The sequence below is a fragment of the Heterocephalus glaber genome, unplaced genomic scaffold (assembly GCF_053883595.1).
Source record: "Heterocephalus glaber isolate CG9 unplaced genomic scaffold, H.glaber_assembly_v1.0 deba00001729, whole genome shotgun sequence".
NCBI lineage: Eukaryota > Metazoa > Chordata > Mammalia > Rodentia > Bathyergidae > Heterocephalus > Heterocephalus glaber.
The window spans coordinates 10,190,827-10,262,915 of record NW_028258440.1 but is presented as its reverse complement, the minus strand read 5'-3'; the positions used below and the strand labels follow the sequence as shown (position 1 = coordinate 10,262,915).

General features: G+C 36.1%; 1 non-coding gene and 1 pseudogene across 1 annotated transcript; both read right to left on the bottom strand.

Moving 5' to 3' along the window:
* Positions 1–42,024: 42,024 nt before the first annotated feature.
* On the bottom strand, positions 42,025–42,097 carry Trnak-cuu (transfer RNA lysine (anticodon CUU)). The gene has a single exon. It is a non-coding gene; the product is annotated as a tRNA-Lys (tRNA).
* A 14,473-nt stretch (positions 42,098–56,570) lies between these two features.
* LOC101718170 (ubiquitin carboxyl-terminal hydrolase 48 pseudogene) lies at positions 56,571–60,073 on the bottom strand (annotated as a pseudogene).
* Positions 60,074–72,089: the final 12,016 nt, after the last annotated feature.

The following is a 72,089-nucleotide window of genomic DNA, read 5'->3' as shown; positions in this document are numbered from 1 at the left end:
TACTTAAACATGTCCTTTGTGTGAGTATGTGGTCTATTTTTGAGAATGACCCTTCTGCAGCTGAGAAGAAAGTGTATTATGATTTTGTGGGGTGGAAGACTCTGTAAACATCTGTTAAGTTCATTTGTTCAAGAGTTTGATTGAGTTCTAGTATTTCATTACTTATTTTTGTCTAGTTGATCTATCTATTTTTGACAGTGGGGTGTTGAGGCCCCCACTACAATTGTATTAGTGCATATATGACTTTTCATGTCTGTTAGTATTTGTTTTATATAGTTGGGTGCACTAGTGTTTGGTGCATAGATATTTATGATTGTCATCTCTTCCTCTTGGATTCTTCCCTTTACAAGGATGTAGTGTCCTTCTTCATCTCTCTTAATCAGTGTTGGTTTGAAATCTACTTGATCTGCAAAGAGGATAGCTACCCCTGCTTTATTACCGGTTCGTGTCACATGGAGTATTGTTTTCCGCCCTTTAACTTTCAGTCTATGAGTTTCCTTTTGAATGAAGTGTGTTTCTTGTATGCAGCATATTGTTGGATTTTGCTTCTTGACCCATTCTGCCAGTCTATTTCTTTTGATTGGTGAATTGAGACCATTAACATTGATGGTTATAACTGAAACGAATTGACTTGTCATTTCCATGACTTTCTGTTTTTGTTGGGTTCTCCCCCTTTTACATTTAATTTCTTGTCATGCCAGATGGGTTCATTCTGCTTTGCTTCCTGGGGTTGTGATCCTCAATATCTGTTCCTAGGATATTGTGTAAAATTTTTTTGAGTGCTGGTTTGGTATTCACGAAGTTCCTAAGGTGCTCTTTGTCAAGAAAGTATCTTATTTCTCCATCCATTTTGAAAGATAGTTTTGCAGGGTACATCAATCTGGGTTGGAGGCTGTTTTCTTTTAGGACTTGGAATATGTCCCTCCAAGCTTTTCTTGCCTTGATGGTTTGTGTTGAGAAGTCTGCTGTGATTCTGATGGGCTTTCCTTTGTATGTGATTTGTTTCTTTTCTCTAATTGCTTGTAGAACTTTGTTCTTCTGTTGAGTTTCTGGAATCTTAACAACTATATGCCTATGTGTAGATTTTTTTTTGATCAAGGCTATTTGGAGTCCTATATGCCTCACTTATCTGTATGTCAAGATCTTTTCCCCTGCTTTGGAAGTTTTCTGCCATTATTTCTGTGAAGAGATTTTTTATGTCATCTGCACTCTCTCCTGTTTCTTCATGGAGCCCAGTCAGTCTTATGTTATTCTTCTTTGCATCATCTAGCAGCTGCTGGATTGATTTCTCATGTTCCCTTATAATTTTGAAGCAATTTTTCTTTTCCTGGTCACTAATTGCAATCTTATCTTCTATAATTGAAATTCTGTCCTCACATTGGCTCATTCTGCTGTGTAGACTTTCAGTGGAGTTTTTCATGTCCTGGAAATCTATTTGCATCTGTTTTATGGATTCCATTTGTTTCCTATGTTGGGATTCCATCATGTTCCTGAGCTCCTCTCTAGATTTATTAATCATGTCTTGCACTAGGGGCACAATTTCTCCTGTTATCTGAGAAATTATTTCTGATTTCATTTTTTCCAGATCCCCTTTTGTTGCCAGTTCAGTGGGTCCAGGTGGTTGAGTATCAGAGTGTTCCATCTCATTTCCCTTTGGGGTTATTGTAGGTGATCTGGAAGTCTGGTTTTGAGACTTATTCATGTGTTTTCTCATTTCAACTTGGGCGGGGTCTGTTAGCGCCTGCACGGATTACCTCCTCTGAGCTGGGAGAGGTGGGACAGGGGCCAGGAGCACTGGTAGGGATGGTGGCCCAAAAGCCCTTACCTGTCGGCTGGGAACAGCAGGAGGGATGGTGGCCAGGAAGCCCCTTCCTCTGGACCAGGAGCAGTGGGATGGCAGATCAGAAGCCTCTACCTCTGGGCTGGGAGCAGTGGAAGGGATGGTGGCCCAGAAGCCCCTTCCTCTGGGACAGGAGCAGTGGTACAGAAGATGGCCCAAAAGCCCTTTCCACTGGGCTGGGAGCAGCGGGAGGGATGGTGGCTGGGAAGCCCCTTCCTCTGGATCAGGAGCAGTGGGACAGCACCTCAGAAGCCCCTCCCTCTGGGCCAGGAGCAGCGGGACTCAGTACCATGGTCTGGTGGTCTGGTGTCCTCTGCATCTTTGTAGGGTGGAACCAGGTGGCTGCCTGTCTGCAGGGGGGTGATTTGGCATCTTCTGCATGACTCGGGACCTAGGTAGGCCGTGCACAGACCTTTCCTTACCATTTTAGAAAGATCTATCTCCCTACTTCCTATTATGCATCTTTTATTTTGCTTTCTATTTATATTTTTTGTTCTGATATAAGAAAAATCCATTCAATATTTAAGTTTTTTTGTCTGATTTCATTTAACACATGCTCAAGGTCCATCCACTTTCCAACAAATGACTCAAGTTTGTCTTTCTTTATGGCAGAAATTACATACTTCACTGAGTGCAAATGCCACATTTCCTCTATTCATCTGTTGATGGACATATAGGCTGTTGTCAAGGTTTAGCTATTATAAATTGTGCTGTTGTAAAGATGGTTATGTGTGTAACAATGTAATATGATGTCTTTAAATCTTTAGGGGAAGATAACTAGAAGGGAAAGAGTGGTGTCAAATGGAATTTCTAGTTTTAGTTTCATGAGAACTCTCCATACTGATTTCCATTGTGGTTTTATTAGTTTACAATTACATCAACAATGTAGAAGTGCTCCTTTTAAACTAAAGCCTCATCAACATTTTGATGATGGCCGTTCTTGATAGGATAAGATGAAATCTATAGATTTTGTAAAAAATTTGTTAGTTTTATACCTAGGGAAAATTGAGAAGGAATACTAATATAAATGACAATATATTTAAATTTCAAATTCAATTTGTTTATTGTTGGTATACAGAAACTGGATTGCCTTTTTTGTATTAACATTTTGTCTTGCAAATTTGCTCTAATTACATATTAGTTCCAGGTATCCTTTTGTCAGTTCAGATTTGCTACATCTATGAACAAAAACAATTTTATTTATTGTCCACAAATTTGCATACTTTTCATATCCATTACTGCATTAACTAGAAGTTTCACTATGGCATTGAAAAACAATGGTGAGAGAGGACATTTTTGCTTTGTTCTGATCTTATCAGGAAAGCTTTGAAGTTTATGTTAAGTATGATGTCAGCTGTAGATTATTTTGTAGATTTTCTTTATCACGTTGTGGAAGTTATTTCTATACCTCATTTGATACAAGTTTCTACCATCCACGAGGGTTGGATTTGTTAAATGCTTTTTTACATCTATTGATAAGATAAATTAATTTTTATTCTTTAGTGTCTTGATGTTATGGATTATATTAATTGATTTCTAAATGTCAAAGTAGCCTTGCACATTTAGGCTAAATGCCACTTGATAAATTTTTGCAAATCTTATACATCATTGAATTTTATTTTCTATTATTTTGTTGCTGTTTTTGCATCATGTTCATGAGAGATATTGGGCTGTACTTTTCTTTTTCTTATAGTGTAAGGTCTTTGCTTTTAATTTTAGGGTAATGATGACCTCATAGAATGTGTTACAATGTATTCATTCTGCTAGGATTTACCAGTAAACCCTTTCAGGCATGATTATCTGATTTTGATAGTTATTAATTATGGATTCAATTTTAATAAACATAGGTGTTAGATATTTCAGAGCCTGCACAGAACAAGCCCCCTCCTCTCCTTTCCCTTTGCCCCACTCCAGCCACAAGGAACAGAGAACTTTCGCATAGCTAAGGCATGACCTCCCTTTGTTAGTGACTCTCTGCCTAGTTAGGTTCTTTCTGCCCCACCGGTTTCTTAGTCAGATATTCCAGTGAGATAGGGCTTCCCGAAAGCAGTGACTCCATCCTCCCGACCGAAACCTATTGTTACATACCCCAGCCCCAATTACCCACTCCCCACCAGTGGACTAGTGCTCTCCCTCCTGCAAAATCCCATTTAAACCCCCAGTTCAGCCCATACTGTGGCTGATCTCCATTCTGCGAATCAGTCCCGGCAGGCTGCAGACTGCCGCCCCAATAAAGCTTGCTTGAATGTCCTTGTGTGCCCCCCTTCTTCGGCGACCTTTCAATAGGTCTATTCAGATTGTCTTTTTTTCTACTGTGCTATTCCAAATTGCATCTTTCAAAGAATTGTTTCATATCATCTTTATTATTAAATTTGTGGACACAGAGTTTGTTTTATGATATTCCTTTATTATCATTTTGATGTCCATCAGACCTACAGCAATGCCTCCTCCTTCATTTCTGATAGTATTAAATTTTTTCTTCTCTGTTATTTGCTTAATAAGCCTGGCTGGAGGTTTACTGATTTTATTCATCTTTTCAAAGAACAAGTTTTTGTTTTTAATTAACTTTTTTTCTGTTGATATTCTGTTCTGAATTGTATCTAGGTCTTTCCTAATTTTTATTGTTTCTATTATTCTGCTTAGTTTTGATTTAATTTTCTCTTCTCTTTGTAGTTTCCTATTGTTAAATAATAAGATCATTGATTTTAGGTCTTTCTTCTTTTCTAATATATGCATTCTTTGTTGTACATTTCCCTCTTAGGACTGCTTTGTCAGTATCCAACACATTTTTACATGTTGTCTTTTTTATTTTCATTTAGGATAAAATATTCTGAAAAAGTTCCTGTGATTTTTTTACTCGTGTCTTATGTAGAATTGTATTATTTTATCTACAAGTCTTTTTGGATTTCCTATTTTTCTTTTTGTTGCTGATTTATGGTTTAATTCCGGTGTAGTCAGAGAACAAATATTATATAATTGTTGTTATTTAAAATTTGTTAAGGTATGTTTTATGGCCACACATTGCTTCTCGGCCTTTTGGCTAAGATCAAGTGTTTTATGGCCACAGATGTAATCCATCTTGATGAATGTTTGATGTGAGCTTGAGAAGAATGTGTGTTGTGCTGGTTTTGGATAACGTCACTACGGATGGTAACTATATCCAATGGATTGATGGTGCTGTTTAGTACAATTATTTCCTGGAGTTTTTACTTGTTGGATTTGTACATTTCTGATAGAATATTATTAAAGTCTTTAACTATAAGAGTAGATTTATCTATTTCTACTTTGCTCCTGTTAGGCACATACATATTAAGAATTGTTCGTTTGTTTTTTGGGACATGATTATACTACTCAGTTCAGACCTTGAACTCACTATGCAGCCCAGGCTGGCCTCAAACTCATGGTGATCCTCAGCCTCCTGAGAACTGAGATTACAGGCATGTGCCATCATACCTGGAAATAATTATTTTACTTCTTGTGTTGATATGGAAAAGTTTTAGATAACTTAATAGATTGAATATTAAGGTAGTAGTAGAAGCAAAATAAGTAATGTGTTCTTTTAAGATTTGCTTTTCCTGTAACTCCTTGTTTAAGGTGAGGATTATCTGACTCTAACCAGTAACTTCACTAACCTAACAAGGTTACCATGCCAGGGTGAATTTACAATGTATATGGCCTATCATGTGTCTATGACTTGTAAATAGGAACTGGAATGTATTTACACATCAAAGACCACTAGGGATGAGATAATGGCTAAAAAGGATATAAAAAGGGAAATGCTGAACAAAGAGGGTGCAGATATTGACCAGACTGGTTTCTGGCATTCCTGTCAGCTCGGAGAAGAAATTTTATTATTTTATCTGAATTCTGTGTCTCTGTGTATTTTTTCCCGAGATTTCTGCAACAGTGTTATTGATCCTCTTATTCTTATATAACAATCCTATTCAACCTTCAAAATTTTCTTGCTTTTTTTCTTCTTTTCCTGAAATTAAAATAGCTGCCTGTGATTTCTTTTAATTAATATTTTCAAGGTATGTTTCTCCTTCCTTTTTTATGTCTTTATATTTAAAGTGGATCTATTATAGATCACATATAGTTGAATCTTGTTTTTTGATTCACTTTGACAATCTTTTAGACTATTAATGTTTAAGATGATTATTGATATATTTGGATTAATATCTATTGTAATTACTTTTTTATTTTTTCCCTCATTCATTGTTTTATTTTTATCTTCCCTATTTCTTGTCTTTTGTGGCTTTAATTAATAATTTTATAGGATGCATCTTCTCTCTTAGTGTATCACTTCTTTCTTACTTGTTTTAGTAGCTGCCTTTGAGTTTGAAAATACATGTGTAACTAATACAAGACCTTTTTCCCCTCCCTGTTGAAATAAAGAAAGGATTTTTGTTTAGTAGCAAATGTGAAGATTTGAGAGGGCAACTGGAAGTAAAACCCACAACGATGTGAGCATCCCCGCCCCCAATAACTTGATCTTTGCCTAGACTAAGCCTCTGGCAATTTGTTAATTATACTTTAGATTTTCTACTCATGGAAGTTTCTGTTCATGGGTTTCTGCTCTAGTAAGTTGTGATTCTCTGTATCCACCCATCTCTGTCTCCAGGTATTAGAGTAATGGTTTTCCCTATACTCTTAGTTCTCTGACAGATGTAAGAAGATTTGATATTTAAGTTTGTTGAGTGTTTTACTTGTTAAGAGAGAGTGAAGACTCTAAACTCCTTTCATTTCAGATAGAAAATGAAGCTTGGGGGACATATCATTTTCATGTCTGGTGTTTACTTCCGTGTGACAAAGAAAGCAATATATTTTCATCAGGATTTTCCGAAGCACAATGAGTTCTTCTTGTTGCACATTGTACTCCAATGGTTTGCTTCCATTCCAGATTAAATTTACTTAATAACTGAAGACCAAAAGCCTCTGATGAAGAAACATTTCTTAAAGAAAGTTTCATTGTTCTCATCTGAGATGCTTTGGCATGACTGAGGAATGAAAAGGCATTCATGTCACACTGCTGGAATTGGGCAGCAAAGCAACAACAGGAATTTGAAATTCTTCCAGTGGAATTTAAATTCCATTTTTTCCTAGCAGCAATACGTTTATGGAGTCATAACTTTGTGTCATAATTTTACATTTTACTTTTGGGTCTGTGCAAGAAATAGCTACATGAAAATACTTCTGTACTTTATATCAAACCAAAATGGGGTCAATGACTGTTATATTCTGTATTGATCAAGGTCATAGTTACTTTTCTCATTACTGAGGCAAAATATCCCACATCCAAAGTTAAAAAGGAAAGATTTATTGTAGCTCACAGTTTGCAGAGGTTTCAGTCCATATTTGGCTGGCTCCAAGGCAGGGTGGCATGGCAGAGGGGCATCACAGAGCAGATACGCAGAAGGCAGCAAGTGGCAAGTGATCCTAGAAGCCTTCTTTCTGTCCCTTATATTCTGTCTAGGCTACTTGCCATTAGGGTAGATAGCACTCACACCCAGGGAGATCCTTCCCATTATCCAGTTCCAGAACTATGCCAAACCAATCAGTGGAGTAAGTTAGTAATTATACATCCTTGATCCCAGGATCACACACTTAATCCCAACATCACACATTCTAGATCCAGCCACCTCTAAAAAGCCCCATCTATGACCACATGAGGCTTTGGAGGGGACATCTAGATGCAGGCCACGACATTCAGCTTTCCAACTGCTGGAACAAAATGCTTGACATAGACAATTTAAAGGAGACAATGGTTTATTTTAGCTAGTGGTATCAGAGGTTTTAGTCCATGGTCAGGTGGCTTCAAGGCAGAAACATCATAGTATCAGGTCACAGTAGAAAAAAGCTGCTCAATTCATGGTATTAGGGAAGCAGAAGTCAGGGGAAAATGGCCAGAAAGAAAGAGGCTAGGGACCAGATGTATTCCCCAAGCTCAGGCTACCAAGACCAACCCAGAAATAAGATTTATTAATTTCTTCAGCATCTCTAAAACCAATAAAGTTGACAATTATGATTAACCATCATATATTTCTCAATTTCTAGGTAATGCTACTTAAGCATTCATACAGTGCTTTAACATCATTAATATTTGTCTTTGCAAAATAATTATTTTTCATTCTTTTTGTCAGACAAGAAGAACTATATAACATCACAATGTTTCTCAATATCCATGAGTTCAGTAAGATTAGCATTAAATTTTGGGCTCAATTGCAACTAGATCAAACTTTACTTTTCAGTAGGATCAAGTTATACTACCAAATGACATTTGATCATCACATATGTTTTAACATTTAACCCAATTCAAATAATTTTAATAGGTGATGGTATTATCAGTTAATAGTAATAATTTACAATAAGCTAATACATAATCCTTAGAATAATTTTCAGATTTTGAGCAAAAATACTATGAAGAGTAGAATACAAAAATAATTTGAATTGGAAAGAACTAGGAATGGAAATATGTTTATTTTCAAATACTTTTGCTTATATTTTTAAAAATCTACATATATAATTTAAAGAACTCTAGTATCCAGGGGTATTGGGGTATTCTGCAATCCTAGGACCTGGTGGCTGAAGCAAGAGGATTGTGATTTCAAAGCCAGCCTGGGCTATACAGTGAGTTTCAGACCATCTGGCCTACAGAATGAGACAGTGTCTCAAAATAAAACAAAAATATTTTTGCTTATTTAAGAATTTTGTCAAAATAACTAAGAATATTATAGCATTAGTGTTTTATCTTTTTAGTAGCAGGGAAAATGTTTCTAAGGAGGGGCTAAGGGTTAAGTTTGGAAGTTGATATAAAATAATCATTAATGAATTTATCATGGAAGTAAAACTTTCACTTCTTTATATCCTTCCTTGAAAGCAATTGAATTGTCAGTAGTGTTTTCCTCAAGATTCATGCCTTGTAACTGTCTTATACACAAAATAACTTTACAACTGGCTTCTTCCACATGTAAAGAACCAGTACTCCTGTACAAATATTCCTGTATGAGCTCTAATTGTTCATTTCACAGGAACCAATTTTATGCCATATGAGTAAAAAATGCCGGGTCGTTATTTCTTTTTAGATTGGAGACAATTATCTGTGCTATTTATATAAAAAGTAAACTGCATATGGGCTCTGGGGTAACTGTCAATATTGAGTAAATTGCTAGAGAAATGTACTTAACTTTTCATTTCATTACATTTGCCTTTGTACATATATCCATATTGTCAACTGGCTCAGTTAACTCATTCTGAGGAATTAATTTCCTATGAAAAGCTAGCTTTTAACATGATACAATTTAATAATAGAACAGGAACCTTCACAGTGGGCAAACTTTGAAAGTAAGGAAAATATTAAATTTGAGTTCTTGAGAGAAATTATGATTATGTTCATTTTAACCTTTCAATGACTAAGGAAGATTTATTCATTAAGTATTTATTGAGGCTTGCTACATGGTTCTCACTGTACCAGGTATGAGGATGCAATTTAAAGTACCAAATGTTAGCCTTTAAAAAATTCATAATCCAGTGAGAAAATCAGACAAAGAAAGAGATAATTATATATGTGTTAACTGCAATCAGTGATAGGCTTGTATAAAACAGTTCTTAAGAAAAATAATGGAGTAGCACAATGTAAAGTGTACTTGAGATAAGGATATCAAATTAGTAATATAAAGTAGGTATTATTCCATATTCCAAGGGCTCAGAGAGATTTAGTAATAGCCTGGGACGACTCACTTTATCCATTAACATGTTTGTTCACTGATCCATTCATTCATTGTTCTGTGAGCCACAAATGTTCTGTCTTAAGAATGATCAAGTCAGAATAGACACCATTCTGGTATGTCTTATATGAGATTCAAAAATGTGAGAATTTAGACAAGAAATATCTCTGCTATATTTGCAATTCCACTAGGGGAAAGGAACATTAAGGAGCAGAGTTGACAGACAGCCTGGGTTCATCACACTTGTCCATGAAAGGTAACTCTGCTACATTTGGCTGGCTGGGTTACTGAGAAAGGGGAGGACTCTTAGTGACAGGCCTCCATGAGTTGCTGAGGTATATTTTTTCTGGGTAGGAATTTACTTTGAAATACTTCATGACTGTAAAAGCAGTGTAATGAGTAAAAAAAATAAGTTAATTCTAATTAAAAATTCTAGGGGTAACTAATTAGCATGTGATGTATCTATTTGAAGCAGCACTTGAGGCCTAGCTAATTAACAGGTAAAATATTTTAAATGAAGCCAGCACATTAAGGTTGGCCAATTTGCACAAGAAATGTTAATAATAACATTTGATTGGAAAAATAGCAATGTCTAAATTAGGAATATAGAAAGAAGGCAAGACTTTTTTTTAAGAAGGAGAGGTTTTATTTTTAGTAATACATGTGCAGTACAAGAAGATTACAATCATGTTGGGGAGCAGATATGTACATAATGCAACTTGTTTATTTTTTATTCCCTTCTTCAGAGGATCATAATATTGATTATCCCCAAAGCAGGCTGTAAAGAGTTAACCACACAGGCTTGTCACTTGCTCTTCATCACTATTAACTGCTTTGCTGTCTTCTTCCCACTGTAGATTGTTTCTCCTCTGCCATGCCCCTCTGCCATGCCACCCTCTGGAGCAAGCCAACTATGAACTGAAACCCCTATAAAGCATCCAGCAAGACTATGAATCTCTGTTCCAAATTCTTTGCTGTTTGCAATAGCAACAAAACAACATAGAATTTCTGCACCACTCCCAGCACTGAGGAGGCTTCTAGGCCACAGTAGCACAGCTCCCAGTGAAGAGGAGGTGAGCCACATGGGTACCAGCAGCACACACACACACCCACTGAAATGAGAAGACATGCAAACAAGTCTCAAAACCAGACTTTCAGATCATGTATAGCAACCCCAAAGGGAAATCAGATGGAAGACTCTGATACTCAACTACCTGGACTCCTTGACTTGGCAACAAAAGAGGATCTGGAAAAAAAGGAAATCAGAATTAATTTCTCAGATAACAGCAGAGATAGCGCTCATAGTGCAAGACAAGAGTAATAAATCTAGAGAGGAGCTGCGGAACATGATGGAATCCGAACATAGGAAACAAATGGAATCCATAAAACAGATGCAAATAGATTTCCAGGAGATTAAAAAGTCCATTGAAAGTCTACACAGCACAATGAGTCAATGTGAGGACAGAATTTCAGATATAGAAGATAAGATTGCAATTAGTGACCAGGAAAAGAAAAATTGCTTCAAAATTGAAAGGGACCATGAGAAATCAATCTGACAGCTGCTAGACAATGCAAAGAAGAATAACAGAAGACTGATTGGAGTCAATGAAGAAACAGAAGAGAGTGCAGATAACATAAAAAAGCTGTTCACAGAAGTGATGGGAGAAAACTTCCCAAGCAGGGGAAAAGAACTTGACATACAGATAAGTGAGGCACATAGGACTCCAAATAGCCTTGATCAAAAAAAATTTACACATAGGCATATAATAGTTGAGATTCCAGAAACCCAACAGAAGAACAAAATTCTACAAGCAGTTAGAGAAAAGAAACAAATAGCATACAAAGAAAAGCTCATCAGAATCACAGCAGACTTCTCAGCGCAAATCCTCAAGGCAAGAAGAGCTTGGAGTGATGTATTCCAAGCCCTAAAAGAAAACAGCCTCCAACCCAGATTGATGTACCCTGCAAAACTATCTTTCAAAATTGATGGAGAAATAAGATGCTTTCATGACACAGAGCACCTTAGGAACTTCATGAATACCGAACCAGCACTCCAAAAAATTTTAGACAATATCCTAGAAAAATACAACAAGGATCATGACCCCAGGAAGCCCAGCAGAATGAATCCACTGGGGACGACAAGAAATTGAAAGAAAAGGGGGAGGATCAAACAAAAAGAAAAAGTCATAACAAGGATAACTCAATACGTATCAGTTATAACCATCAATGTTAATGGTCTCAATTCACCAATCAATAGAAATAGACTGGCAGAATGGATGAAGAAACAAGATCCAACAATATGCTGTGTACAAGAAACACACTTAATTCAAAAAGAAACTCATAAACTGAAAGTTAAAGGGAGGAAAACAATGCTCAATGTGACGGGAAGATGAGAAAAAGCAGGAGGAGTTATCGTCTTTGAAGACCAAGTGGATTTCAATCCGACACTGATTAAGAGAAACAAAGAAGGACACTATATCCTTGTAAAGGGAAAAATCCAACAGGAAGAGATGACAATCATAAATATCTATGCACCTAACACTAGTGCACCCAACTATATAAAACAAATACTAACGGACATGAAAAACTATATAAGCACTAACACAATAGTAGTGGGGGACCTCAATACACACAAATAGATCAACTAGATGAAAAATAAGTAATGAAACACTAGAACTCAATCAAACTCTTCAACAAACGAACTTAACAGATGTATACAGAGTCTTCCACCCCACCAAATCAGAATTCACATTCTTTTCAGGTGTACACAGGTCATTCTCCAAAATAGGCCACATACACACTCAATGAACATGTTTAAGCAGGTGCAAAGGAATTGACTTTATCCCCTGTATATTATCAGACCATAGTGTGATGAAATTGGAGATCAATAGCAAAAGAAACTGCAAAAATTACATAAACACATGGAAATTGAACAACACAGTTCGGAATAACCAATTGGTCACAGGGGAAATTAAAGAAGAAATCAGACAGTTCCTTCAATTAAATGACAATGACAATACAACATATCAGAATCTATGGGGCACAGTGAAAGCAGCCTTATGAGGGAAATTCATAGCAGTGAATATGCATATTAGGAAAACAGAGCAAGCCCAATTAAACAACCTGATGCTGAACCTCAAGCTTCTAGAAAAAGAAGAGCAGGATAACCCCAGAGCTCATATAAGGGAGGAAATTATGAAAATCAGAGCAGAAATCAATGCAATGGAGACTAAGAGAATGATACAAAAATCAATGAAGCCAAGAGTTGGTTCTTTGAAAGAATCAACAAAATTGACAAACCCTTAGCCAACCTTATGAGAAAAAGGAAAGAAAAGGCCCAAATCCATGCAATTAGGAATGAAAAGGGTGAAATTACAATGGACACAGCAGAAATCCAAAGGATCATAAATACCTACTTCCAGAAACTATATGCCAATAAGATGCAAAACACAGAAGAAATGGACAGATTCCTAGATATGTATGAATGACCAAAGTTGAACAAAGAAGACCTAAGAATTCTGAACAACCTAATACTAATCATTGAAATTGAAAATGTAATTAAAAACTTACCAAATAAGAAAAGCCCGGATCCTGATGGCTTCACTGCTGAATTCTATAAGATATTTAGTGAGGAACTATTGCCACTACTGTTTACACTCTTCAATAAAATTGAAAGGGAAGCAGTACTCCCGAATTCTTTCCGGGAAGTAAGCATCACCTTGATCCCCACAGCAAAGAAAGACCTAAACAAAAAAGAGAACTATAGGCCAATCCTACTAGTGAACATAGATGCAAAAATCCTTACTAAGATACTGGCAAATAGAATGAAGAAGATCATCAAGACCATACACCCTGATCAAGTGGGATTCATCCCAGGGATGCAGGGATGGTTCAACACAGACAAATCAATAAATGTAATACATTATATCAACAGAGCCAAGGACAAAAAACATATGATCATCTCAATTGATACAGAAAAGTCATGTAACAAAATCCAACATGCATTTATGATCAAAACCCTACAAAAAATTGGAATAGGCACTACCTACCTTAATCTGATCAAAGCCTTCTATGAACAACCAATAGCCAATATCATACTGAATGGTCAAAAACTGAAATTCTTCACACTAAAATCAGGAACAAGACAAGGATGTCCACTATCACCACTCCTGTTGAATATAATTTTGGAAACATTAGCCACAGAAATTAGACAAGAGAAAGAAAAAAAGGAATAAAGGTAGGAGATGAAGAAGTCAAATTGCCCTTATTTGCAGATGACATGATACTCTATATAGAATACCCCAAGAACTCCAGCAAAAGTCTTCTAGACTTAATAACCAAATTCAGTAAAGTACATGGATACAGGGTAAACACACAAAAATCAATAGCTTTCCTCTACATGAACAACACACTCACTGAGACAGAAATAGGGCAAACAATTAATTTCACAATAGCATCCAAAACAATGAAATACCTAGGAATCAACCTAACAAAAGAAATCCATGACCTCTTTTCTGAAAACTATAGCACTCTTAAAAGAGAGATTGAAGATGATATCAAAAAATGGAAAGACATGCCCTGCTCCTGGGTAGAAAGGATCAACATAGTGAAAATGGCCATACTTCCCAAACTGGTATATAGATTCATTGAAATCCCATTTGAAATCCCAGCAGCATAATTCATGGACTTTGAGAAAATAATCCAAAAATTCATTTGGAACAAGAAGCGACCCAGAATAGCAAAAGCAATTCTAGGCAACAGAGACATGGCAGGGGCTATCACAATCCCCAACTTGCAACTATATTACAAAGCTACTGTGATAAAAAGAGCATGGTACTGGCAAAGAAACAGACCTGAGGACAAGTGGAACAGATTAGAAGATGCAGAAACAAATTCAGACACACTCAGCCAGTTTATCTTCGATAAAGGAACAAAATACCTTCACTGGAGGAAAGATAGCCTCTTTAATAAATGGTGCTGGAAAAATTGGGTTTCAACTTGCCAAAGATTAAAACTAGACCTAAATCTCTCACCATGCCCTAAACTAAAATCGAAATGGATTAAAGAAATAAATATTAAAACAGAAATGCTGAACTGGCTGGAAGAGAGGTTAGGTAGAACTCTTGAAGACATTAGTGCAGGAAAAGTTTTTATGAACAAAACCTCAGTTGCCCTTGAACTAGCACAAACAATCACCATGTGGGATCTCTTCTTATTAAAAAGCTTCTGCACAGCAAGAGAAACCATCAGCAATGTGAAGAGAAAATGCCCAATGTGGGAAAAATTTTTCACCTGCTATTCCTCAGACAAAGGTCTACTATCTAGAATCTAAAAAGTACTTTAAAAAATCAGACCTCCCAAATTTAAAGACACAATCCAAAACTGGGCATCTGAAATGAACAGACATTTCTCAGAGAAAGAAGTAGAAATGGCAAATAAACATATGAAAAAAATGTTCAACATCACTTGTCATTCGAGACATGGAAATGAAAACAACACTGAGATTCCACCTCACCACAGAAAGAATGGCTGCTATCATGAAACCAACCAATAACAAATGGTGACAGGGCTGTGGGGAAAGAGGAACCCTGCTCCACTGCTGGTGGGAGTGCAGACTGGTGCAACCTCTGTGAAAATCAGTATGGAGATACCTCAAAAAACTAGGACTGGAAGACCCATTTAACCCAGCTATTTGCCTGCTGGGTATTTTCCCCCCAAAATTAAAAGAATCATACCACAGTGATATATGTGTACCCATGTTCATAGTAGCATAATTTGTAATAGATAAAATTGGAAGCAGCCCAATTGCCCATCAACTAGAGACTGGATAAAGAAAATGTGTTTTGTTTTTATAAAATAGAGTACTACTCAGCCATAAAAAATGAGAAATTAGAGACATTTCTAGCTAAATGGATGCACATTGAGGCGATACTCTTAAGTGAAATAAATAGGACACACATGTAAATACCAAATAGTTTCTGTAGTGTGAGAACCTGAAAGTGTAAATAAGGACTAAAAGGTATAACAGATAATGTGAAATAGGAAGAAAAGGGGCAAAAGAGAAAGGGAAGTGGGATGGGTAGGTGAGAGGAAAGAAGGGAATGGAATTAATATGAGAAAATGAAAAACTGGAAACAAAGTCTTTGTAAATAGGGAGGGATGGAGGGTTTGAAGGGAGGGCAGAGGAAGGGAGAACAATAAGAACCAAGAGAGATTTTGTAAATGTGCAAATTTCCAATGATGAATGTCATTATATTGTATACCTAAAATGCACCAATAAAATAAAATTTTTAAAAAAGAGTTAACCACACAGTTGGCTTGTTTGGAGAAGTTAGTCTGCCCAAAACTTATGTGCCGAGGTCAGAGTAACTCAAATCCAAATTCTATTCCCACGACTAAAATCTCTGACTAGAAGGACAATGTTCTAATTACAACCATATATTTTGTCTATTCTGTTCTTACTTCTAGACTGCTTTGTCTTGTCCTTTATTAGCCTAGTTTACATTAATTTCTATAAAAACTGCACACAGCTTGCCTTTACCCTAGTTGATCACCAATAAATGTCAGTGCCAGGACAAGCAATGCTGGTGCACCCTTCTCTCCCTCTCCCTCCTTCTCTAATTCCCCCTTCTCCCTTGAAATTTTTGCTAATAGTATTAAATTAGTTCATGTTTATTGCATATAAAATCCACATTCATTGTTGCTCTTAGGATCCTGTACATGGTATATCTTCATTCTATTTCCCTTTCTCCTTTGCCTCATCCTCCACCCTTGGAACCGTGGACCCTTTCCCTCTGTAGGAGATCCACCCCCTCATTCTGTCCTTCTTTTACTTTTCTCATAGTTTGTGCTTAGCCTTTCTCACATGAGAGATATCATATAGTATTAAAGCTTCTGGGTCTGATTTATTTCACTCAATATTATGTTTTCTAGGTGCACCCATTTTCCTATAAATGTCTCAAAATTTTTGTTTTTTATAGTCCAGTAGTAGTCCATTATATATAAATACTGCATTTTCTTTATCCAATCATCTGCTGATGGATATACAGGCTGTTTCCAAAATTTAGCTAGTATGAATTTTGCTGCTATAAACATTGGTATAAATGTATTGATGTAGTATGATGCCTTAAGGTTTTTGAGGAAGACACCGAGAAGGAGGCTACCTGGGTCATATGGAATTTCTAATTTTATTTCTTTGAGAAATTTTCATACTAATTTCCATAATGGTTTTACTAGTTTACATTTCCACCAACAATGTAGGAGAGTTCCCTTTTCCCCAGAACCCATGCCAGATTTGATATTTTTTGATTTCTTGATGATTGCCCTTTTCTTGGGAGAAAGATGAAATCTTAGTATTGTTTTAATTTGCATCTATCTAATAGCCAGAGATGTTACACATTTTTTCATATATGTGCTCGCCATTTATATTTCTTCCTCTGTGAAGTGCTTGACCATTTCTTGACTGAGTCTTTTATTTTAAGTGTTCTAATATTTTTGAGCTGTTTGTATCTTCTAAATGTTAGTCCTCTGTCTGAGGAATAGCTACCAAAATTTTTCTTATTCTGAAAGTTTTCTCTTTACTCTACTAATTGATTATTCTTTCCATACAGAAGCTTTTAAATTTGATGTAACCTCATTCATTGAGTCTTGGTTTTCCTTCTTTGTGTAGTTACAATTCTGTTTAGAACAACCTTTCCAACACCTATGGCTTCAAGTGTTTACTTATTTTATCTTCCATGGGTTCAATGTTACTGTTTTAATGTTTAGATCTTTAATACATTTTTATTTTAATTTAGTAAATGTTGAGAGATATGGTTCCAGTTCAAACTTCTACCAACAGTAATCCTGTTTTCCCAGCACAATTTGTTGAATAAGCTGTTTTCCCTCCAATATATGCTTTTATCCCCTTTGTCAAAGATCAAATGGCTGAATGTGTCTGGGGATGTTTCTGCATCCTCTATAATCTGGTGCATTGATCCATATGTCTGTTTTTGCTCCAGTACCAAGCCAATTTTATCCTCACTTCTTTGTAGAATAGTTTGAATTTAAATCTTCTTTATATAAATGAAAACTGCAAGCCCAGAAGTTAATATCCTATGTTCAGTGCTATAGGTCTGAAGCTCTTTGGTCCTCTACTTCCACTTTATTGAAAATCTTACAACTTGGTAGGAGCACAAGGCTTTTAAATTCTTCCATTTATGCCAGAATAATGTAATTGTACATTTTTGGGGCAAGTCTTTCATGTAAGGTTGACTTGAGGATATGAGATGGGGCTTCTTTTATCTATTATCTATAAACAAGTTGTCAAATAAGTGTGTACCTTTGTTAGAATTTGGTCTGAGATTATTTTTTTACTTGTAGTCAGCTTTTCTTAGGTTTCAGAATAGGTAGCCTCTATTTTTCTCTAACTATTGGAGGATATTCATTTTTTTACAGAAGAACCTGACATTCACTGAACTGCCAAAGTAGTTCAGGCATGTCTGTTATGGTGAGAAATCTATTGCCAATGGGGACTAGAATCAACAATTTCCCAAATGTCAAACTATTCATATTAGGAATGTTGGTGGGGATGGTCCATGGAAGGATGGGATCAATGTTCCTGAGGAGACTCAATTAGATAGTGGGTATATAATTACTACAGGCCTATCTTCTGAGGGCAAATTAGACAAGAACAATAACACTTTGTTTTTACTCCTACATGTTTTACAAACATGGCAAGTGTTCATCATTTTCATTCAACCAATAGCTATTCTACTTTCCTACTTGAGGCATTTGGTCATTAACCGAAACATTATCAATCCCTTATTGCATGCCAAAATTGAATTTGTATGGACCTCTAGGTTATAGATTTAATTAAAACATTTTGTAGCATTGTAAATTTTATGTTCAACTTTTCTCACCTTTCTGGTCATTTCCAAATTTATCTTTTCCATCATTTAACTTGTAATTTAAACTCTTCTTTCACAGTACAGTATTGGAAGTTGTATAACTTCAACTCAGGCTAAGTATTACATTGCTTTATCCTACATAACTATACTTTCATTCAGGAAGCGTCCCTTTTCCTTAACCTGAAGAATAGCCTCTTGCTACACAGTTACTTCTTCCTTAGGCCATTCTCATCCTTTTTTGCATGATTTCATCAATGAGATAGGTGGCAATTGGTGACTAGTTGTATATTGACAGCCATTTTGAAAGAAGTGTTCAATAAAATGCTAGATTTCCATCTGAAGATTCTTGAAACACATTAGTATCACTGATAGTATGGAAATTGGAAATATGAAATGGTATAATAGGCAACCAGAGTAATGTGACTGTGATATACAGATACTATTTGAAAGTTTGGGGAATAGAAGTGAGAAAAAACTTCCTATAAGTATATGCTTAATATTATTTTTCCAGAAAATTTTTCCTTGGGAAAATGAAATTGTGAAAAGTTATTTATCTGAACAATATGCTTCTCAACTAGCTGTCTTTTATGGAGTTTTTTCTTTTTTGGTACCAGGGATCAAACTCAGGACCTTGTGCTTGGGAGGCAGGCAGTGGAACCACTGAGCTAAATCCCTGGCCCTCAACTAGCTTTTCAAATAAGATATTACTTATCAGGGTAAATTTCTGTATTCTGAGGATGAAGAATCATTCAGAGGCCAAATTGCTTGGTTATCAGATGATTACTTATGAGAACACTTTAAAAATCTTGCCTTGAATATTCAGCAATCGAAGCACTGATATAACAAATTTTCTCCATTTCCATTTCTTCCTGTATTGAAAGATCTTTCTTAAACTAAATATACAAATTTTATAAATATCTACCCTTGATCTTTCCCCTCCAAGACACATACATATCTGTGAAGATTGTTTTCTTTTATTACAAGGAATGCATTCAGTTATATTTGATCAACAGGTTGTTTTGGTGTTCTTTTTTTGAGTTAGCAGTCGCAGGTGTTAGTTTAAAGCAGGAGAATAAGTAAATATTTTGTGAGCATATACAATATGAGAATGGAAGACACCCAAGAAGAACACTCACAGAAACTGAAAGAAGATGAGCTAGAAAAGCTTACAGAAAGGTAAGTGGAATAGGATATTATCATATCCCATTGTCAAGAACTGAGTGATTATTTTTTTGGTGGGATGATTATAATTGCCATGCATGATAGGTTTTAAATAATATGTATTAAAAGGCGATGAGGAGATGACTAAACTTATTTAAAAGATCTTTAGGAAACTTCAAAGAAAACAGATATATATTCCATATATACATATATTTATATATATGGTAATTAAATGTGCTTGATAAGTCTATACTTAATATAACTGAATTTCACTGAGAAAAAAATATGTTTTATCACAGTGGAAAAAATCTCCCAAGTCAAATTTGGCTTAGTGAAGTATCTGCTATTTTCTATCAAGATAATAAATTATGTAATACTCTGATTTAAACCAAAAGACAGCATTTTTTTTTAATAAGTGGTCATCCTGTCTCTGTCACAACTACTTAGCTTTGCCTTCATAAGTCAAAGGAGTGGCTGATACATTTTAAAAAATGGTCATGGGAGAATCTGTTCCAATAACACTTTATTTAACAAAAACTCAGTTAGCAGGCTGGATTGACCCATGAGCTATAGTTTTCAGACCTTTGAATCAGATTAAGGAAATATTACAAAACTGAAGAAGTACTTAGCAAGCCAAAATAGCCATGATAGTTGTTGACATAGTGTTTATGAAGAGTGTCTGAAATTGCAGTGTCTAAAGATAGCTCTTTATATTTCCCTAAAGAAAAATATTAGAGGGCTGAAGTTGGTATCTGACTGCATGCATCCTGATCACCATAATGGACCTTCCAAAACAAAAATAAATATGTCTTGGCATGACACTGTAATTTGCACAAATATATACTTCCTAAATTAACAAATTTTGTCAACTTTTGAATTTTAGTCAATACATGCTACTTTGCTATTCAGATTTCTTGAAATCAAAACACAAAAAAATTAATTACTAAAAGCTTTAAAAGATATTTAACTTAATCCATTGACAACTTTAAATTCACATTCAGACTTCAATAATACTAACTTCCCAAAGAATTTTATTTTTTTAAATTTATATATATATATATATATATATATTTATATTTATTGGTACATTTTAGGTATGAAATACATTTACATTTATCATTGGGTGTTTGTACCAGAACATGATGCATTTTAGTTCTTATTTTTTCTTCCATTACCTGTGCACCCTTCACCCCCTCCACCCTTCCCTATTTACACAGACTTTGATTCCATTTTTTTTCTTTCTCATAATTTTTCCTTTCCCTTCTTCCCTTTCCCCTTCCCCTCCCACCATCTGCAAACCCTTGGGCCTTTTCCTATTTCAAATTATCAGTTATTCATTTTAATCATTTTCATCCTTATTTACACTTTGAATTTCTCACACTAGAGAAACTATTCGGTATTTACACATGGGTGTCCTATTTATTTCACCTAAGAGGATGGCCTCAATATGCATCCATTTAGCTATAAATGTCTCTAGTTTCTCATTCTTTATAGCTGAGTAGTACTCCATTTTATAAAAAAAACCCACATCTTCTTTATCCAGTCTCCAGTTGATGGGCATTTGGGCTGGTTCCAAGCTTTAGCTATTACAAACTGTGCCGCTATAAACATAGGTGCACATATATCGCTGTGGTATGATTCTTTTAATTCTTTCCCAAAGAATTTTACATGATGTTACTCTTGGGAGGAGGTAAATAGGGGGAAAGGAGGTTGCAATGGGTCTGTCTTGTGAAACTCATCTCTAGAATTTTTAACAACTGACTTTGTAATACATTTTAACTTTCTTAATCTATGATCCATGCACATTTCATAAATTAGGTGACTGAAAATAGTGTTTCAGTTATCACTGGTAAAGTCAAAGTGGAAGTAAATAAAGATATTTAGTAGTAACATCATGATTAAATGATGTATTCATTATAAACTGAGTAATGAAGCCTGAGTTTAAAGTTAAGAAGTTACAAAAAAATGAGATGTCGGGCTGGGGGATTTAACTCGGTGGTTCTGCTGCCTGCCTTGAAAGGACAAGGTCTCCAGTTTCATCCCTGGTACAAAAACAAACAAACAAAAAAAAGAGATGTCTATGGGCTTTCCATTTATTTAATTATGGAAGTCCACTGTCATAGCACTGCTTATGCCTTTTGTTTACTCTAGGTCACATTTTCTGATTATTTAATCACCTGCTCAGTTAGATACTTTTTGTTATTGGGACAAAATACCCAACACTCACAAGTTAAAGGAAGAAAGGTTTATTTTAGCTCATAGTTTGTAGACGTTCCAGTCCATAGTCAGCTGGCTCTAAGGCAAGGCAGCATAGCAGAGGAGAAATAATCCACGGCGTGGCAGGCAGGAAGCAGGAAGCAGTAGCAGCAAGCTTTTCTTTCCTTTTTTATTCCATTCAAGTTACAAGGCTACTACTTGGCCCCACTCACTCCCAGGGTGGGTCTTTGGTCTTCAACAAATCCATTCTACCATGCCCAGAACCATGCAAAGCCAATCAGTAGACTGATTCAGTTATCTCACACCCATTATCTATATACACGTACCCTAGATCCAGCCACCTCCGAAAAGCCCCAGTCATGAGTGTATGAGGCTTTGGGAGGACATCTACATACAAGCCATAACACCTGATGTTATTTCTTATAAATTTATTGTGACTTAGAATTAAGAAAACAAAAAATATATGCAACATTGTAAAACACAGGACTCATGATTTATATTGTAACACCATATTTAGTCCTAACAACAAATCTCATGAAAAAAACAGTTATTATCCCCATAGTAAAGATAAGAAAGTAAATTGAAAAATGACTATGAAATTATGTAATAGTAATGGAACTCAAAAGTGGTAGAACTGGGGCTTGATCCAATTGTATCTGATGTGAGATCTCAATCTCATAACTACTGTAAAATATAATTTCTAAGTCAGAAGACTATTGAAGGTGAGGGTCGAGAGTGCTTCCATACAACCAATTAAGAATTTAAAAAAAAAGAATTAATTGTCTAGGAGGTTGCCAGTGCTAGTCTCACACTGAGTGTTGTATATTTGACATCCACTTCTTAATCCAATAAATTATTTTATCATTTGAAAAAAGTTAAAGTATGAGGAAATATATAAACACTACACATGTCAAGATGTTTTCGTAAATATAAACTAACAATATAAAGTATTTTAAACTCTAACCTATCACCAGACCAGTGATTCCAACAGGATGAAATGAGGGCATTTTAGAAATACCTGAAAAATATTTGATTATCAACCATTGCAGTGGTATCTGAACTCTTCGAAAGCATCTAACAGAATCTTACTCATGACTGTATCTAGAATACCTTATACAATACAGGGCCTATCAAAAACCAGAAAATGCTTGGTGTCTATGGGAACCTGTTGTTGATCAGTCACTTAAGCTTTATGTAACCTTTGTTCAGGCATGTCTTCTAAACTTCAGTTTCATTATTTCTAAAATACATTTGGTTATTGGGTAATTTTAAAGTTTGAAGGAGACACAGACTATTTCCTTATAAAGCTTGACATTATAACGTCTTATGGAAGGAAGATATAAAATATTACTTATCCTACCTTACTCAGAGAATTAGTAATGGCATACTATATGTAGAGTATAATAGAAATGACACACTATATGTATTTTGCATATTATAAAATGCCCCATAAAGACTAGCTTATAACTTTGATCATGTATAATCAGGAATTAATTTTGTTGGCTAATCAGAGTTTCTATGACATATTATGGAATGCTCACACATATAAAGTTGTTGTTAGCCAGCTGCTATGGCTTGTGTTTAGATGTACCCCCAAAGCCTCATGCGAGTGAGGTGGGGCTATTTTGGAAGTGGCTGAACCTAGAGTGTATGATGCTCGGATTAAGAGCATGTGATTACTAAACCATTATGCCACTAAAAGTGAGTGATTGGTTTGGTACCGCCCTAATCCTGTAGTCTGTCTGAATAAAAGGGGTAGAAAGATGCTGTTAAGGTCCCTTGTTGCTTCTGCTGTCTTCTGCCATCAGGAACTGATGCCCTTCTGCCACCCTATGTTGAAGCCAGTTGATTATGGACTGAAACCTCTACAAACTGTGAGCTAAATAAGCCTTTTCCCTTTAACTTTGGGTGTAGGGTATTTTGTATCAGCAATAAGAAAAAAGTAACTAATATAAAATTTGGTACCAGAGAAGTGGGTTCATTGCTATGACATTACCTGTCCATGTGGCTCAAGAGCCTTTGGAACTGGCTGATGGGAAGGGAAAGAGTTAGGAAAGGTTCAGAGATGCTACTTGAAAAAATAGAGCTGGAATTATACCTTAGACTGTTCTGTATGGGAGATTCTGGTCAGAGTTTTGAAGACCAGAAAGCCAGTAAAGACCAGGCTCAGGAGGTTTCTTCTGGAAAGAAGGACTGCATTGGCTTTTGGACTCCAGACAATGTGTGCTATGGCTTGGTGGAAAATTTGCCTGCATTTTGTTCATGTCCAGAGACTGCCTGTGACTGAGATTAAGGGTGGTGGACTAAGTAATATTGTAGAAGAAATTTCAAGGAAGTCTAATGTTGAGTCAGCGGCATGGCTGCTGTTAGGGACTTTTAGCCAGTTCTATGTTGAGAATCTAGAGCAAAGAGTCCACCAGAATGATTTAAAAATTTTTGAGTTTGAGCAGAAAGGAAGCTCCAGTAAAGCTGTGCACTGCAAAGATAGAGCAGAGGAGATCTTGATGGCTGAGAAGGAGGAGAATATAAAAGATGGCCTGAAAGCATCACAAGAAGCAGCAGGACTCCACTCTTGCAGCCTCAAAATTGCAAAAGTAGGGCCGGGGATTTAGCTCAGTGATTCTGCCACCTGCCTCTCAAGCGCAAGGTCAAGAGTTCGATCCCTGGTACCAAAAGAAAATATTGCAAAAGTAAAAGACTTTTCTTTGAGAAGAAAGGCACAGAACACCATGTTTCAGAATGGCAGTGGTGGCACCATATTCCAGAATGGTAGCAACTTAGAGAATTTGTTCCTTGGAATTGGACTCAGAGTGTTCAATAATTCAGCCACTTCACACCTAGAGCCAAGAGAGAGGGAAGACTAGCTACTGTTTTAGCTGGCAGCAGACCTTGGGATCATCCATGTGGTGCTACTTTTAGGTGCACGCAGAATGGCAGACTTGTGAGGTCAGGAAGGATTCATCCAGATTTCAGAAGAAACCCTGGAAGGTCAGGCAGTGTGTCCCTGAAAGGGCAGTGTGTGAAGCTGTCAGTGTGAAGCTGAAGGTGCAGTGGAGACCCCAAAAGTTTGAAGAAGCCAGGAGGATGGATCATCTGACGAAAGCTGAAAGGAGGAAGCAGAGAGAAGCTGCGGGAGATACAACCATTTGTAGTGCCATAGATGCAGATCCACTCAAGCCATTTGGAATTTACAACTTGCCACTGATTTCCATGGATGCTGAAATTGGAACTATGAGATTTGACATTTGCCCTGCTGGATTTTGGACTTGCTTTGGTCTTGATCCTTTAAATCCCTCTGCTTATACCTTTTGGAATTGAAATGTCTATCTTATGCCATGAATATTGGAAGTGTTTAACTTTCTTTTCATTTATACAGAGGCTTGCAGCTAAGAATTTACCTTAAATCTCAGGGGAGACTTTCAATTTGGAATTTTCAGCAATGCTGAAACTGTTAGGACTTTGATAACTAAGTTTTTTTTTTTACTTAAATTCTTTTATTGGTACATTTTAGGTATACAACACATTTACATTTCTCATTGGGAACTTGAACCTTTACATGATGCATCTTGGTTCTTATTTTTTCCCCATTCCTAGCACTTCCTTCACCTCCTCCACCCTTCCCTATTTACAAAGACTTTATTTCCATTTTTTACATTTCTCATAAAATTTTTCCTTTCCCTTCTTTCCTTTCCCCTGCCCCTCCCACTACCCCTACCCCTTTGGACCTTTTCTTCCTATTGTGCATTATCGATTATTCATTCTAATCATTGGAACATTTTAGGTATACAATATAATGACATTCATCATTGGAAATTTGCACCTTTATATAATCTCTCTTGGTTCTTATTTTTCACTCTTGCCCAGCCCTCCCTTCAACCTCTCCATCCCTCCCTGTTTACAAAGACTTTGTTGCCATTTTTCCCTTTTCTCATATTCATTCCATTCCCTTCTTTCCTTTCATCTACCCCTCCCACTTCCCCTTCTCCTTTGCCCCTTTTCTTCCTATTTCACATTATCTATTATACCTTTTAGTCCTTATTTACACTTTCAGTTACTCACACCAGAGAAACTATTCGGTATTTATACATGTGTGTTTTATTTATTTCACTTAAGAGTATCTCCTCAATGTGCATCCATATAGCTATAAATGTTTCTAATTTCTTCATTTTTTATGGCTGAGTAGTACTCCATAAAAAAAACAACACATTTTCTTTATCCAGTCTCCAGTTGATGGGCATTTGGGCTATTGCCAAGTTTTAGCTATCACAAATTGTGCTACTATGAACATGGGTGCACATATATCACTGTATGATTCTTTTAATTCTTTGGGGAAGATCCCCAGCAGGGGAATAACTGGGTCAAATGGGTCTTCTGGTCCTAGTTCCTTGAGGTATCTCCATACAGACTTCCACAGTGGTTGCACCAGTCTGAACTACCACCAGCAGTGGAGCAGGGTTCCTCTTTCCCCACAGCCCCACCAGCATTTGTTATTGGTTGATTTCATGATAGCAGCCATTCTTTCTGGTGGAATCTCAGCATTGTTTTCATTTGCATCTCTCAAATGACCACTGATGTGGAACATTTTTTCATGTATTTATTTGCCATTTCTACTTATTTGCCTGAGAAATGTCTGTTCATTTCAGATGCCCATTTTCGGATTGGGTCTTTAAATTTGGGAGATCTGATCTTTTTAAGTTTTTTAAAGATTCAAGATAGTAGACTTTTGTCTGAGGTACAGCAGGTGAAGATTTTTTCTCACATTGTGGGTTGTCTCTTTACACTGCTGGTGGTTTCTCTTGCTGTGCAGAAGCTTTTTAATAAGAAGAGATTCCAATTGTTGATTGTTTGTGCTAGTTCATGGGCAACTGAGGTTTTGTTCATAAAATATTTTCCTACACCAATGTCTTCAAGAGTTCTACCTAACCTCTCTTCAAGCTGGTTCAGCATTTCTATTTTAATATTCATTTCTTTAATCCATTTGGATTTTAATTTAGTGCATGGCAAGAGATATAGGTCTAGTTTTAATCTTTGGCAAGTTGAAACCCAATTTTTCCATTTATTAAAGAAGCTATCTTTCTTCCGGTGAGGGTATTTGGCTCCTTTATCGAAGATGAGATGGCTGTGTGTGTCTGGCGTTGTTTCTACATCATCTAATCTGTTCCACTGGTCCTCAGGTCTGTTTCTTTGGCAGTATCATGCTGTTTTTATCACAGTAGCTTTGTAGTATAGTTGCAAGTTGGGGATTGTGATACCCCCTGCCATGTCTCTGTTACCTAGAATTGCTTTTGCTATTCTGGGTCTCTTCTTGTTCCAAATTAATTCTTGGATTGTTTTCTCAAGAGGACTATGAAAACTTTTAGAGATAGACTAAATGCCTTTTGCAGAAAGAGATGTGCATGAGTCTTTGGGGGCCAGGGGTAGAATGTTATGGCTTATGTTTAGATTTCCCCCCAGCCTCATGTGAATGAGGTGGGATTAAGAGCATGTAATTACTCAATCACTACACTACTACAAGTCAGTGATTTGGCACCACCTTAATCCCCATAGTCTAAATAAGGTAAAAGGGGCAGAGTAAAGCACTTTTTTGTTTTTGCTGTCTTCTGCAGCCAGGCACTGTTTCCCCTCTGGCACCCTGCCTTGGAGCCAACTGATTGTAATCTGAAACGTCTATGTACTCTAAGCCAAATAAACCTTTCTCAATTTAATTTTGGGTGTCTGGTATTTTGTCTCAGCAAGAAAGAAAAATAACTGGTAGTCTTCATTATATTGATTAGAAGAGATATAAATCCAACTCCCACTAGTCTACAATGGGAAAGTGAGTATTTAATATTTAAAGCATATGAAGTAAAGAAAAAAAATAAACTATACAAAAAAGGCAGCATCTTGATCCCATCAGTCTATTTCTCTTCTATTCTTTCTCTGTCCTCTGTCTTCCATTGGCTTCTTTATCTCAGGCATCCCTACTTGGTGGAGAAAATGACCTCTAGCAACCTAAAATTCTTGTACTTCCTTGGCATTCTTACACTTCTGAACTCAAGGGAATAAAAGTACTTTCTTACCACTTCCAGCTACAAAGTCTTGAGCAATTACAATGATTTTTCTGGCATGTTTAACCTTGGGCCAGTCACTGGGAAAATCCTGTGAAGATAGCAGAGTGGTTATGATAATCTCAGCCTGGGTATAGGCTTACTCTTTTGTATAAGAAATGCTACTAAGAAAAATATTCTGACCATGTACAGGCACAACATTGTAGCTTCATAGCTATTAAAAGAACAAATTAATTGGTAGAATGACTAAGATCCTTTTCATTTACCGTAGTCTATAGCAGTCCTTTTAAATATGTGAGTACATACTTTGTAGGATGTAATTCAAAAAGAAAATATGGGTAATCTTGTTTAAAGAGCAGGAAAAGACAGGAGTGGAGGTACATACCCAGCACTCTTGGAGACAAAAGAAGGAGGACAGAAATTTTGACTCCAGCCTGATCACCTTAGCAAATTAAGAAGACCCTATCTCAAAATAAAAAATGTAAAGGGCCTGGGAGAATTTTAGCTTAGCGGGCTTTCAACATGGCTGAATAGAGGAGGAGCCAAGTTAGAGCTACTCAGAGAAAACTAATTAAAAACACAGGTAATTGGAAGAAAGGGAGAGATATAAATCCTGATGCCAAAATCAATCTGAAGTAAAACTTGTAGATCAACCACAGGACTTCATAAAACAGCATCTCACAGGTATGCCAGCAGTGCTATCATTGGTACATGGCACAGGGAACAGGAATTGCCATTCTGGGATGTTTCCCAAAAAACTAAAAAATTGTGGCAAACTCAACCCACACAAGATAGAAGGGCCCTCACTCACTTTACCTTCCTGAAAACAGAAGACACAGCAGCCTGACCACAAATTTTGCCAGCACACAAGGGGTGAGTGACTGAGAAGCTGCTCTCTCCCTGATGGGCTGCCAGGGTTTTGTTTTGCTTTTTTTTTTTTTTTTGTCTTGTTTTTTTTGTTGTTGCTTTGTGCCATACATAGCAACTAACTGGAACCTTACTGACAACAAGGTCAGGGACTACAGTGCATAGCATGTGGAGGAGTGCACCCCTCCTACTCTGTGAGCAGTGGCCCAAGAGAAGGAAGGGGACCTCAGAAGCAGGATTCAAGAAGCCTTTGGCCACCCACAGGGCAACAAGTGGTAAGACAGCATTCCCCTGCCCTATGATAAGTGGACTGAAAGGAGTCAAGAATGTGGAACAGAGGAGACTGCACAAAGTCTGGGAGGAGCCAACAGTATATGGGACAGGGAACAGCCTAAGGCTCTCTCTGGCTGAGGGCACCACAGCAACTGGGAGAGCCATGCAGACACTAAAAAGGTAAGCACACATAGGTAGGCTACCAAGGGACATCCAAATAGCTGTTGGTAAAAGACTGGTCCCAGCCTCCACATTTGGAGGTCAAGACCAGCCTTGCACCCAACACTAATTCTAGTGCAGACTTTTCAGCACAGAGTTGGGCTCTGACCTGAACACTACCACAGAACTGTGGGCACCACAGGAATTTTATTGTTTTAGTTCTTTCTTTCTCTTTGTTTATTTTTGTTTCATTTTCATTTATCTGACTGGTTTTTTTTTTTTTTTGGTTTTTATTTTATTGCTTGTTTTGTTTTGCTCATCTTGTTTCTGTATTTCTTCAACAGTCTTCCTTGATTTGTTTTGGTATTTTCATGTGAATGAACATTTTCTCTAGTCTTTCTGGTTTGCTACAATATTCTTTTGCTTCTAATTCATTCTTTCTCTTCTGTCCTTTTATCCTGTTTCCCAAAGTTTGGTTCATCATCCTTTTTCTTTCAACCTTGCTTCTACTACAGTCGTCTTCATTTATCTCTCTATTTTGTCCTCTATCCTTTTATGGTAATTACACCACTTTAACCAGAATGCCATACCTTTTGTAATCAGTTGTTTTCCCTTGTATGACAATACAGTGATTGTCTGGGGTTATAACCATTACCACTATCCAGTACCAAGGGTCTGGGTACTGAGCCAAATAGAAGCTTTTCATCTCTAATAAATTGAGAAGGTATAATCTTAGGACAGACATAAAGACCAAGAGCCAGTTACATCTAGAATACATCTCTGAGGAATAGACATTTCCTAAGGAGCCTTGATACTAGTGATAAAGCTATCTACCATAAGAAATTTATAAGCATCAAAACAGAAAACAAATTAAAATAAAAAATAGAAAGTGACAAGATGCAGAAACAAAATACAATCCCAGACCTCCAGCCCATCCAAGACAAATCCAGGGGAAAACCAGATAGAGGAAATCAGAAACCACCCATCTCAACTTTCTGAAATTATACCAGCAGAAGTAAAAAAAAACAACAAACAAACAAGATGCAGGAGGCTACAGAAAAATCAGATTGGAAATAATTTCTCAGGTTAAAAAAGAGATGAATATCAAAATGAAGGACTTCCTCAGTGAATATAGAATAGATAAAGATAAAAAAGTAGCTTAGTGGCACAAGAGAAACCATCAATGTCCAACATAGAAAAAAATGAAATCCATGAAACAGATTCAAATAGATGTCCAGATTAAAAACTCTATTTAAAGTATACAAAACTTTCTGAACCAAGGTTAGGACAGAATATCAGATCTAGAAGACAGGATTGTGGTTAGTGACCACAAAAAGAAAGATTTTTTTATTTTAAAATATCAAGGGATCATGAAAAATCAATACAACAGCTGCAAGATGATGCAAAGAACAAAATAAGATTGATTGGAGTCAATGAGATAGTAGAGGACAATGCAAACATCATAAAAAACCTGTCCACAGAAGTAGTGCCAGAAAACTCCCCAAACAGTGAAATATAATTTGCCATACAAACAAAGTGAGGCATATAGAACTCCAATTAGCCATGACCAAAATAAATCTACACAAAGGCATATATTAATCAAGATTATAGAAACTCAGCACAGAAAAAGAATATTAAGAGCTGTTAGAGAAAAAAATCACCTATAATGAAAGCCTATCAGAATCACAGCAAATTTCTCAACACAAAACCTAAAGTCAAGGAAAGCTTGGAGTGAAGTGTTTCAAGTCCTGAAAGAAAACAAGCTCCATCCCAGATTGACGTATACTGCAAAACTAACTTTCAAAATCAATGGAGGAATAAGATACTTCTATGACCAAGAACAGCTGAAGAAATTCATGAACACCAAAGTAGCTCTACAAAATGCTCTGAAGGATATTTTAGAAAGAGATAATGAAGACTACAATTCCAAGAACACCAATAGAAAGAATACAAGGCAAGACTAGCAATTAAACAAGGGGAAAAGATAGTGAACCAACAACAGAAAAACAATATGACAAGGATAAGCCAATTTGTATCAATCATAACTATCAATGTAAATTATCTCAACTCACCAATCAAAAGAAACAAACTGGCGGAATAGATCAAGACACAAGGTCCAACAATTTGCTGCATAAAGGAAACATATATAACTGAAAAAGAAATTCATAGACTAAAAGTCAAAAGGTTGAAAATAATACTCCATGAAACAGGACCCTGAAAAAAAACAAGGGTAGCTATTTTATTTGCAGAAAAAGTGAACTTGAAGCCAAGACTGTTCAAGAGAGACAAAGAAGGTCATTACATATTGGTAAAGGGAAAACTCCAAGAGGAAGAGATAACAATCATAACCATGTAGGTACCAAATGCTGGTCCACACAAGTATATAAAAAAAAATTAATGGACATGAAAAATCACATAAGCACTAGTACAGTTGTAATGGGAGATGTTAATACCTGACTGTCACAAATGGACAGATCAACTAGACAAAAAAATAAAAAAGAAATGTCAGAACTGAACCAAACCCATGAACAAATGGACTTAGTAGATGTATACAGAGTGTTTCTCCCCTCAACATCAGAATACATATCCTTCTCAGCTGCACGTGGGACTTTCTCCCAAATAAACCACATATGAGCTCATAGAACATGCTTAAATAAGTGTAAATGAAATTGAAAATTAGTGGTAAAAGAAACCACAAGAACCACATAAACACATGGAAACTAAATAACCCTCCCATCAACCAAAGTATCACAGATGAAATTAAAGAAGAAATTAGGCAGTTCCTACAATTAAATGATAATACCAATACAACATACGGAACTTATAGGACATAATGAAAGCAGTCCAATGAGGGAAATTTATAGTGGTGAATTCTCACATCAGGAAAACAGAAAGAGCTAAAAAAACCCCAGCCTAATATTAAATCTCAAACTTCTAGAAAAAGAATAAGTCAAAATAAAAGCTCATATAAGGGAGGACATTATGAAGATTGGAGCAGAAATTAATACAATTGAGGCTAAGAAAACAATGTAAAGAATCAATGAATCAAAGAGTTGTGTTTTCGAAAGATTAAATAAAATTGATAAAATCTTAGCCAACCTTATCAAAAAGGGAAGAAAAGATTCAAACCCATGCAATTAAGAATGAAATGATGAAACCACAACAGATCCTGGAGAAATCAGATCATCAATACTTACTTCAAGAAAATTTATTCTATTAAGACTGAAAACACAGAAGAAATGAACAAATTCTTAGAAGCAGATGAATTACCAAAGCTGAATCAAGAAGATACAAAAATGCTGAAGAACCCAATATTAGTCAGTGAAATTCAAGATGTAATTAAAACCCTATCAACAAGGAAAAGCACAAGCCCTGATGGATTCACTGGTGAATTCTATAAAAATTTAGAGAAGATTGAATGCCAGTTCTATTTCCACTCTTTAGTAAAATTAAAAGGGAAACAATACTCCCAAAATCATTCCTGGAAGCAAATATTACCCTGATACTACAAAGAGAAGGACCCAACCCAAACACAGAGCTACAGGTCAACCTCACTAATGAACATAGATTAAAAAATTCTCAATAAGATGCTGGAAAACAGAATGTAGCAAGCCATCAAGAAGATTATACATGATGACCAAGTAGGATTCATCTGGGGGACTCAGGGATGGTTCATCACATACAAATCAATAAATGTAATACACCATATCAATAGAGCCAAGGGCAAAAATCACATGATCATCTTAATAGACACCAAAAAAGCATTTGACAAAGTCCAACAATCATTCATGATAAAAATTCCACATAAAGTGAAAATAGATGGACTTAGTTTCAGTCTAATAAAAGCCATCTATAACATACCAACAGCCAACATCATTATAAATGGTAACATCTGAAAGCTTTCACTTTATAAGCAGGAACAAGACAAGAATGACCACTATCACCACTACTATTCAATATAGTTCTGGAAACTGTAGCCAGAGTAATTAGACAAGAGAAAGAAACAAATGAAATAAAGATAGGAAAGGAAGAAGTTAAACCAGCAATATATGCAGATGACATGACACTCTCCACAGAATACCCCAAAAACTCCATCAAAAAAACTTCTTGACTTAGTAACCAAATTCAGTCACATAGCTGGGTACAAAGTCAACACTCAAAAATTGATAGCATTCCTGTACACAAATAACAAATTTACTGAGAAAAACATTAGAGATGCAACACCTTTCACAATAGCATAAAGAAAGAAAGAAATACTTAGGAATCAATCCAACAAAGGAAGTAAAAGATCTTTACATTGAAAACTACAGTATTCTGAACAAGGAGATCGAAGAGTATATGAGAAAATGGAAAGACATCCTTGCTTGTGTGCAGGAAGAACCAATCTAATAAAAATGTCCATAGACCCCAAAATTGTTATACAGATTTAATGCAATTTTAATAAAAATGCCAATAGCATACCTCATAGAACTAAAGAAAATATCCTTAAAATTTATTTGGAACCAGAAAAGGCCCAGGATAACAAAAGAAATTCTGAGAAACAAAGACAAGGCAGGGGGTATCACAGTCCCTGACATGGAATTATACTCCATAGCTACTGTGATAAAAACAACATGATACTTGTAAAAAAAATAGACTTGAGGATCATTGAAACAGATTAGAAGAAGCAGAAGCAACTACAAACACATTTAGCCATCTTATCTTTGAAAAAGGGGCAGAATACCTTCACTGGAAGAAAGATACTCTTTTTAATAAAAAGTGCTGGAAAAACTGACTTTCCACATGCCAAAGATTAAAACTAAATCCATGTCTCTCACCATGCACTAAACTAAAATCTAAATGGATCAAAGATCTAAATATTAAAAGGGAAATACTAAATTTGCTGGAAGTGAGAATAGGTAGAACTCTTGAAGACATAGGTATAGGCAAAGACTTTATGAATAAAACACTGATTGCATGGGAGATATTACAAAGAATTAACAATTAGGAATCTCATCCTATTATGAAGCTTTAGTACAGCAAAAGAAATCACCAACAGAGCAAAGAGACAATCCACAGAGTGGGAAAAAATTTTGCCAGCTGTTCCTCAGACAAAATAGTGATATTTAGACTATAAAGAACTGAAAAGAAATCAACCCCCCACATTTAAAGACAAATTTTAAAAATAGGTATGTGAGATGAATATACACTTCTCAGATAAAGAACTATAAACTGCAAATAAATATATGAAAAAATGTTCAACATCACTGATCATTCAAGAGATGTAATTTAAAATAATCCTGAGGTTCCATCTCACTCCCGAAGAATGACTGTTATCAACAAATCAACCAATAATAAAGGCTGTTGGGGGTATAGGGGGAAAGGAACCCTTCACAAAATTTGGTAGAAGTATAAACTGGTGCTTCTACTGTGGAACTCAGTGTGGAGATTCATCAAAAAAACCAGGACTAGAACATCCACTTGACCCAGCTGTTCCCCTTCTCGGGACCTTCCCAAAAGAATAAGAAGCATTATACCGCCTTGATATATGTATCCCTTTGTTCATAGCAGCACAGTGTGTAATAGCTAAATCTTGGTAACAATCAATGAATAGATAAAGAAGATTTTTTTGGTACAATGAAGTACTACTCAGACATAAAGGAGGATAAATTTGAGACATTTATAGCTAAACTGATGCACTTAGAGACCATATTCTTATGTGAAATAAATCAGACACATGTTTAAATATTGCATTGTTTCTCTGGTATGAGAATCTAATAGTGCAAGAAAGAACCAAAATATATAATTGATTATGTGAAATAGGAAGAAAAAGTTCAAATGGGAAGGGGCACTAGGTAGGGGGGTGGGGAAAAGAAAGAAAGAGAAAAAATGAAAAAAAAGAAAAAAAAGAATAATAGTTTAAAACAACTAATATATACATCACTGGTACTTAAAAATTTTGTTACTTATAAAACATAAAAAGGGTAATATTAACACATGAATAACAATAAACTTAAAAGTTGCTAAGAAGATATTATGTTGGTATAATTTCATATAATATAATAAATGATCATACTATGTTAATGTGTTGTTTTACTTTCCATTAAGTTTATTAGTACATTTTAGGTATAAAATACAGTTACATTCATCATTAGAATCTTGTACCTTTACATGATGTATCTTGGTTCTTATATTTTTCCCCTTCCGCTGCCCTCCCTTCATCCCCTCCACCCTTCCCAATTTGTAAAAACTTTGTTTCCATTTTTTTCTTTTCTCATATTATTTCTTTTCCTTCCTTTACTTTCCCTTCCCCTAGCCCTCCCACTTCCCCTAATCCTTTAGACCTTTTTTCCTATTACACAATACCAATTATACATTGTTTTAATTACAATATCAAAGTTTAGAGGGCATTACCACAGATTTTACAGAATATAAAAGGATATAGAGAGCATATTACAAAAATCTTTTTTGAAATAAATTTGACAACTTCTAAGAAGTACCTTGGAAGACAAATTAATGAGACTGACTCTGGAGGAAATATAAAATGTGAATAGCACCTATTAAAGAAAGTATATTCCTAGCTTGAAAACCTAACTATATAACAACAACAGGCTCATATACATTTTAACTGATGAATTATGTCAAGCATTTAAATCAGAAAGAAGAAGGAACTCTTCTCCCCTCAATTTAGGAACTCAACATTGTGCTAATTCTAAAACTGGATAAAGATAATAGAAGAGAAAAGTATGAATATAGATAAAAATTTGTTTAATAACACAAACTATTAGAAGTCAGATCTGGCAGTATGTAGGAAGTGGTTTTACTATAGGGATGACAGTGTTGGTTCAGCATTGGAAGATCCACACCCAAAAGTCATCATTTTAACAGAGGAAAGGAAAAAGCCATATGCTCCTGTCACTAGTTGGAGAAAAAGTATTGGACTAAATTCCATAGCTGTTCATGGTAAAAGCTATCAGGAGACTAGAAGTAGAACAGAACTTTCTCAACAGATTAAAGACATGTACTCCATACTTCCAGCAAAAATGCCTTATATGAATGGAAAAGATACAATGCTTTCTCCTCAAGGTGGGGAACAAAGGCAGATATGCTACTCTTCATCTATCCATTAAACATTGAAACATGAGCCCAAACCAAAATAGTCTGGCAAAAAAAGAAACAATTACCATAAGATTGGCAAGGTAGAAATAAAATCTTTATATGAAGATGATCATCTACAGAGAAAATACTAAGAAATCTCTAGGAGCCCTGAGAACTTGTATTTGAGTTTAGCAGGATTAGAAAACACAAGGTATATACAAAAATTCAGGTCTATGTATACTTGCTATAAATGAAGAATTGGATATTGAAATTTGAAAGTTATGCAGGAGTACAAAAGACCTAGAAAAGTAAAAAGAAAAAAAAGTGTTGGAAGACATTTATTACCTAATTTTAAGACTTCCTCTAAAGCTACAGTAATCAAGGCAGTGTTGGCATAAAGAAAGACATATAGATCATTGGAATAAAAGATAATCTAGAAATAGAACCACACATATAGGGTCCACTGAGCTTTGAAAGATTATTTAACATTAACATTTTATGGAACATAAACTCAACTGAAGAGAAGCGGAAAAGATAGTGTTTTCAGCAAATGGTACTAGAACACCTGTTACCCATATGTAAAAAAAAAATTAACCTCAACCTTTTATTTCCATATATAAAAATAACTTGAAAGGATCTATGAACAAAAATATGAAAGACTGAAATTTTAAAACTTTAAGAAGAAATTATAAGGGAAAATGTTCATGAATTTAGGGTAGGCAAGAATTTCCTAGGATACAAAAAACATGATGTATAAAAGAAAAAATTTGATAAATGAGATTCCATCAAAATTTAGAACTTTAAATGACATTGTTAAGAAAATGAAAAGTAGACCTCAAACAGATAACCTATGACCAGAATATATAAAGAACACTTACAGGTCATTAATAGACAACCCAATTAAAAAATAGACACAAGAAGATGATAAATAGCTGGTACAACACAAGGAAAGGTGTGCAACACTAGTACTAATCAGTACAATCACAAGATAGTATTATACACCAATTAGGGAAATGAAGTTAAAAGTTTTAAAAGAACAAATGTCAGCTTAGGTGTGAAACAGAACTTTGTTAAACTGCTAATGTGAATGTAAAATGATAAAACCATTTTGGAAAACAATATAGAAATTTCTTGTATTACTGTTAAGAACCAACAGTTCTGTTCTTAAGTTTTTACTTAAGAGGAATGAAAACACATGTTCACAATACTTTTGTACATGTAAGTTGACTATCCCTTATCTGAAATTCTTGGGACCAGAAGGGTTTAAGGTTTTGGTTTGACATCCACTTGATCTGCAAAGAGGATAGCTGCTCTTGCTTTTCTTCGGGTTGCTGTCACATTGAGTATTGTTTCCCACCCTTTTACTTTCAGTCTATGAGTTTCTTTTGAATTAAGTGTGTTTTTTGTATGCAGCATATTGTTGGATCTTGATTCTTGACCCATTCTGCCAATCTATTTCTTTTGATTGGTGAATTGAGGCCATTAACACTGATGGTTACAACTGATATGTATTGACTTATCACTGGCATGACTTTTTCTTTTGTCAGATTTTCCCCCTTTGCATTTAATTTCTTGTCACTCCTCATGTATTCATTCTGCTGGGCTTCTTGGAGTTGTGATCCTTGTTGTCTTTTACCAGGATATTGTCTAAAATTTTTTGGAGTGCTGGTTTGCAATTTATGAAGTTCCTAAGGTGTTCTTTGTCATGAAAGTATCTTATGTCTCCATCAATTTTGAAAGATAGTTTTGCAGGGCACATCAATCTGGGCTGGAGGCTGTTTTCCTTTAGGGATTGAAATATGTCACTCCCAGCTTTTCTTGCCTTCAGGGTTTGTGTTGAGAAGTCTGGTGTTATTCTGGTGGGTTTTCCTTTGTATGCGATTTGTTTGTTTTCTCTAACTGCTTGTAGAATGTTGTTCTTCGGTTGAGTTTCTGGAATCTTAACTATTATATGCCTATGTGTAGATTTTTTTTGATCAAGGCTATTTGGAGTCCTATATGCCTCACTTATCTGTATGTCAAGGTTTTTTCCCCTGCTTGGGAAGTTTTCTTCCCTCTCTTCTGTGAACAGATTTTTTTATGTTGTCTGCAGTTTCTCCTGTTTCTTTGTTGACTCTGATCAGTCTTATGTTATTCTTCTTTGCATCATCTAGCAGCTGCTGGATTGATTTCTTGTGTTCCCTTACAATTTTGAAGCAATTTTTCTTTTCCTGGTCACTAATTGCAATCTTATCTTCTATATCTGAAATTCTGTCCACACATTGGCTCATTCTGTTGCATAAACTTTCAATGGAGTGTTTAATCTCCTGGAGACCTGTTTGCATCTCTTTTATGGGTCCCATTTGTTTCCTATACTGGGATCCCATCATGTTCCTCAGTTTCTCTATTTTTTTATCTATGTCCTCTCTAGATTTATTAATCACATCTTGCAGTATGAGCACAATCTCTGCTGTTTACTGAGAAATTATTTCTGATTTCATTTTTTCCACATTCTCTTTTGTTGCCAGTTCAAGGAATCCAGGTGGTTGAGTATCACAGTGTCCCATCTTGTTTCCCTTTGGGATTGCTGTAGGTGATCTGGAAGTCTGCTTTTGAGACTTGTTTACATGTCTTCTCATTTCGGGAGGTGGTGCTGGCACCTGTGTGGCTCACCTACTCTGCACTGAGGAAAGGGGTAGTAAAGTGGCCCAGAAGCCTTCTCCTGGGTGCTGAGAGCAGCTCACCACCTCTGCCCTGGGGTGGGGGGCTAATGTGTTGTTTTGATCTACCATGAGATATTTATCCTTCACTTTTTTGTATATTAATTTATTAGCACATAATACTAGGTACTTTTAGACCTTTAAACTTCAAATCTTGTAGTAGAATGTCGCAAATTCAAGATTACAAATAATTTTTGGTAATTTTTAAGTTTTAGAAGAGTCTTTCTACTAATGCTATTCAAGTACGTTATCCTGGCTATGGCAACATTGTGATTATTTCTTTTTTTCCATTAAGTTTGTTGGTACATTATAGGTATACAATATGATTGCATTCAACATGGGGAATTTATACCTCTACATAATATATTTTGGTTCTTGTTTTTCCCATTCCTTTTCCCACCCTTCCACTCCTCAATCCCTTCCTATTTACCAAATCTTTCTTTCTGTGTTTTCCTTCTTTTCTCATTCTTTTTCCTTCCCTTTTTTCTTTTCCCTTGCCCCTTTCCATAGTTCCCCTTCTGCTTTGAAACTTTTCTTCCTATTTCACATAATTATATATTTTGGTCCTCATTTACACTTTCAGTTTCTCACACCAGAGAAAAAATTTGATATTTACACATGTGTGTCCTATTTATTTCACTTAAGAGTATGGTCTCAAGGTCCATCCATTTAGCTATAAATGTCTGTAGTTTCTCATTCTTTGTGGCTGAATAGTACTCCATTTTGTAAACACGCACACACATACACACACACACACACACACACACAACATACATCTTCTTTATCCAGTCACCAGTTAATGGGAAATTGGGCTTTTTCCAAGATTTAGCTATTAAAAACTGCCACTATAAATATGGGTGTGCATATATTGCTGTGGTGTGATTCTTTTAATTCTTTTGGGACAATACCCAGCAGGGAAATAGCTGGGTCAAATGGGACTTTCAATTCTAAATTTTGGAGGAATTGCCATACTGATTTCATAGTGGTTGCTCCAGTCTATACTCCCACCAACAGTGGAGAAGTGTTCCTTTTTCCTCACAGCCCTGCCAGCTTTTGTTATTGGTTGATTCCATGATAGCAGCCATTCTTTCTGGAGTGAAGTGAAATCTTAGCTTGTTTTAATTTGAATCTCTCAAATGACCAATGATGTTGAACATTTTTTCATAGGTTTATTTGCTGTTTCTTTATCTTTGCTGAGATATATCTGTTTATTTCAGATGCTCATTTTTGGACTGAGTCTTTAAATTTGGGGGGCTGATTTTTATAGTTCTTTATATAGTCTAGATAGTAGACCTTTGCTAGAGGAACAGCTGGTAAGAATTTCTTCCCACACTGTGGGTTGTCTCTTCACTCTGTTGGTGGTTTCTATTGCTGTGCAGAAGCATAAGATGAGATTTCAGTTATTGATTTTTTGTGCTAGTTTCCATGCAACTGAGGTTTTGTTTAGAAAGTCTTTTCCTACACCAATGATTTTAAGAGTTCTACCTAGCCTATCTTCAAGCAAGTTCAGTGTTTCTGTTTTATTAGTTAGATCTTTGATCCATTTCCATTTGCACGATGAGAAATATGGGTCTAGCTTTAATCTTTGACAAGTTGAACCCCAGTTTTTCTCGCACCATTTATTAAGGAGGCTGTCTTTCCTCCGGTGAGCATGTTTGGCACCTTTGTCAAAGATGAGGTGGCTGAGTATGTCTGGAGTTGTTTCTGTATCTTCTCATTTGTTCCATTGATCCTTGGGCCTATTGTTTGCCAGCAACATGCCATTTTTATCACAGTAGCTTTGTAGTAGAGCTTCAAGTTGGGGATTGTGATACCCACTGCCTTGTCTTTGTTATCTAGAATTGCTTTTGCTATTCTAGGTCTCATCTGGTTCCAAATGAATTTTTGGATTTTTTTCCTAATTCTGTGAAACAGGCTGTTTGAATTTCGATTGGGATTGTATTGAATCTATATAGCAGTTTTGGAAATATGGCCATTTTTACTGTATTGGTTCTTCTTACACAAGAAGATGGAATGTTTTTCCATTTTCTGATATTCTCTTACATCTCTTTTTCCAGAGTGCTGTAAATTTCAAAGTATAGGTCTTTTATTTCCTTCATTAGATAGATTCCTAAGTATTCCATTTTTTGGATGTTATTGTTCTCCAGGTCCTATCTCAGTGAGTCTGTTGTTGGTGTATAACAAGGCTATTGATTTTTGTGTGTTGACCTTGTAGCCAGCTACTCTACTGAATTTGGTCATTAAGTCAAATGTCAAGAAAACTTTTGGTGAAGTTTTTGGTATTTTATATACAGTATTGTGTCCTCTGCAAATTTAATTCCTTTTGTATCTATTTCTTTTATTTCTTTCTCTTGTCTAATTGCCGTGGCTAATGTATCTAGAACTATATTGAACAGGAGTGGTGATAGTGGACATCCTTGCCATGTTCCTGTTTTTAGCATGAAGAATTTTAGATTTTCACCATTAGTATGGTGTTGGCTATTGCTTTTTCACAAATAGCTTTTATCAGATTGAGATAAAGAGGATCTATTCTGATTTTCTGTAGGTTATTTTTTTTATCATGAATGGGTGTTTGTTGGGAGGAATGCTACATAATTTTAGGGTAAAATCAGTTGGTTAGCCTAATTCTCCTGCCTACAGCCCAGCTATGGAATTCTGAGACATAATTCCATTTTGGCCTCCAGTCACAACTGAGACCTCACTGGTCCGGTGATGCTATGATTCTCCAGGACAAGATTATACCAGCTGAAAACATCCTGGGAGGAACAAACATTTACTCAGTTCCTCATTGTTCTTGGATTGTTATACCTTGTTTACATAGATGTACTGAACTCTCTGTAAGTCATTTGTTACATTTGTTTCTCCCCATATACTGATTAAAAGGTGTGGTAAGCTGGGGGCTTTCGTCTTTGCTACCCAGAGCAGCACTGATCAGACCCAAAGCTCAGCTTCTTCTCAGTCTCATTTTTCTACCTTTTCTGTAATTCACCTTGTGCTGCCATGGCTTGCAGGAGACTAGGACTTACTGCAGAGGTTCTAGTAACATCCCCTTTCCCTGTTCCCTACATTTGGTGCCCAACATGGGGCTCAAACCCATGACCCTGAAATTAAGAGTCTCATGCTCTACCAACTGAGCTAGCTGGACATTTTTATGAGCCTGTTCTCTGATTAAAGAATGGAGTTCCACCTCAAAGTGGAGATACTGAGCAGGGGATAGGCTCTTTTCAAAAGCTGAAAAAAGTCATGGGGAGCCAGAGAATAAGTCTGAAGTACATTGTCCAACAAACCCACTGTATATGGGCTTTGGAAGCCATTAGTTAGAATGCTCTGCCTGAGGTCCTTTAGGATGTTAAAATCAAATGAGACATGAACATACATGTCTACATCTGAGTTGTCAGGATCAGGCAAAACTGAGATAGGAAAGCACAAAAGGCCTCCCACTGCCTTGCTCGATGTCACAGCCTTTTGAAGGGTATGGTGACAGGGAGTGGCCCCAGAAGTGGGCTTCACAAGAGGGACAACTAGACCTTTGTGAGATGGCTGAGGGGATAGAGAATTAGGGTCTTCCTCAGCACACTGTGGTGGTGGAGCAGAAGCTGCAGTGAGATGAAAGCAAACTGGAGAAGAAGCCAAACAAGGGGAAGCCCTGACAGAAGGGTTAGTGGAGGGAGGGGTAGCTGAGGTTTCCTGAACTGACTGAGAGAATTTGAGAGCAAGTGGACTAAGGCCCAAGTGGGGAGTGTTCATGGGGAGAGAGGATCACCCTTCGCTGGGCCTCATGGAGAATGGTACATACATGTTCCCATACTATTAAGTTAGTTGTCCCTTCCTGGAGAAAAAATGGGACATACATTTGTATGTCTTTTAACAAATTTATCACAGCATCCTTAGGTATTGGGTACATAGCTTGCTTTAACAGTGACTTAAGTAATTTGGCAAAGTTACACTACTCTGATGACAGAGACTGACCCTTAGTTGTAACTCAGCAAAGATAGCAATTTACTCCCAGCTGGACACACTTAACACCAGTGTCCCTTGTCCGAGTCAGGAAATTGTCCCGGGAGATCCATGTGCTCTTTTACTCCGAGTTTATCTCACAGGTGAGTTCACCCCTGTATCTGATTCACATCCAAGTTGGGCACCAAATGTAGGGAACAGGGAAAGGGGACATTACTAGAACCTCTGCAGTAAGTCCAAGTCTCCTGTGAGCCATGGCAGCACAAGGCAAAAGCCCCCAGCTTACCACACCTTTTATTCAGTACATCGGGAGAAACAAATGTAACAAATGACTTGCAGAGAGTTCAGTACATCCGTGTAAACAAGATGTAACAATCCAAGAACAATGAGGAACTGAGTAGATGTTTGTTCCTCCCAGGATGTTTTCAGCTGGTGTAATCTTCTTTTATTTTGGTACCAGGGATCGAACTTGGGACCTTGTGCTTGTGAGGCAGGCGCCAGAACCACTGAGCTAAATCCCCGGCCCTTAAACTGGTGTAATCTTGTCCTGGAGAATCACAGCATCACTGGATCATTGAGATTTCAGTTGTGACCGGAGGCCAAAATGGAATTATGTCTCAGAATTCCATAGCTGGGCTCTAGGCAGGAGAATTAGGCTAACCAAATGATTTTATCCTAAAATTATGTAGCATTGCTCCCAACAGGTGTTGGATTTTTTAAAATACTTTTTCTGCATCTGATGATCATAAAGTTTTTGTCCTTGGCTCTATTAATATAGTGTATCATATTTATTGATTTGCATATGTTGAAACATCCCTGCATCCCTGGGGTGAATCCTATTCATTCAGGGTGTATGATCTTCTTGATGATTTTTTGCATTCTGTTTGCCAGTATCTTACTGAGGAATTTGCATTTGTTTACTAGTGAGATTGGCCTGTAGTTCTCTTTTTTGGTTGAGTCCTTCTTTGCTATTGGTATCAAGGTGATGTTTGCTTCCAGGAATGAATTTGGGAGTATTCCTTCTCTTTCAATTTCATTGAAAAGTTTAAGCAGTAGTGGCAATAGCACTTCTCTAAATGTTTTGTAGAATTCAGAAGTGAAGCCATTAGGAACTGGGCTTTTCTTTGTTGGTATGTTTTAAATTATGTTTTCACTTTTCTTGATTGATATTGGGTTGTTTAGAATTTTTAGGTCTTGTTCATTCAAATTTGATAATTCATATGTATCTAGAAGTCTGTCTATTTCTTCTGTGTTTTCCATCTTATTGGAGTACTGGTTCTGAAAGTAGTTATTCATGATCTTCTGGATTTCTGCTGGGACTGTTGTAATTTCACCCTTTTTATTCTTAATTGGATGGATTTGGACCTTTTCTTTGATAAGGTTGGCTAAGGAAGTGTCTGTTAATTTTGTGTATTCTTTTGATGACCGAATTGTTTGATTCATTGATTCATTTTAGTGTTTTTTAGTCTCCATTGCATAGATTTCTGCTCTAATCTTCATGATTTCCTCCTTTGTATGATCTTTAGTTTTGTCTTGCTCTTCTTTATATAGAAGCTTCACATTCACCATTAGGTTGTTTATTTGATCACACTCTACTTTCCTAATATCAGTATTCATGGCTATGAATTTCCCTTATAGTACTGCTTTCATTGTGTCCCATAAAAATCAGTATGTTGTATTGGCATTGGCATTTAATTATGGAAACTGTCTAATTTCTTCTTTAATTTCCTCTGTGATCCATTGGTTTTTCAGGAATATTTTATTCAATTTTCATGTGTTTATGAAGTTCTTGTGGTTTATTTTGCTATTGATCTCCAATTTCATTTCATTATGATCTGATAATATACAGGGATAACTTCAAAAACTTTGCATTTACTTAAACAGTGTCAGTGAGTTGATGTGTGGTCTATTTTGGAGAACATCCTATGTGCAGCTGAGAAGAATGTGTATTCTAATTTTGTGGGATGGAACATTATGTAAACATCTATTATGTCCATTTGTTCAAGAGTTTGGTTGAGTTCTAGCATTTTGTTGTTGACATTTTTATTTAATTGGTCTGTCTGTTTGTGACAGTGGAGTATTAAGGACCCCCACTACAATTGTATTAGTGCTTACTTGACATTTTATGTCTGGTAGTATTTGTTTTTTATAGTTGGTTGCACTAGTATTTGCTGCATATATATTTATGATTGTCATCTCTTCTTCTTGGATTATTCCCTTCACAATGTAGTGATCTTCTTTGTCTCTCTTAATTGGTCTTTGTGTGAAATCCACTCTGTCAGCAAATAGAATAACTACCTTTGCTTTTTATCAGCTTCCTGTTGCATGAAATATTTTCATCCTTTGACTTCAGTCTATGAATTTCTTTTTGAATTAAGTGTGTTTCTTGTATGCAGTATATTGTTCGATATTTCTTCTTGTTCTATTCTGCCAGCTTATTTCTTTTGATTGGTGAATTGAGACCATTAAAATTGATGGTTATAGCTGATATGTATTGATTTATCCTTGTCATGATCTTTTCCTGTTGTTGGATTTTTGCCCCCACTTTGCATTTAATTTCTTTCCTTGACTTATGGATTCATTTTTTGGGGCTTCATGGAGTTGGGACCCTCATTGCCTCTTTTTAGCTATTGTTTCAAATTTGTTGGATCACTGGTTTGGTATTCATGACATTCCTCAGGTATTCTTTGTCATACAAGTATCTTATTTTCATTGATTTTGAAAGATAATTTTGTATGATACATTAATCTAGGTTGGAATTTGTTTTGTTTTAGGACAAGAAATACTTCACTTCAGGCTTTACTTGACTTGAGTGTGTTGAGAAGTCTGCTGTGATTCTAATGGGTTTTCCTTTGTATGTGGTTTGTTTCTTTTTCTCTAACAGCTTTTAATATTTTGTTTGCATGTGGCATTTGTAGGTTCTTGACTATTATATGCCTAGGTGTAGATACTTTTTGAACACAGTTAGTTCAAGTTCTGTACACTTCATTTATCATTATGTCAAATTCCTTTTCCCTGTTTGGGAAGTTTTCTACAATTACTTCTGTGAAAATTTTATTTATGCCTTTGGTGCTATCTCCTGCTCCTTTATTGACTCCAATCAATCTTAAGTTATTCTTTTCTGCATCATCCAGTAGTTGTTGGATTGATTTCTCATGGCCCCTTGCTATTTTTAAGAAATCTCTTTTCTTGTTCGCTAATCACCAACCTGTCTTCTAAATCTGAAATTCTATTATTCTGCTATGGAAACTTTCAATGCAATTTTTGTTTTTTTGGATATGTGCTTGGATGTGTTCCATGTTTTCCAATTCTTTCCTATGCTAGGTATTCATGGTTTCCATCATTTTCCTCAGCTCCTCTATTTTTTATCTGTACATGCTCTAGAGTTATTAATCATTTCTTTCATTATGGTCACCATCTCTGTTTTTGAGAAATTTTTTCTTATTTCACTTTTTCCAGAGCCTCTTTCATCTGTTTTCATCTGCCCATTTTACCAGTTCAGGGAGTTCAGGTGGTTGACATTCATATTGTTCCATCTCATTGCCCCCCCCCACCACAATTTGCATTTGGTGATCAAGAACTCTGGGTTTGCATCTTGTTTAGGTATCTTCTCATTTCTATTTTGTTGTTGTTGTTGGTTTGGGTTTATTTCCTGGTTTGACACTTGTATATTTCTCTTTGCAAGTATGTTTTCATTTAGAACTCTTAGGGTATGGCTACTTCTCATATTGTCTTCCAGTATCACTGGTCTTTGGGTTTTGAGTCTATAATGGCCCTTAGACAATCTCAGTCTTTGTATCTCAGGAAGGACAACTGACTAGAGCAATCCTGTCACCTTGGACAAAGTAATACAATCAGCATCAACAATAGCATCAAACACAGCCTAGAAAATGACAAACTGTGATAAGTATAAATCTGCCACATTTGACCCCATGATCTAGAATTATAGTTATATATCAAAATCTAGAACCATCCAGTAATGTTTGCAGTAAATAAGCCCTTTAACATAGCAAATTTGTCCTCTGGAGAGAAGACTTAGAAGGTGTTAGGGGGTGGATAGAGACAGAAAGAGAGGGAAAGCTTAGAAGTAAGGCTAGAGGACACAGATCATGAAAACTTTGGGAAACTGGTGAGGACAGGAGAAAAAGAGAGAAGCAAGGAACAAAAGCAAGAATAGAACAAACAAAGCAATAGGAAAACTAGAAATCATATTCACGATCCTATAAAAATTAGCACAATCAAGAAAACGTGAAACAGGACAAAAGCAGGAACAAGAAAGGAGAGAAATGAAGAAGACAAAAAAAGAAAAGAAGAAACAATGTCCCCTCAAAGGTGTGTCTGTCCTGTCACCTGTGGACAAGGTGGGCAGCATACAGATCTGTGTTGATCAATCTCAGTGAGCTGTCTGGAGTCTGGCTGATTTCTGAATGTGAGATTGGAACTGAGCTCCCTGATCTCCTTCAGGATTGAACTCTGCATGGCTCTACTGCATGTTCAAGCCACCCTTCCCCAGCAACGAGTCTTGGTTCACACAGGAAATGCTGACCCCAGCAGCTCATCAGCCACTGCAGTCTGCTGAATCTTTATTGGAGTGACTCTCTTCACTCTCTCAGTGAGCTTCAATTCTCAACAACTCTTACAAAGGCCCTCTCTCTGCTGCTGTCCACCATGCCATCTTCCTAGGCTCAGAATGATGGCTTTTCTGGTCTCTGTCATACAAGGTCTGGATACCAGTGGTGGCAGGCTCCTCAGGGTGGGGCTTAGGTTGTGCACCACACTGCTCTCCCTGGTGGTGGTGGTGCCAGGCCCCTTGGGGTAGGGCCTAGATTATTTCTGATACATTAGTTCTAAATATATTTGTTTTGTTTTGTAGTACTAGGGATCGAACTCAGGACCTTGTGCTTGCCAGGCAGGCATGGTGCCACTGAGCTAAAACTCTGGTGCCTATCTATAGCTCATATTTCTCATATAACTTTTTTTCTAAAAAGTTTCAATCTCCATGAAAATCGATTTTATTTATATATAAATTCATAAATGCTAATTTGTATGATAGCATTGTAATATTTTCTCATATATTTTCTGTAATTTGTGAAATATACAGAAGAGATTGAAACTGGCTTCATGATTTATATCTAATTCAAGATGCCTATTTATACATTCTACTGACATAACATTAATCACAAAGAAAAAATAAAGATTTTCTTCTCTTAATAATTGATTAATATGAAACTTCAAATGACAATAGGATTCTTTCACTTTCATTTATATGACTAAGTCTATGTGTATTTACATTGCAATATTGCAGCAGTTTTCAAATTGAGAAATTCTAAAGTCTTTAAAAAATTCTAATAGTGGGCTGATATATTTTATTGCAATATTCATTTGTATATTTTTATTTTGTAGAGTTTATTGATAAAGATTTCTGTTTGAGCTCTCGAAGTACAGACCCAGAAAATATGTGTGCAGATGCTGTAGGAACAGGATTCCAGAATAGAGACTTAATCATTTTGGAAAAGACAAACATATATTCTATTAAAGACTTAAGAAGATGATACTATATAAGTGCAAAATATAAAGACGGTACATTCTGGAGTGAGAGGAGTACATTCTTTTTTATATTTTTATTTACTATTAATATTTTTGTGATACATAATAATTTACATTCATTTTAGGGAATTGATATATACACATATCACATCTTAACCATTTTTTCCCCCTCTTCACTTTCTGTTGTCCCCTCTTCCCCTTCCCAGATTCCCTTCTCATCTGAACAAAGTCTACCTCACTGTTTCCTCCCATTTCCATTTTATTTTGGTGTTTATATTTTGCATTTCTATATAATGGAAAACATGTAATATTTAATCTTCAGTATCTGTTTTTTCTCACTTAGCATTTTGGGTAGATTATCTTGACTCTTACCTGAATTCTGAAAGTTAACCCCATGTGGAGCCCTTCTGTTTTTCCTAGATATAGCTACTGCTTTAATCGCTGCTATTTCTCCTCCTATAGCAGCCATCATAGTTCCCTTTCTGGGTCTAAGTAATAGGTCCAATCATTCCATAAGCCCTTTCAGAGCCCCATCCTGTTCCAAACCAAAGTATGTGTCTCAGACAGCCCAGCTACCTGTTCAGTACTCACTATGTTTCTGGATCTGTGCTTGTGATGTCATGTTGCCACCAGGTATATCTTCTATGCTCAAGGGGACACTTCTTTGTGTACTTCATTTAGAAAGCCCAAAGGCAAAGGCAAAATTATAAAGAATTTTATGATGGTAAAAGCAGAACATTAATTCAATTGTTGGGCCTCTTTTGAGAGCAGACCCTGTGTATTCTGCAGGCCTCATGCCCATGTTAAAAAGCAAACTGAGCACAACAAAATTTTGTAATTTGAGCAAGCAACATTAATTGACTACTCCAAACCAGAAATTGTTCAGGAGTTCTAGCAACAAAACCCAAGGGGGAGGTTTTTATAGGAAAGACACAGAAATAAAACAAAGAAACCCATTGTTATGATTTAGATCTGATATGTCCCCCAAAGCCTCATATATTTTGAAGATGACTGCATCATGGGGGCAATATAGCTGACCTGCAATTAAGAAATAGGGCCTGGTTAGAGCCAGGTAACTGGGTGGTATATCTCTTGTCCCAGCTCCTCCCTTCTCTCTCTGTTTTCTGATTGCTATGATATGAGCTTTTGTCCCCCCTCAGGCTCTTCAACCATAAATTTTTTGTCTTCGTGCTATCTGACCATACATGGATTGAGACAACTAAAACTGTAAGCCAAAATAAAACTCTCTTCCTTTAATCTGCACATATTGGGTATCACATCCCAGCAATGAGAAAGTGACTAAAATGGCTTTTGGTACCAAGAGTAGAGTTGCTATTGTAACTACCTAATCTTGTGGTTCAAAAGCCTTTGGAACTGGCACGCAGCAGGAGTTTGGAAAGTTTTAGAGATGTCAGCTAGAAAACCTCTAGAATGCTATAAAGCAATCTTAATGGGAGATTCTGGTCATTGCTCAAAAGACAGAATGCATGAAGAAATTCAGATGGTAAAGCCCAGGCTCTGGAGGTTTTAGTTGGAAGAAGGTCTCCATCAGTAGAAAAGCTCAAGGTCATGTGAGTTTTGATTTGACAGAAAATTTGTCCACATTTGCTGGAGACTGGAATAATAAATATGGTCATGGAAATTTCAAAGCAATCCAATGTTCAGCTAGGTTATAGCATGGGTACTGCTGGCAGCTTTTTGCCAGATCTACAGACAGGAGAAAAAAAGAAAAAAAAGTTTTCAATTTTGCCAGAATGGAAGCACTTACAAAATTGGAGCACAGGAGAAAATAGTTATTGAAAAAATAGCATTAAAAAGAAGCCAAATACTTTTCATTAGGAGTAATAAATTTGGCTTTAGGGTATCTCAGGAATTCACAAGACAGTATCCTTCACAGGTCGAAGGGTGGCAAATTGAAAGACTTTTCTTTGAGAAGACAGCCTGAGAGAATTCTGCTCCAGAAATGGTTCCCCAGTATTCAGTCCACAGTGCTCAGCCATCCAGGCACTTAAAGGCCTCTGCAGCCATGATGGAAAGGACCCAATATACTGCTAAAGCTGAAAGAACTTGGCATCACCCACATGTAGTTTTACAAGCATGCAGAATGCAAGAGTTATGGAGAATATAAGTTTCCAGCCATATTTTAGAAAAATTCCTATAAGGCCAGGCAGTGTGCCCTTGAAAGGGCAGTGCATGAAGGTGTGAGAGTGAAGCTGAAAGTTCAGAGGAAAGCTCAATAAGTTGAAGATGCCAGAAAGGAGGATCATCAGTTAAGAAATACCACAGCAAATGAGCTGAATAACCCCAAGAGAGAGGCTTTGAGGGCCACACCTAATGATGCCACAGGGGTATGCTCAACCAAGTCATTGGATGTTCACATTTCTTCACAACTTTCCCCATACTGAACATGGAACTACAAGATATAATGTTTGTCCTGCTGGGTTTTGTTCTTTTGTCCCATTCCTTTCTATCCCCCTATTTCTCCCTTTTTGAATGAGAATATTTGCCCTGTGCCATGGTAAGACTGCAGTGTTTAACTTTCTTTTTTTTATTTTTATAGGGTATCACAGCTAAGTGTTTACCTTGAGTCACAGAGGAGACTTTGAACTTGGACTTTCCAGCAAAGTTGAAACTGTTGAGTATTTGCTGACTCTTAGAAACAGACAAAACATATTTTATATAAAAACATAGACATGAGTCTTTAAGGGGCAAGAGAGGAAGGTTATTGCTTAGATGGGGTGTCCCACAAAGCCTCATGTGTTTGGAAGATGATTGGATTATGGAGGCACTATATTATCAGTTAGTACACTGATATGTTTATAGCTCAATATGCTGTTAGGAGATGGGGTCCTGGTTAGAGCTGGGTCGATGAGGGTGTGCCTGGGATGAGTGTACCTCCCTATATGTTCCTTCCTTTTTCTCTCTACTTTCTGGCTGCCATGATGTAAGCAGCTTTCCTCTGCTTGGCTCTTCCATCATGATGTTTCTACCTTGGAGACAGGTGACTCTACACGGAGTGAGATCTTTGGAACTATGAGTCATTATAATCTTCTCCTCCTTTGTGTCTGAGCAACAGGAAAATGACTAAGACACCCATAATATTTTTTTGTTTGCAAGATGTATTCAGTGAGACAAGAGATCCCTATATATTCTCTGATAAACAGATACTTGCTCAAAAATGTTAAGTAAATGTTGAAATAAAGAATGATAAATTACTTGATTTTTCTTCTACTAATAAAAGCACATATGCACACACACATCATATGCTTGAAAAAAAATGTTTCAGAAGACTACTTAGGCCTTTTATGTGTAATGTACCCATATCTTTTTAAGAATTCTATTTCTAACCTAATCAAAGTATAGTATTTCCTTTAAAGCTGAACAACTTATCCAGGTTTCCTTGTATCTTTCTTGGTTTTTGATCCAGCTTTGTGTCTCAGGAAGGTCCTTAGTTCCCATAAAGCAGCCCAGGAAATCACTGCTATTGTTATGTCTCTATTCCATTTCTGCAATTCCCTTTCCTTATGCTGATTTGTTCCCAAACTCCAGCTTGAAGCATTTACCTAAGTCTTCCTTCTCCTCTATGAATCATTTTCTGCCACTCTCAGATTGAGTCAAGTGCTCCATCTTCTGTAATCAAATAAGACATTTTGGTTATCACTTTTGCAGAATTTTTTTCTATATATTTTAATTTTCTGCAACCTTGGTTGTTTCTCCCATTAGATAAGAGCCCCTTGGTGGCAGGAAGTGTGTGTTTGACTGTGTGTGTGTGTGTGTGTGTGTGTGTGTGTGTTTACATCTGTTTTGTTAGTGCCTAGCATGGTGCTTGGTACATAACGAGTAATCAATAACATTTGTTGAAATGATGCATGAAGCACTAAATCTAAAACTGCTCTTTGTCATGAAGATTGGAAAGTGAAGTAAGTACCAATGATCAATAATCCTTCACTTTAATAGAAAATCAGATTAGATGGTCTTAGCTTCTTTCTGAAACACTAAACAAATTGACTAAGTCTCTAAATGTTGGGGATGAATTCAACTAATTACTAGATTCATTATTTCACTCTAGACTCCTTTTATTTAATGGGATGTGTTTTCTTTAAGTTAAATACAGAAAATCCATTACAGTTAACAGAAAAATGGCTTTCTTTTATTTTGATAACAGGTTTCAATATCTAAACATAGTTGTAGAAGTGGAATCATACTCAAAATTCAACATTATAATATGCATACTTTTTACGCTTAAGTGTTTATGCATACTTAAGATTTCTTCTGAACCATGGTTGATGTCACTATGAGTTGAGTTTAAAGAATAGAGATGGAATATTAAATTTTAAATTTGTTTGGATTTAGAAACAAAATAATTATAGTTTGTTTTGAAATTACCTGTCTAATATGACATAAAAATTGATTAATATAATCAGTTTATTTAGCATGATGAAAATATCTTTTTTTTTTTCAAGTTCTTCACTTTCATGCTTTATGGAAAGTAGAATATGAGGCCATTCTATGCTCCTAGGGGAGAGAAGGTGAGCCAATCCCAGTACCTGGGAAGAGGCTCCCCTGCTGCTATTCCACACTCCGAGGGCAGAGAATGTGAGCTACGTGGGCTCCAGAAGCACACCCCCCCCCATGGAAATGAGAAGACACGTAAACAAGCCTCAAAAACAGACTTCCAGATAACCTACAGCAACCCCAAAGGGAAACGAGATGGAACAATCTGATAATAAATAACCTGGACTCCCTGAACTTGCAATAAAAGAGGATCTGAAAAAAATAAAATCAGAAATAATTTCTCACATAACAGCAAAGATTGTGCCCATAGTGCAAGACATGATTAATAAATCTAGAGAGGACACAGATAAAAAAAATGGAGGATCTGAATAACATGATGGAATCCCAACATAGGAAACAAATGGAATCCATAAAACAGATGCAAACAGATTTCCAGGAGATTAAAAACTCCATTGAAAGTCTGCACAGCAGAATGAACCAATGTGAGGACAGAATTTCAGATACAGAAGATAAGATTGCAATTAGTGACCAGGAAAAGAAAAATTGCTTTAAAAATGTAAGAGACCACGAAAAATCAATCCAGCAGCTGCTAGACGATGCAAAGAAGAATAACATAAGAATTATTGGAGTCAATGAAGAAACAGGAGAGACTGCATGAAAAAAGCTGTTCAAAGAAGTGATGGCAGAAAACTTCCCAAGCAGGGGAAACGAATTTGACATACAGATAAGTGAGGCATAGAGAACTCCAAATAGCCTTGATCAAAAAATGTCTACACATAGGCATATAATAGTGAGGATTCCAGAAACCCAACAGAAGAACAAAGTTCTACAAGCAGTGAGAGAAAAGAAACCAATCACATACAAAGGAAAGCTGATCAGAATCACAGCAGACTTCTCAATGCAAACCCTCAAGACAAGAAGAGCTTGGAGTGATGTATTTCAAGCCCTAAAGGAAAACAGCCTCCAACCCAGATTGATGTACCCTGCAAAACTATCTTTCAAAATTGATGGAGAAATAAGATACTTTCATGATAAAGAGCACTTTAGGAACTTCATGAATACCAAACCAGCACTCCAAAAAATTTTAGACAATATCCTAGGAAAAGACAATGAGGATCACAACCCCAGGAAGCCCAGCAGAATAAATCCTTGGGGTGTAACAAATTAAATCCAAAGGGGGAGAATCCAACAAAAAGAAAAAGTCATGACAAGGCTTTTAAAACTTTTAACTTCATCTCCCTAATGAGTGTATAATTCAATCCTGTTATTGTTCATGATTATTAGTTTTCTGATTCTAGTGTTGCACACTTTTCCTTGTACTATACTGGCTGTTTATCATCTTCTTGTGTCTACTTTTTAATTACATTGTCTATTAATGAGCTGTAAGAGTTCTTTATATATTCTGGTCATAGGTTATATGCATTGTAAATATGGTCTGTTTAAGGACTACTTTTCATTTTAATGATGTCATTTAAAGTTCTAAATTTTGATGAAATCTCATTTATCATTTTTTTTTTATTTTATACATCATGTTTTTTTGTATCCTAGGTAGTTCTTGCCTACCCTAAATTCATAAACACTTTCCCTTATAATTTCTTCTTAAAATTTTATAGTTTTAGGCTTTCATATTTAGGTTCATATACCCTTTCAAGTTATTTTTATGTATGGAAGTAAAGGGTTGAGGTTAATTTTTTATATATGGATACCAGGTGTTCTAGTGTCATTTGCTGAAAACACTATCTTTTCCTTGTCTGTTGGATTGAGTTTATATTCTATAAAATGCTAATGTTAAATAATCTTTCAAAACTCAGTGGACCATATATGTGTGGTGCTATTTCTAGATTCTCTGTTTTATTCCAATGATCTCTATGTCTTTCCTTACACCAACACTGCCTTGATTACTGTAGCTTTAGAGGAAGTCTTAAAATTAGGTACTAAAGTCTTCCAACACTGTTTTTTTTTAACATTTCTATGTCCTTTGTACTCCTACATAACTTTTAAATTTCAATATCCAATTCTTCATTTATAGCAAGTATACATAAACCTGAATTTTTATATATACCTTGTGTTTTCTAATCCTGCTAAATTCAAATACAAGTTGTCAGGGCTCCTAGAGATTTCTTAGTATTTTCTCTGTAGATGATCATTTCATCTACATATAAAGATTTTGCTTCTACCTTGCCAATCCTATTCTAAGTGTGTCATTTTATTGCCAGACTATTTTGGTTTGGACCTATGTTTCAAAGTTTAATGGACAGATGAAGAGTAGGCATATCTACCCTTGTTCCCCACCTTAAGGAGAAAGCATTGTATCTTCTCTATTCATATAAGGCATTTTTGCTGGAAGTATGGAGTACATGTCTTTGATCTGTTGAGAAGGTTCTGTTCTACTTCTAGTATACTGATAGCTTTTACCATGAACAGCTGTAGAATTTAGTCCAATACGTTTTCTCCAACTACTGACAGGATCATATGGCTTTTTCCTTTCCTCTGTTAAAATGATGACTTTTGGGGGTGGATCTTCCAATGCTGAACCAACACTGCCATCCCTATAATAAAACCACTTTCTACATACTGTCAGATCTGACTTCTAATACTTTGTGTTGTTAAACAAATTTCTATCTATGTTCATACTTTTTTCTTCTATTATCTTTATCCAGTTTTGGGATTAGCATAATGTTGAGTTCCTAAAATGAGGGGAGAAGTGTTTCTTTATTTTTTCTGCTGTAAAATGTTTGATGTAATTTATCAGTTAAAATGCATATGAGCCTGTTCTTGTCATATGGGTAAGTTTTCAAGCTAGGAATATATTTTCTTTAATAGGTGCTATTCAAGTTTTATATTTCCTCCAGAGTTAGTTTCATTAATTTGTCTTCCAAGGTACTTCTTAGAAGTTGTCAAATTTATTTCAAAACAGATTTTTGAAATACACTTTCTATATCCTTTTATATTCTGTAAAACCTGTGGTAATGTCTCCTAGATCTTGATGTTGTAATTTTAAAAATGTAAATCAATATTGTGTAATAGGATGTAAAGGCCTAAAGGAGCAGGTGAAGTGGGAGAGGTAGGGGAAAGGAAAGAAGGGAAAAGGAAAAATATGAGAAAAGGAAAAAAATGGAAACAAAATCTTTACAAATAGGGAAGGGTGGAGGGGGTGAAGAGAGGGCAGGGGAAGGGGAAAAAAGTAAGAACTGAGATACTCATGTAATGGTACAAGATCCCAATGATGTATGTAAATGTATTTTATACCTAAAATGTACCAATAAACTTAATGTGGAAAAAAGAAGAAAGTAGAATATGTGTCAAAGACAGGTACAGGTAAGCAGGTTATGTCTCTAAAGAATCACTTTTAGTTCAGAATAGAATGCTTGCTGTCCTATACCGTGATGCAAATCCTTTATGGCTCAGTGCATCTGGTTTGAAATTCAAGAAAGTAAATATAACAGAGCTTTATTCCCTTCCATGACTATAAATCTCATATGTAAACATGATTAAATGCTACTGCTACTATTTAAATTTTTGCTTGCCCCCCTTTCCTCCCACTACTCCCCTTAAATATAAAATTTGAAACATTTCCTTCAAGTTTGATGTCCATCAGTTCAATCTGCTTTATTTGACATAGGCATTTGGGACAGGCACTTTTGAATGGATTTTTGCCTTTTGGAAGAGTCATGTAATGGTTTAATTCTTAAATACATCTTTTCTTTAATGCCCTAACATGTCAAAATCCTCTTCCTCTCTGGTGATTTCTTAGCAGTCAGCAAGTGTTCAAAGATTAATGTCCAAGTAGACCAGTACCTTCAAACCCTTCTTCTGGCATACAAACTTGCATGACATCATCTATTGCAGCGTAATCTGCAATTGGTTCATCAGCCTTTAATAAAATGACAGATTCAGGTATGATGCCAAGGGTACCAAGGGTGGCACAGTCATCACTTAAAATCTTTCCATCAATTGATAAATTCTGGTCAAAAGGAGGAACTGAAAAATGAATGCATGATATGAATTTTCAATTCTTTTAATGTTTGATTAGCAGAAACGAGAAGTGCTTTCTTACTGCAAACTCTTCTATGTCACATACTCCGGCAAATAACTTGTTTTTGATAGGCTATATAATTTTGATGAGATATATTTTGCCTCTTTGTTCCTCCTTTGCTTTGATTAAAATATGGATCTTTTTCTCCATCTGGTTTAGCTTCTTCCTTGACCTTCTCTGTCTCAGAACTGCTCACATCCAGCTCCGAAGCTGAATCCTTCATCACCTTTATATTGTCTGCCAGTTTGTGGATGTAAATGGTGGCCTAAGCATACTCCCGCAGGTCCCTCTGCTGCTGACACAGTAGGCCTTCTCTGCACTCTGGACAGAGCTCAGGTTCAGAAATATACTGTGTTTCTAAAGGGTTTATATCTCCTACTTCAATTCTTGTGATTTTAATTATATGATCCACAACAAATAGCTTTTTTATCATCTTCCACTCACTTGGCCATATCAGAGCTATAAGTTTAGAATCTTCTTTGGTCATGGAATCAAATTTAAATGTAAGTCCCCCATGGGAACAAAGAAGGGCACTATTTCCAACTGATGACACAGGACTACATCTTGTAGGTTTTCTAACAAATTTCCGCCATTCTTCTACAAAGAACTGAGACACAATATACAGGACATCTGTATCCTCTGGCCAGTTACTGAGACACGGTCTGTTTTAGTCCTGGAACAGATTCGGAAGAGAAGTCTTTTGCTCATTTGCAATCATCTTATGTAAGGGTTTGTTTTCCTCCCCTTCTCTTTCTAAGATCTTGCACTGTGAACAGCATTCTCTGCAACTTGGAAGCTCAGGAGCCTTTGGGAAGTACTGTTGCAGTTTGCTCCACGCCTCTTTAGAAACCAGCCTTCTTTCATTTTCAGAGATGCACAATTCTCCATGTGGACACAGAATGTCTTCATTAAAGTTTAATTCTTCCTCCTCCTCTTTTCTTTCCTCCTTTGATTCATCTTTACTGAAGGTGTTGCCGTTCATTTTCCCATTGCTTTGGTATGCATCACCATCTTGCACATCTAGTTGTTCAAGAGCTAGCTGGCACCAACTTCTCAAGGATGATTTGCCCACCCAAAATCCATCATCACCCTTTCTTGTTGCTTTTAGCAGATTATTGACCATTTTATAATCTTTATTTAGTTGGTTCTTCAGATGCAACACACGACAACCTTCTACTACGCATTTCTTACCCAGTGCTTTCACAGTTAGTCTTGGACCACCTCCATATCTGCTGTAGAAAATGTCTGCTACATATTTGGAAATTCTCTTCATAATTGAGATTTTGTCTGGATGAAGTTTGTCATGGGAACACAGGGAAGTATGGTTATCGATAGGCTTGGTAGGTGTCAATTCATCCAACCACTTTTGCAGCCATTCAAGAGAGACAAACTCATAGGGCTCAGCTCCAGCAGGTAACCTTTGGTACAGCTCCTTAACCTCTTCATGCTTTGCTTTTCCTTTATCCACTCTTCTTTTACGCATTTCAATACACCACGCTTCAAATTTGGCATTATCACAATCTACCAGCTCTTGAAGAAAGGCTGGAACTTCCACGGTCCAGTTGGGCTTCTCTTGGCTTTGCAGTCCATAAACCAACATGTATGCATTTTGAGAGCAATGAGTCCCTTTACCACACTTGAGTCTGCATGTCTGTGACTTTGAGGGTTCTGCTAGATCTTCCTCAATCCCTAGTTGTAATTTCTTCCCCTCCATTTTTTCCATGTCTTCATAGTTAAACTTATACCATTTGCCAGACTGTGGATCTTTCACCTGGGCAATGTAGTGGCCTGAGTAAGCGCTCACACCTTGGTGTATGAGGACTGCACTGAGTTCATACACATAGGACCCAGGTTTATGGTCCACATAAGGGTCCATATCCAAAGTTTCTGAGAAGCCTATGTAGGTATTCAGCTTTTTCTTAAGTCCAGTTTGCCCGTCAAAGACAAAGCACATTAGCTGCAAGTTCAGAGTGCAAAGAAGGCTTAGAAGCCGAATCTTCCTTGTAGCGTTCTGTTTGCTTTGACAATTTACACAGAAGTATCGATTATCTCTTTCTAACTTTTCTTCCATTAAAAACTCTGAAATACAATCTGTTAACTGTTTGTGGCCTTGGATATTTAACTCCAGTTCATAGAACTTTGATAACAGGTTGGACTCCCTGCCACACTGATCGCAAACAGTTACATAAGTATATTTTCCACAGAACTGCTGCACAATGTTCCGTACATCTGGATTCTTCTGTTTAGACAAAGTATCTTCCAATAGAGACATAAACAGCTTTGAAAATTCCTGGGCATCCTTTTGTTGTCCCGTGTCTAAGCTGAAGGTTTTAACAAATCCTGATGGATCAATGTATCGTCTGTTACTGTTCTGCAACAAAGCAAACAAGTACTGGAGATGCTCACAAATTGTTTGAGGTTCAAAATCTTTCTCTTCGTGGACACCATTTTCCATCATGTAGTCACTACAGATGCTGGGACACAAGTACAGTGCCTGCCGAAGCTCCAGGTTGAGAAACCACACCCGAAGAAATGTGTTGACATAGTAAGTGGCTCCAAGGTTTATCAGGCCCACAAATGAGTTCTTTTTTCTCCGCTCACAGTTGAGATCATCGATGTTATGAAAACTATTTTCATCTATTTCTCCTAACCAAATACGCTCACCAATCCCAACCAGGCAATTTGGATTTCCTTTGCAGTTACATCTGCAAACGCCGCGGATGCAGGGCTCCAGCCAGATGCGGTAGGCGGTCTCGATGTGCTCCTGTGACAACTCCTCCGGCCGCATGGTCTCTGCCCAGCGCCAGGCGGCCTTCTCCAGCTGCAGCCGCGGGGCCATGGCCTTGGCCCCAGGAGCGCCCCTCAAGCTGGGCCACGGTTGCTGCCTCTGCCTCCCAAATGGGTTCCACCAGCTGCCAGCGAAGAGGGCCCAAAAATGTCTTGGTTGAAAGGCTCTGATTTTCATGAAGAAAGAGTAATCAGGAAAGTTTTAGTTTACACCAAAAGTATCAGTCATGTGTACTGAAGTGTATAACTTAATAGATGATGAATTTTGTTTAATGACTATGAAAGTAGTATTTTAGAATTCAACATTGTTATGATTTATAAAATTGACATATTTGAAATTATTTTATATAAAGAGCTATTTGGAAAATTATTGTACATTATGCAAATTTTCAGGAGTCAACTTTAAAATTTTTATGGCGTTATACTCTAAGCCAAATCACATTGTACTATTACAATGACTTCTGAATCAAATTACCTGGAGTTAGTCTAAACTTCACAGTTTAAGGGCACAATCCTCCAAAAAACTTAACTCATTTCATAGACTAGCTACAAGTTTAGGGGGTCCCATTCCATCTACATTTCCAACCAACAGATTTATAGTTTTCCCTTCTTTCATCAGTTTCAGTAATTCACTACAATGTTTTGTAGTCCTTATAAAACTATTTGTAGGATAACAATTTTATAATAGCAAAAAGGATACAAATCAAGAGAAACTGAAAGAAGAGTTGCATCTGATGTGGCCTAGGAGGGTCTCAAATCTAAAGATCCCGGTGTTCTTTTCCAGTGAGTCAAGAACCTATCACTTTATAACAATCTGTATAGAATATTGTTAAACAGAGAAGTGCTCCTGAGCTTCACTACACAAACTATTGGAGTTTCATTATTTAGGCATGATTGATTGAATCATGCCCCAACATTCTAACAACAAGGTTGGTCTTTTGGACAAGGTCAAGTACTATCCTTCTTCATCTTCTTTGTTTAAACTGTCCAGGATCCTACAATGAATCCAACACTCTTATCCTTGGGCTAAACAAGGAAATTGCTAGGAGGTCTGGTGGTGAAGAGCCCAACAGGGGAATCTCCAGGGAGTACTCAAAGTTTCCAGTGGTGGCTGGCTGGAGTATAGTACTTAACATCTCCACATTTCTGTATTCTTCACTTGGTTCCTGGGAAAAAGGTTTTATAGATTAGATTACACAAACAGTAATATCATTAGTTTGTTTTATTCCACTTTATGAACAGCATTCCAAGAATGATGACTTGGCATATGAGCATGAAGGAAGATTCTCTACAAATAACATGTTTGCCCAGTTCCTATTGTTCTTTAGATAATACTTACCTGAATAGTCAAGTCTTGGCAGGCTTACAATGTCATCTTAGCTTGGCAAGAGTCTTGTACATGAAAAAGTAACATTTCAAGAACATGGTACTAAATGCTCTATTTTTGCTCATAGATGATAAAACTACATAGGTTCAATTCCTGCTTTACTTGGCTTCTTTTTTTTGGGGGGGGGATGGGGATTGAACTCAGGACCTTGTGCTTGCAAGGCAGGCAGTGGCACCACTGAGCTAAATCCCCTGCCCTTACTTGGCTTCTTCATTTCTCAGTTTTTTAAATTTATGAAATAGGCATGATACTAATATTTACCTCATATATTTTAATGAAGAGTCAAGTAATTAATATATGTAAAACACACAAAAATTTGCAATATAAACACTAGATAAATGTTAGCAATCATATATCTATTTTGATCATAATGGATACTTTGCTAGCTCAAATATAACAATAGCTCTCTAGAACTAAAAGTTTCTCTTAAGATGATGTAATCTAAGCTTTCTTTACTTAATGTAAGAGATTCTATGTCTTTTTACTTTCATATGTAAAGTTTCCACTATTTTTTTCCAATTATGAATGCAAACATCAAAATATGAATAGTTTCTAAGAGAAGAAGCTGCTAAGAGAAGTAAAATGACTTGCTTAAGGTCATGCAGTAAGTGCAATAATTAGAATCCTAATTTTGTGTTTCACAACTCAATATTCTTTTCATCACACTGTATTGTATCAAACTGAATCAAGTTTTATCTTTCTCAAGGTAATGCCCCATCAGAAATGTTGGGATAGAAAGATTCAAAAAAATTGATATGATGAACAAAACAACCTAGAATTATTTTCACTAAGAATATAAATGAGCACACTTCAATCTCTTCAAATGTAAGTATATTGAGATACTTCTAGACATATCTCATGGGGAATATATTTTATTTAGGTTTTCTATGTTCTTTTAAATTGATTTCTTTATTTTTGGAACATTTATTTTTCTTTTGCTTTGGTAATTGACAGATTAATTTTCAATTCAGTACAGCTCACTGAATTGCAAAGAAAAATAACTAGTGTGAAAGTGTTACAGTACACCCACAGAGCCCTTTAACCTGGTTGCTTATTCTTCTAAACAAGCAGTGCCCCATACCACATAGCTCAAAAACTATGAATAAAGAGGTCTAACAATCTGCTGAAATATCTTAACTCAAGTACTGCTTTCTGTGTTTTAATGGATGTTGTGATAAGGGCTAACATGATCCTGAGATGAAAAAGTCAACACTTTTAAAATTAATTCTGCGGAATTTAAGTCTTCTGAGATACAAATAAGTATTGCACAAAGTAAGTGTTTTAGTGGGTGCAATACTGTTGGACAAGTCTAAATTAGAGACTTTTTAATTTTTTTACTTTTCAGGACCATTAATGTGTCTTGGAACACACCTTCTGGAACATGGAGAAGTACTATTTCAATATTTTGTTAATGTAGGTGTTCTTCACTTGGAGTATGCATTTTAACTGAAGTTTTGAAATATGAGAATTATAGATGCATTGGAAGTTGTAAGAGCCATTTATTAATTTCCTCCAATGATAATATCCTGGAGATTATAATACAATATAATAGTCAAAGTATTAGCTTTTATACAAACTACTGCTCCTATTTAGATATCTCCAGCTTTGTACCTATATGCCCTTTTCTGTGTGTGTGTGTGTGTGTGCGTGCGTGCGAGTGTTACTTACATACAGTTTTACCACATATGTAAGTTTTTGTATATGGAGTCCGTAAATTTTATGAGGAAATTATTCCATCTATTTCTACTATGCTTACTGAAATGTAGCATTTCTTTCAATTATCAATTTAAGTCTTTACAAACATATATTCAGAAGAATAAAGATGTTCTAGAATGTGTAGTGGGTAAATTTAAAAATTTTTTTCTGTTTTCTATTTTTTTAGAGATAATGTCTCACTAATAGTTCAGACTGGCCTTGTAGTTCCTTCCAATATAAAGATAATGTGATTTTTTTATCACTGAAAAGGGAAAATAGGAGAAGAAAAGGTAAAACTGGAGGTTTATGCTGATTGACAAGTTAAAGTTTCTTGTTCATTAGAATGATGTGCTGTGTAAAGTTGTTATCTCCAGATTTCATGAGGAGAATGAATTAGTATCTACATTATGAAAGATACAACAATTGTTAAAAAGTATCAGAGCGTGGATGTGGGGCCATTTCTGCAAGTTGGTTTAAAAACCCAGAGACTTAACAATCATCATGTGAAGGCTAGATTCAGCTTGAGAGTTGTCAGTTTACAGGATCTGTGGTTTACTCATTCATTTGATTTTAGGAAGAGACGTGAACAAATTAAACACTACTAAGAAGCCCTGTGGTGTCTTGTGATTCTCTGAAACCTGATTAACTGAATAAAGTGCATTTAATGACAATTTACTAGGATCTTGGTAGAGAACGAGAGAATTCAAACATCACTTCTGCTGTTTAGAAACCTACTGTGTACCTTGAGAAAATAAGATGTATGGGTGGGAAACTAACAATGTAAGTGAAAATATAAGTGCAAATTAACTTGTGATTAGTCCATGAACTTCTGTTGAGTCATATCAGGTGGTGTACCACATTTAAAATCAGTGTGGCTGAAAGGTTTTTTTTTTTCTATTTCTATCATTGTTGAGAAACTCAGGACCACAGAAATAAACACAAGTCAGAATGTTTTTTCTCTTTACAGTTAATCCTGACATATGTAGTTTTGGTATTTTAAAGGGCAAATGCTATAAATGAATAACAATGTCATTAATTCTATTTGATAATTCACAAATTAAGTTAACATTTATTCCAAATATTATTCACTTTGAAAAAAACAGTTTATAGATTCAGAAGAATAAAGATGTTCTAGAATGTGTAGTGGGTAAATTTAAAAAAATTTTTGTTTTGCTTTTTTTTTCTTTTTGAGACAATGTTTCACTATTAGTTCAGGCTGGCCTTGTACTCACTATTAGTTCAGGCTGGCCTCGAGCTTACAGCAATCCCCTTGCCTCAGCCTCCTGAGTGCTGGGATTACAGGCATGTGCCACCACACCCAGCCTTTTAATTTTTTTTTCTGAAATATGCATTTAAAATTACTTTCTTTAATGCAAGCTGAGAGGCAATGTAGTGTGGTGGAAAGAGCACTGGATTGAGAATTGACTTTATTTTTTTCACTTTTACCTCTGCTTTAATTAGTTCTGTGATTCTACTGATGAAAATACTGTCATAGTAATACTGGAGTATTCTTCAAAAGCATAATAAATTAGATAAATCTTTATTTCTTTATCCTAGGAAAATATTGATGTATGAATGCTCCTTAAATAGAAAAAACAATAAATGCAAAATAATACTGATGAAAGGAATAAAACCAAGTCTCTAAATAAAATTCAGCTTCAAGGCATATTTGATACGATAGATAATATGTCATTTGGGTAAGCATGAGTGTCAGGATAACATGGTAAAACTGTGGAAGTGAGTATGATAATATGTAATGCCTTGGTTCCCCTCTCACACAGTTAGCTGAGCTTTAGAAGTGAGACATACACGCCTCCTTAGATATTACAATTGCATGAAAAGCCATAAAACTAAGGAGGCAAGACAAAGGAGAGAAACATCTATTGAATATCTACTATTTATGGAAATATTTAAAATCTATTTTCACATGTACTATGGGCCATGAGGAAAGTGCTGAGAAAACAGTTTGTCAAGTCAACTGAGTCATTATACTCACTGGCCAGTTGTTAAAAATCTCTCAGTCCACTTCCTGAAAAGTAGTTCCCAAAGGAGAAAATCTGGTAATCTATACTATTTGCATGGGACACAGGTGATTCTTATAATTAGTCAACTTTAGAAATTATTTTTGTAGACTCATCAAGGTCACAAAGTACATATACATAGATGTTAGAATTTATCCATATTGCAAATCTCACTATAATTTCAGTTCACATATGAACTGTAACATTCTGGCGAAGATCTATTTTGTTCTTGTGTCTTCTAAATTTTTCTGCATTTCTATCACTTTTTTTTTTTTTTTGGTACTGGGGATCGAACTCGGGTCCTTGCGCTTGTGCAGCAGACGGTGAAACCACTGAGCTAAATCCCTGGCCTTCTATCACTTTTTGAGATAACATTTTTGCAAAGAAATACAAGATTTATTACCTCTAAGGGAGGTATTTTAAATTTATTTTTATTAGTGTATGTTTCTGATATATAATAATTACATTTATTTTGGGGAATGGATACATATAAATGCCTCATTTGGTTATTTTTACTCCCCTTTTCCCCTACCCAACCCCCCAATCCCTTTTGCAAATTCACTTCCTCTCTCCAAAAATGTACCACTATTTCCTATTATCTCTCCTTTATTTTGCACTTTAAATTATGTATATTTGGCCTTTCTCATTTGAGAGAAATCATTTGATATTTAACCTTCTGAGTCATATTTATTCATTTCATTTAGCATTATGTTCTCAAGTTGCATTCATTTAACTACAAATGACTCAACTTTATCCTTCTTTGTGACTGAGTACTGCTCTGTTATGCATATATTCTATTTTTTTGGGGGGGGGATACCAGGAATCAAACTCAGGACCTTGCACTTGCCAGCCAGGCACAATGCCACTGAGCTACATCCCCAGTTATATTCTATATTTTCTTTATCCATCCATCTGTTGATGTGCTCCGGGCCGAGCCTAAAGATAGCCCTTCACCTAATCCCTACTCCCTTTCTCCTCCATAGACTAGATAAGTCAAACAGGCAGTCTGTTTGACTAAGATTGTAGAACCTGGGTTCAGTCTGGACCACATGGGTCACGTAGCATGAGTTACCCTGCGTTCTCTCTTTTTTGTCTTACACTGTAAATAAAGAGCACTCTGGATTCCAGGCAGCCATTTGTTCATCAGGCTATGGTTCCACCTGGTCCCAGCTTTCAAGCATAATTTTGGTATGTATCCTTCTTTCTTGGTATTTTTAAATTTTCATCTTCCACCACTCTGCCCAGCTTTGGACCCTACTCTGTGCTGGTCATCGCACTGATGAGCATATAGGCCACTTCCATAATTCAGATATTGTGAATTGTGCTGCTATTAACATGCTTATGCATATATTACTGTAGTATGATAACTTTAAATCTTTTGAAGAAATACTCAGGAGAGGTATGGCTAAGTCAAATGGTATTATTATTTTTGCTTTTTTGAGGAATCTCCATACCCTTTTCCATAGTAGTAGCTTACCTTCCCATCAACAATGAAGAAGGGCTACCTCCCACTCTTGCCAGTCCTTGTTATTTTTGAGTCCTTCAAGATAGCTATTATTTTTGGAATAAGATGGTATCTCAGTGTTGTTTTGTTGTTTGCATTTCTATAATGACCAAAGATGATGACCCTTTTTCATGTACTTGCCTGATTGCTCTTTACATACATTTCTAGTCTGATTCCTTTTCATGATTTCTAACTCTTTACTAAAATGCTCATTCACATCCTGCATTATATTTTTTAATTCAGTTCACATTGTGCTTGTGTCTTCCTTAAGATTATTGAATAACTTACCAATGAAATCTCTGTTTATTTACATCTTCTTTGAGCTATTGAGATCTTATGCATTTGCATTTGATTATTTGTTTCTTCTTGAAGAAATTCAAACATTTTAATCCTTCGGTTTTTCAGTTCATTGCCTGAAACTTCCTCTCCTTCAGTGCCAGTGTGATCAGCTTGTGGGGAATTAAGAGATTTGGAGGCATTTTGTTGCTTTGTTTTCTCATGTTTATAGTGTTTTTGTGCTGGGGTTTGAAGTTCAGTTATGGTAGAAAACTCTGTCACCTTGTGAAGATCTCTTCAGTGTATGTCTCCTTGTGATATGATCTTGTCTTTGGTTATGTTTTGGTATTTGTGTACCTACTTCACCTATTCAACATGTTAGGAACTATCTTGATCACTGTGTTGCAAGGAAAGGAGAACTTCCAGTTATATTAGCATGTATGAAAGCAACCACATATTAATCATATGATTTAAATATTATTTAAAATTTTTAATACTTTTTTCATAATCCAAGAAGATAGCATAATAGTACCGATGATGAAAAATTTGGAATCCTTTATGAACTTATATAATATGAATCTCCTGTGTATCATTTCAATTTTAGAAGATGTGCTATCAATGTGAGCATTCCAGGGATTTCTTGAGCATGGTAAAAGAGTAACTTTAAAAATATTGATGTAAGTGATGTACTTCTTTGGGTAGACATAAAAATTTGTGTGTCTCACAGGTATAAGTGCTGAAAAAATCTGAGTTTCATAAATCTTTAAGTTGTATAAAACTGACAAGTGAGTTCACAATATATCTAAAAAGTTGGAAGTTTAACAAACAATATAGTATATTACATAGTGAAATTCTAAGGTGAAGGTGGTAAAAGAATAGTAAAGTCATTCTCTGTGAGATCTTTATGAGTTTCTCTAATATGAAGAGATGAATTCAACCAGGGTATCTTGGGTCCACTTTTCACATATCTCTGACTCAAAAATATTAGAAGATATGTCATCTTGATTAAAGAATGTTGGCTTTTAATGGTGAATGCACATGGAAGTTGTGACTGAGATTTAGAGTGAAATACAACATGCATTTGAGGACAATAATCTAAATGGGTTCTTAGTTCTCTAGTTGAATCTAAAGAACCAATGTGTGAATCTGTTTAAATTTCCCTTTCTGGGCATCCAGGAACTCTTTATTATAGCTACCAGATTTATTTTCTTCATAGAATGTGCCACACATATATTTTGCTTTTTACTTGTTGGTTGCCTATGCCTATTCTTCTGCCCCCAAAACAAGATGCAAACTCCATATTTTTGGTTATTTTTTTCTGTACTGTATTTTCAGCTCTTAGTACATAATAGAATGTATTAAGTATTTGTTGAACTCACAATTGTCTTATAGATATCAGCTTAACATGTTGCTGTGGTCAAAAATCAGAAAAATAATGAAAATAGTTGGGAAAATAATGGTGGAGTCATGAGTGACAACAAATGAAACTCTCCAAGACTTGGTATCCAGATTCTGGAAAACAGTAACTTGCAGAAGAAACAAAGAGAGAAGTAACTCCCAAGGTGTCAGGAGGGATCTGACCAAAAAAGTATTAAAAGTAGAGAAGAAACAGAATATAACGTGGAGAAGAGAAGAAAAGATACCCTCTTCATAGTTTCCCCAGACTACTCAGAGGCAAACAGCTTGCACTTGCTGGTGAAACAAAGTGAAAGAAAAAACTTCTCATGGAGTAATGACACAGTGGAATGGACCAGAAGAGTGGTAGCTGTGATCTGCAAGGAAGCATGGGACTCTGCTGTCAGTGTGTCCTTCCACAAGCAACAGCTGGAGAGTGTCTCTGCTACAAGCAAGTGCATACACCTGTAGAGAGGGCTTGCTGGGACACCACTCGGGAGAAGGGCTCAGTGTTTGAGCCCAGGACCTGCTATAACCACTTGGCTCCACTCCACAGCTCCCAATGTTACATTCCCAAAGTAACTGGGTGAAGGACATCCATGGGAGACAGCTGTCACATAGCAGGCTGGAAAAAGACTCCCAGGGTGGTTTGAGCTAAAGGACACAAACCAAGCTCCCATGGCAAGAAGACAGACTTAGTCTGAGTTGCACAAGATTTGAAAGCCATGGCACTGGTGTGCTTGTTCTACTGTCTGCTGATGCTTGCATGTAGCATGGGTCTGGGGTCTGATTGCCTTCATCTGCCATTTTGAGCAAGGACCCATCTTGACTTTGACACTGCCCCAGAACTGTATTCTGGAAGAAAGTCATGCATCTAAAACAACAGAGAAATTATTTTTGTCTTTTTATTTATTGCTTCCGTTTTCTTTTTTATGAGTGTGTTTTTTCATTTTTCTCCTTTCCTTTTTCTTTTTCACTAGTTCATAGAGGATAGGGAAATTTTCCTTTGTTATTTTTCCTCACCTCTTTATTTTTGTTATATATCTCTTTCTCACTTTTTAATGTTTTTTCCTTTCCTTAGTTTACTTTTCTTTTCATTTATCCCTCTTTAACTTTTCTCTTGTAATTTTATTCATCATATACTTTCTTTTCCCCCTTTTTTCATTAACTATTTTTCATCAGTTTTTTTTGTTACCCCTACCTAATAATATAAATATCCCTCTACCCTTGTTGGAATTCTATGCTACACTTTTCTCCCCCTACTCATATCACATAGTTTAAGGTTTCAAATTTTTCCTCTTGCATTATCCTATCTCCAATTCCCTATATCTTTAATAGTACAGCCATAAAGGTTTATTAGTCTTTAAACAGTTGATTCCAGAAAATAACTTAATTCTTTGCTATCACAAATAAACATATGAAAAAAATGTTCAACATCACTTGTCATTTGACAGATGCAGATGAAGACAGCACCGAGATTCCACCTCATTCCAGAAAGAATGGCTGTTATCAAGAAATCAAACAGTAACAAATACTGGCAGGGTTGTGGGGAGAAAGGAACCCTTCTCCATTGTTGGCGGGAGTGCAGACTGGTGCAACCACTGTGGAAATCAGTATGGCGATATCTCAAAAAAACTAGAATTAGAAGTCCCATTTTACCCAGCTATTCCTCTGCTGGGTATCTTCTTGCCAAAATTAAAAGAATCATACCGCAGTGATATATGTGCACCCATGTTTATAGCAACACAGTTTGCAATAGCTAAAACTTGGGAAGAGCCCAATTGCCCATCAACTGGAGACTGGATAAAGAAGATGTGGGATTTTTTATAAAATGGAGTACTACTCAGCCATAAAGAATGAGAAAGTAGAGACATTTATAGCTAAGTGGATGCACATTGAGGCCATACTGTTAAGTGAAATAAATAGGATACATATGTGTAAATACTGAATAGTTTCTCTGGTGTGAAAAACTAAAAGTGTAAATAAGGATCAAAATGTATAATTGATATTGTGAAATAGGAAGAAAAGGTCTAAAGGAGTAGAGAAAGTGGGAGGGGTAGGGGGAAGGAAAGACGGGAAAAGAAAAAATATGAGAAAAGGAAAAAACTGGAAACCAACTCTTTGTAAATAGGGAAGGGTGGAGAAGAGAAGGGAGGGCAGGGGAATGGGGAAAAAATAAGAACCAAGATACATCATGGAACGGTACAAGATCCCAATGATGAATGTAACTGTATTGTACACCTAAAATGTACCAATAAACTTAACGGAAAAAAATAAATTCTTTGCTATCATTATAGGAACTACAGCTTTCATAATTAGTGCATGTTAGTTGTGGGTCAATACTTGGATTTTCTTGATGTTTATGCTATAATTGTCAATTTCTTCTCTAGTGTCAAGGGTGGTATATAATTGGTTCTCATGGTATGGTAATATCCACCTTGCCTTGAATGATCCTATTGTAGCTGAATTGCTTGACATTGATTGCATAATGGTTGATAATGGTTGAAGTATGAGATGACAAAACAACAAAATACTTTTCCAAATCTCCAAACTCCCAATTCCCCCAAAGCTGATCCAAGGGGAATTAAGGGGGAAAAAACATAAGCCATGCACCAGAATTACCCACATGGATAATTAGATCAAGTGGGTACTGAGTAGGAGAATATATATCAACTGGGTACTCGGTGGGAGACAGAAAATATAACTAAACAAGTAATGGATGTAATAACCAAAATGATCCAGGAGGTTTCAGAAGGCACCAGTAAAAAGCTAGATGAACTAAACAAAATGATACAAAACATAAATGACAAGTTTAGCAAATAACTAGAGCCCCTGAAATGGTTTCAACTAGAAATATAGGAGATTAAAAATTATATTGAAAATATGGACAATGGAAGTGATAATGTGAGGACAGAATTTCAGAAATGGAAGAAATTAATACCTTCAAAGACTACGCACATGACTACACAAAGACACATTAAAGACAATGAAAGAACTTGAAAAATGCATCCAGCACCTGCTACAGTACATTAAGAAGACTAATATAAGAGTAATAGGAATAACTGAAAAATCAGAAGACATAACAAATGACATAAAGAACCCATTCACAGAAATAATGGCACAAAATTTCTCAAATACAGGGAAAAAGATAAACACACAGATAAGTCAGGCATATAGAACCCCTGATAGCTCCATGCCACATAATTCTCAATGTACCTGAAGTACTTCCCAGGAATAAAATATTAAAAGCTATTAGAGGTAAGCAACAAATTACATATAAAGGTAAACCCACTAGAATTACAGCAGATTTCTTAACTAAAACCTTAAAGGCCAAGAGGGCTTGGAATGAAGTGTTTCAAACCCTATATGTTAACAACTTTCAACCTTGATTAATGTACCCTATAAAACTGTCTTCAAATTGGTCGAAAAATAAGGTATTTCCATGACAAGGAGCATCTCAAGAAATTTATGACCACCAAATCAACACTACAAAAATTTCTCAAGAATACCTAGAAAGAGATAATGAAGCCAACATTGTCAGTAACTCAAAAAGAATGAATGCACATAGCAGGGTTAGCAGCAAAACAATAGGGGAAATACAGTGGTACCTCGGTTCATGAAGTTAATTCGTTTCATGATTCTGCAAATGATGGGCATGTTCATGTTCATGTGGGAAAGATGGACATATTTGTGTTCATCACCTGATGCAGAGTTCACAAATCAAAGCAAAATTTTTCCAAATGATTCTATTTGTGAACCAAATTGTTTGCAAACAGAAGCATTTTGAATAGAGGTATCACTGTATAAGGAATTCAGCAACAGGAAAGCAACACAGTGACAAGAGTAAGTCAATATTTTTCAGCAATAACTCAATATGAGTGGTCACAACTCCACAGTCAAAGTACACAGATTGTCAGAGTAGATCAAGAAAGAGAGCCCAATGGATGCAGTATACTACAATCATATTTAATTAAAAAAGAAATTCAAAGATTAAAAATCAAAGGATGGAAAATATTC